The 72,089-nt window shown below is 40.6% G+C and overlaps 4 protein-coding genes across 7 annotated transcripts in view; 2 read left to right on the top strand and 2 right to left on the bottom strand.

Annotated features, from left to right (window-relative positions):
* Window positions 1–5,648, top strand: part of LOC107983579 (beta-defensin 1) — an 11,475-nt gene extending 5,827 nt beyond the window's left edge. Inside the window, exons 2-4 of the mRNA XM_016997685.2 lie at window positions 2,048–2,263; window positions 2,652–2,784; window positions 5,391–5,648. Coding sequence (XP_016853174.1) covers window positions 2,206–2,263; window positions 2,652–2,784; window positions 5,391–5,457 — 258 coding nt within the window. The 5' untranslated portion in view covers window positions 2,048–2,205 and the 3' untranslated portion in view covers window positions 5,458–5,648. The remainder of the gene's footprint in view (window positions 1–2,047; window positions 2,264–2,651; window positions 2,785–5,390) is intronic.
* Window positions 5,649–8,134: 2,486 nt separating this feature from the next.
* Window positions 8,135–26,943, bottom strand: esco2 (establishment of sister chromatid cohesion N-acetyltransferase 2). 3 transcript variants are annotated; one of them, XM_003227938.4, is made up of 12 exons: window positions 26,676–26,943; window positions 24,783–24,824; window positions 22,197–22,256; window positions 19,244–20,267; window positions 17,384–17,474; window positions 17,082–17,142; window positions 15,859–15,988; window positions 14,177–14,308; window positions 13,319–13,408; window positions 12,435–12,578; window positions 10,612–10,796; window positions 8,135–8,822 (listed from the first exon to the last, which is right to left on the bottom strand). In XM_003227938.4, the coding sequence occupies exons 3-12, from the start codon at window positions 22,238–22,240 to the stop codon at window positions 8,690–8,692; spliced, it is 2,034 nt and encodes a 677-aa protein (XP_003227986.2). In that variant the 5' UTR covers window positions 22,241–22,256; window positions 24,783–24,824; window positions 26,676–26,943; the 3' UTR covers window positions 8,135–8,689. The 3 variants fall into 3 exon arrangements, with proteins under 3 accessions (XP_003227986.2, XP_008119562.2, XP_008119559.2); XM_008121355.3 differs by lacking the exon at window positions 24,783–24,824; XM_008121352.3 differs by lacking the exon at window positions 26,676–26,943 and having other exon boundaries at window positions 24,783–26,667.
* Window positions 26,944–32,399: 5,456 nt separating this feature from the next.
* Window positions 32,400–60,217, bottom strand: mtmr9 (myotubularin related protein 9). Of its 2 annotated transcripts, none has more exons than XM_003227935.4 (11): window positions 59,958–60,217; window positions 58,556–58,881; window positions 53,174–53,282; window positions 51,245–51,370; window positions 49,743–49,916; window positions 48,882–49,099; window positions 44,824–44,985; window positions 43,568–43,709; window positions 40,084–40,304; window positions 37,564–37,715; window positions 32,400–35,730 (listed from the first exon to the last, which is right to left on the bottom strand). In XM_003227935.4, the coding sequence occupies exons 2-11, from the start codon at window positions 58,738–58,740 to the stop codon at window positions 35,552–35,554; spliced, it is 1,668 nt and encodes a 555-aa protein (XP_003227983.1). In that variant the 5' UTR covers window positions 58,741–58,881; window positions 59,958–60,217; the 3' UTR covers window positions 32,400–35,551. The 2 variants fall into 2 exon arrangements, with proteins under 2 accessions (XP_003227983.1, XP_008119558.1); XM_008121351.3 differs by having other exon boundaries at window positions 58,556–58,885; window positions 59,958–60,194.
* A 7,044-nt stretch (window positions 60,218–67,261) lies between these two features.
* LOC100559095 (L-threonine 3-dehydrogenase, mitochondrial) overlaps window positions 67,262–72,089 on the top strand; it is a 19,559-nt gene continuing 14,731 nt past the window's right edge. Inside the window, exon 1 of the mRNA XM_003227937.4 lies at window positions 67,262–67,382. The gene's annotated coding sequence lies outside the window, so the exon portion shown is untranslated. The remainder of the gene's footprint in view (window positions 67,383–72,089) is intronic.

The following is a 72,089-nucleotide window of genomic DNA, read 5'->3' as shown; positions in this document are numbered from 1 at the left end:
ATAATCTGGATTCAGAAACTGGATTAAATGGCAGGGCAGATCCAGCTTCAAACTTCCCTCTTAGATAAAAGTTGCAACCTTTTTTTCATCCAGACGGTGGTACCAGAGAGACATTTGTGTTTGCTTACAAAAACACCTTATAGCCCTAAAATATAAGCAAGTATCCCAAAGGCACCAAATGTCATCTCATCTTGGAAGCTAAGCAGGATCCATCCTGATTAGTCCTTTAGTGGGAGGCCACTAATGAATGTCAAGCACTGTAGGCTTGATTTCAGATGGGAGCGGGCAAAACTACCTCTGAATATTCTTTGCTAAAGAAAACCTTACAATATTCATGAGGTCACCATAGGACCACAGGTAACTCGAAGGTACATACATAGAGCACCACTTGGCCACCCATGATTTGGTTCTTCAGTCTGATTTATTTCACGCCAGGGATCTGCTGTATAATATGGAGACTGTGAGCCTATCTGCACTGTTGAAATAATGCAGTTTGGCACCACTTTTAATGCCTTGGCTCAATGCAATGGAACCCTGTGAGTTGTCTTTTTACAGGGTCTTTAGTCTTCCCTGCTAAACATATTGGTGCTTGACCAAACAACACCGGCAATTATGTCACCCCTAAGGTGGAACTATCATAGTTTTCTTGGCAAGATGTGTTTACAGATGTTTGGCCTTTGCCTTCCTCTGAGGCTGGGAGAGTGTGACTTGCCCAATTCTGGCCAGTAAGTTTCTTTGAATTATAGAATCATAGACTTGGAAGAGACCTCACGGGCCATCCAGTCCAACTCCCTGTAAGAAGCAGGAAAATCGCATTCAAAACATCCCAACAGATGGCCATCCAGTCTCTGCTTAAAAGCCTCCAAAGAAAGAGCCTCCACCACACCAAGACGACATTCAAATATGATATCCAGTCATATTCCAACACTCCACTGGCTTTCATGAAACTGATAGCAGCATTATTGTTTTAGCAATCCCATTCCTATCATGCTTTTTCTACGATAAACTCAAAGCTCTTCTTCTCCCTACTTCATCCTCACAACAACTACGGTTTCTGGTTGTACCGAGATTTTTGCAAGCTCTGACTCGTACTCTGTAGCTGTCTGGAGGGAAAACACTGCACCATAAGCACCTGATAGTTGCTTATTATCATTATAAATTATTATTTTTAAACAAAGATTGTTAATATATGGCTCATCACTTTTTTGCATGAACATCTATATTAAAACAAGTTTAATATTCCTTCTGTAAATTGCTTGGCCTCTGGTGGCACAGTGTGTTAACGCGCTGAGCTGCTGAACTTGCGGACCAAAAGGTCCCAGGTTCAAATCCCGGGAGCGGAATGAGTGCCTGCTGTTAGCCCCAACTCCTGCCAACCTAGCAGTTCGAAAACATGCAAATGTGAGTAGATAAATAGGTACTGCTCCGGTACTGCTCCATGCAGTCATGCCAGCCACATGACCTTGGAGGTGTCTATGGACAACGCCGGCTCTTTGGCTTAGAAATGGAGATGAGCACCAACCCCCAGAGTCGGCCATGACTGGATTTAACGTCAGGGGAAAACCTTTACCTTTACCTAAATTGCTTGGAATCAGAAGTATTTTGCACTTTTTCCCCAGGAATATTTACTTGTACATAATGAAATATATTGTCAAGGGGACCCAAATCTAGATATAAAATTAATATGTTTCACATAAACCTTATACACACAGACTGAAGATAATTGTATACATAGTATTTTAAAAATAATTTGTACATGAAACATTTGTGTGCACTGAATCTTCAGAAAGCAATGGTTTCACGCTCTCAGCCACTCATGGACGTTTTTGGATTTTAGAACATTTCCAGTTTTTTAAAATTCCATATAAGGGATGCTCAACCTGTATTTCTAAATTGGTGGCTGGAGAGAAAAGGGTGTTTCAAGAATTCAGCAGTTGGAGAGAGGGAGATGTTGAAACCATTCCAAACGTATTTTCCCCATTGAATGAAAGCTGTTAGAAGTTGGCAAATGTCATCAAGTTACGGCCGACGGTTTCCTTTTTTGCAGAATTTTCTTCAACGGCCCCGTGTTGCAACTTCCCAAGGAGAATCCTACAAATATGGGAAGCAAACCTTCCTGTGCCAACATCTGAGGGACTTTCTAATTGGCAGCGGTGAGGCTCTGGGCTTTGTTCTCCGAACATCAATCCTTTTGCAAAGCGAACCATGAAGGTTACTCACCTGTTCTTGCTGGCTGTGGCTTTGCTGTGCCTGGTTTCTTCAGGTAAGGATAAAGGGAACATCTTTGCCAAGGAAGGCAACAAGATACCCTTGAACCATGAATTATTATTGGGTTTCCTAGATCAGGATCTGAAGTTTCTTCTCTTGGTTCAGGAAAAAGAGGAGGAACCTCAGGTTGCGAGGGCTGACTTGAAATGTGAATGTATATTATTATTTTCCTTTGCTAAATGTGTTTTTATTTGAATTGCATACACTGTGCAAAGGCAGCTAATGCTTAATATAACATCTGTCATGATATGCCCAGGATCTGACTCCAGGGGTGCATTTACACAGCAGAATTAATAGTTTGGCACCACTTTAGTTGCCATGGTTCAATCTTATGGAATCACTGTAGTTCTAATGGCCTTGTGTGTATATATGCCTTTGCCCAGGTGCAGGATTTGCCAACAGACCTCGTACTCGACGGGAGTGTTATCAAGCCAATGGAGGTTGCCGGTATCGCAGGTGTAGCTTTCCCATGATGGAAAAAGGACGATGTAACAGTCGCAAGAGATGCTGTGTCAGGTAAAGCGAACGAACCCAAAGGGTGCTCACCAATGCGTCGTCCTCATCTTGGAAAGAAGTCACGAGTGGAGTGCCGCAGGGCTCCGTCCTGGGCCCAGTTCTGTTCAACATCTTTATTAATGACTTAGATGAAGGGTTAGAAGGCACGATCATCAAGTTTGCAGACGACACCAAACTGGGAGGGATAGCTAACACTCCAGAAGACAGGAGCAGAATTCAAAACTATCTTGACAGACTAGAGAGATGGGCCGAAACTAACAAAATGAAGTTCAACAGGGACAAATGCAAGATACTTCACTTCGGCAGAAAAAATGGAATGCAAAGATACAGAATGGGGGACACCTGGCTAGACAGCAGTACATGTGAAAAAGATCTTGGAGTCCTCGTGGACGACAAGTTAAACATGAGCCAGCAATGTGATGCGGCTGCTAAGAAAGCCAACGGGATTCTGGCCTGCATCAATAGGGGAATAGCGTCTAGATCCAGGGAAGTCATGCTCCCCCTCTATTCTGCCTTGGTCAGACCACACCTGGAATACTGTGTCCAATTCTGGGCACCACAGTTGAAGGGAGATGTTGACAAGCTGGAAAGCGTCCAGAGGAGGGCGACTAAAATGATCAAAGGTCTGGAGAACAAGCCCTATGAGGAGAGGCTTAAAGAACTGGGCATGTTTAGCCGGCAGAAGAGAAGGCTGAGAGGAGACATGATAGCCATATACAAATATGTGAGGGGAAGTCATAGGGAGGAGGGAGCAAGCTTGTTTTCTGCTGCCCTGCAGACTAGGACGCAAGGGAACAATGGCTTCAAACTACAGGAAAGGAGATTCCACCTGAACATTAGGAAGAACTTCCTCACAGTGAGGGCTGTTCGGCAGTGGAACTCTCTCCCCCGGACTGTGGTGGAGGCTCCTTCTTTGGAGGCTTTTAAACAGAGGCTGGATGGCCATCTGTCAGGGGTGCTATGAATGCGATTTCCTGCTTCTTGGCAGGGGGTTGGACTGGATGGCCCATGAGGTCTCTTCCAACTCTACTCTTCTATGACTCTAATCTCAGCTCCCCAAATCAAAAAGCAGAGGTCTATAGGCATCCTCACAGACACCTTTAGGATCCTGTCCTAATAGGCTTGGGAAATGAAAAATGTGACTTTCGTCAGGTTTGCTGCGTCAAGTAATCTCAGATTTCTAAAGACTATAGAATTTCTATAGACCTCCTTCTGGGCACCTTTAGGATCCTGCCCATGTGACTCTGATTGGATAGGCTTGGATTTTGCTGTTGTTTACATATACGTATGTGACATATCCTGAGACCTAGTATTGGGAAGATGGCATAAAGGAAGAGATGGATGGAGGCCTGGATGGATTTGTGGGTTGTCGTTCCCCTTTAGAAGCCATTAGACATTTTTTGTCCACTGCAGAATGACCAAATTCATTTCAAGATTGCAAGAAATGGAATTGTTCACACCCTGCAATTGTGAAATGGTGAATAAATGACACCTGTGCATTTAACAGCAAAATGTGAACGGGTGAGCATTGAGCATGATTTCGTCCATTTTCCAGCTGTATAATGTGCAGCGTGTTAAAGCGCTGAGCTGCTGAACTTGCGGACCAAAAGGTCACAGGTTCGAATCAGGGGAGCGGAGTGAGCACTCGCTGTTGGCCCCAGCTTCTGCCAACCTAGCAATTCGAAAACATGCAAATGTGAGTAGATCAATAGGTACCACTCCGGCAAGAAGATAACGGCACTCCATGCAGTCATGCCAGTGGCCACATGACATGGCTGACGTCGGTTCTTCCGCTTAGAAATGGAGATGAGCACCAACCCCCAGAGTCGGACACAACTAGACTTAATGTCAGAGAAGACCTTTACCTTTAACCTAATGAATGCAGAAATGGATAGGGACTCTCTGACCCCAGCATGAGATCACACACTTTCCCCAATATATAATGCTTGAAAAATATAATACTTGAAAAAATGCTTTTTGTTACCCGAGAGAACACACCCCTAAAATTATTTATGTCCTCCAGAAACCTCAGATGAAACTTGACCACAGAACTGCATTGGAAAACCTTGAAGATTCCCAGAGAGCATATTTTAATAAAATTGGTGATAATGAACCAAGAATCAAAACCCCAGTGTGGAAGGGTGACTGTACAGAACGCTTCTGTTATCAAACATTTTGGATAAGAGATGCTAAACCTATATGAACTCTAATAGCAGATGGAGTGGAAAGCGCTGGATCTTGCCCTTCCCAGGCTCCTTCTACACTGCCATATAATTCAGATTATCAATGTAAATAATCCACATGATCTGCTTTGAACTGGGTTATATGAGTCTACAATATGATCCAGTTCATAGCAGATAATCTGGATTTTATATGGCAATGAAGAAGGGGTCCCAGTTAGGCTCAAGCAAAAGGAAACTGCTGCAGATCCTCCTGCCTGACATAACTTAATAACATAAATTAATAACTTTGGCCAACTTGACCAGTTTGATGGTGTGTGGCTGCACACACTCCAGTCTTCCTCTGGGAAATATGTTTGGAGCTCTTCTTTAATACTGCGACTTGTAATGCAAATGCAGTGACCTTTGGTAACTTTTTATTCACAGGCAAGACAATGACAGAAATAGGGGGGAAAGCGAAACCTGGAATCTCTGGGATCCTTTGAAACATTAGAGCTTCTCTGCGTACCCACAGCGGCTGGATCCTGAGGCCCTTTCTGCTTTTTATCTGCACCCAACAACGTCATCCACTCCACCTCTCCATTTGGCTTGTTAGCAAAGAACGCAAAGCCATGCTTGCATCCTTCATGGTGATTTCTGTCCTTGCTTTTTCCTTGCAATTAAAGCACATTTTGAAAATTAAAATTGTTATTTTTCTTGCTCATATTCTGGTGGAAAATGCTTTCCCTGCTCACCCACAGAAAAGGCATCAGATGGTTCAAGTCACCCCATAGTTTTTACAAGGAAAAAACAATATTGATGGGAAAAGGGCTTTCATCTCAGTTTTTTTTATTGTATCAGAAGTGACTTAAGAACATACTGCAAGTCGCTTCTGATGTGAGAGAATTGGTCATCTACAGAGACGTTGTCCAGGGGATGTCTGGGCGTGTTAACATCCTGCGCTGGGAGGTTTCTCCCATGTCCGCGCAAGCTAGAGCTGACAGATGGGAGCTCACCCAGTCTTGTGGATTCGAACGGGCAACCTTCAGGTCAGCAACCAAATCTTTAGTTCAGCAGTCTAGCCAGCACAAGGGTTTAGCCCATTGCGTCACTGAGGCTCATAGATTAGGAAAACAACTCAATACAGACCAAAGCTTTTCCTATACTAAAAGTGCATCTACACTATTGAACAAATGCAGTTTGACACCGAATGTTATAGAACTGTGTGATTTGCAGTGGCGTCAAACTGAATTCATTCTAGTGTAGATCCAACCCTACAATACACTTTAGCCCCCATCTGAACATCTCAAAAAAATGGGTGTGTCTTATAATTGCATGCACACACACACACACACACACACACACACACACACACACATATATATATATATTAGTGTGTATCTTACAATTGATGGTGTCTTAAAATGGAAGAAATACAGCTTCCGCAGCACTGAGCCTTTGCAATCAAAGTGGTATCAAACTGCATTACTTCTACTGTGAAGATGCACCTGCAGTCATTATAAAAAAATCACCTGTAAAAACTTTGGAAATTGAGGCAAACTGCATCACATCTCAAAAAGGGAAGATTAATATAGACACAAGTTTGGCACACAGCTCTTGGCTGAAGGTTTGTAAGCAGCATTAGTCTCTAATAACAACAGCCTGCCTTTCCTTGAGACTCGAGGAAGGATACAACAGGGTCAAAACAGAATGATAAAACTTGAGGCTTGATAATTTGTTTGCATCCCTGAAGCCTCTGATTCTGTTGGTTGAGATGCTGTTATGTGACACAGCATAGCAAAACCACACAACCACATATGGTAGCAAAACAACTTTGTATGAGAAGTACATTTTTTCCCTAAGCTCAAAAATTATTTAAGGACTTCTGTGTGGTATGGCATGTCTTTGGTTCCACCCTCCTACAAAAACAGCTGAAATGAGAGATTATTCAAGCTACATGCCCAAATGAAGTGCATTGACCATGGTCATTATATCATCTAGTTCCAGAGTCTTTACAGACTTCTTGATATGTAATGCAATGATACGCTATGAAAGGTGTGTGTCAGTTACTTTTTTGCATTTTCCCATTCATTAGTCCAACCAATCTAGTGTTCTTCTTCACACATATCTAGATCTATCACTTGTAGTTAGCTTCACCAACTTTTCCCAGGGTAATTTATTTTTACTTATGGACTTCTCCATATCAGAAATGCAGAATTAATGCAAATTGAAACCACTTCAGCTGTCATGGGCCAATGCTATGGAATCCTGGGAGTTGTAGTTTGTTGAGGCACCAGCACTTTTTGGCTGAGAAAGCTAAAGGCCTTGTAAAACCAGAACTCCTGTGATTCCATAGCATTGAGCCACACCTATTAAAGAGGAACCAAGCTGCATTAATCCAACAGTATAGATGTGTCCTTAGAAGCACAAGACAATCATTGTTCAAGAATGGACATTCATGCTAAGTCACTAACAATGTGTTTGCTGTCTCTGGCTCTATAACACACGTTTTCATATTTGATCTGCAATTAAGTATACATGAAAACAGTGTTTTTGTTTTCAAGCAACATCTAAGATAATTTGAATTACGGGAATAAATCTGTACAAAGGGACACTTAAGTCATTATATCTTCTTAGGTTACAAAACACATGTATAGCCATAGCTATCCCTCTTTTTCTCTAAGAAGCTTTGAGAAGCATAGCTGAGTTCTCATTTAATTGACAAGAGTTCAAGGTGGAAGCTATTTTAGAAGATATAGAATGGCTCTGAAAACCAGGGCTGGGCAAACTTTGGGTAGGCTATTAGAATTTGAGGCAGTTGAAGTCCATAACACCTTGAGGAGGGCTGAAGATTGCCCATGCCCGCTGTAAACTATACAGCCAGATTAGGTTTTCTGGTGCCATAAAACACCTAAATAACCTAGCAGAGGAACAAGAAAGAACATCTATACCTCCACATATATACAAATGCAAATATATAATTAGTGGGATACCAAACAGGGTCCCCATTATAAATTGGTGACAGCACTTACCCAGTGAAGGCAGTAGGTTCAAATTATTTCCCCATATAGGAGGATGATCCGTTGTGGAAAAACTCTTCCTCGCCGTTATACAGATCAAGGGTAACCATTTTTGCAGACTGGACCATATCATATTTTTGCTTCCAAATATCAATAAGCACACTACCAGACTAAAACACACAAATATTTATTTGTCCAGACTTAGTCTAACAAGATTTAGTGCAAAAATCGCACTGGTTTGCAGACACAATCTTACATCCAACACGTCAGAGCTACAGAACCAGCCCCAGTGCGAACAGGTGCAAAAAATTAAAGGTTAACTAGTACATAGCAGCATTAACACCCTCCATATCCTGCCTTGTCTTTCCACAAAGCAGTTTTTTCAGTATAACAGAGTTATTTTCTTAAGCCTAGATCCAACAAGCAATCTGAATGCAAAAGAGCAGATTGCTGGTGGCAGCAGATATTAAGAATGGCTGAAACAAAGATGAGGCGCAGCTAGAGAACCTTTCATATGATCAAACCCTTAAGATAAACTTCAGAAGTTCTAACTTCCAGTATTAAAACAATTAAAGAACACAACCTTGGATTAGTACCACTTACAATTTATGTTCTGATATTAAAATGCAGAACAGAGCACAAGCAAAATGGCAACAGGCATCTTTTTCAAAAGTAGAGAAGCCCTCGCTGTGAGGAGGGTCAAGCTCTTGTAGTGTGTAAAAGGCCTTAACTGAGGAAATTATACACAAGAAAGTTGGGCGTCTGGCAATACTTGATGGCAAATACCTTGCCATCTGGTGTAGGATCTGAAAAGGCAATTTCATCGGTGCTTAGGTAAGAGCCAAAGCAGAACGTTCGCCTGGAAGAGAAAACAATTTTTTATTAGTGCAGCACAACTATCCAGTCTCCCTTGAGCTACTTACAGCTTGCAATGAATGTGCAATGGGTTGTTTAAAGTTGGCAAAAACTAGAAATGAGGATGCGAAGGGGCCATGTAGCATCTCAGAACTAACTACAAGCTCCCTTTGCTTATTGATATTTTAAGCCAGGCATGGGCAAACTTTGGCCTTCCAGGTGTTTTGGACTTCAATTTCCACAATTGGTAGGCTGTTAGGAATTGTGGGAGTTGAACTTCAAAACACTTGGAGGGCCAAAGTTTGCCCATGCCTGTTTTACTAACATGGTCAGGCCTTTGAATTCTACCCCTAAAGAAATAATAAGGAAAACAGAGACATGTATCTGCAATTCATTTGTAATTTTGCTATTAGTGGGAGTTTGTTTTACACATAAGCATGTAAATTAAGACTTAAAAGACTTCTGTCAGGCTTGAACTATAATTGTATATGATCTAGATCAGGCATCCCTCCAGGTGTTTTGGACTTCAGCTCCCACAATTTCTAACAGCCTACCAGCTGTTAGGAATGGTGGGAGCTGAAGTCCAAAACATCTGGAGGGCCAAAGTGTATTGGAAATAGCAACCGCCCAAGCCTTTCACTATTTATTTGCTAATCTGTATTCTATGTGTATATTGATTTGTCCGTTTGACTTAACTCTTTGGTGTGAGAGGGGTTATAGACATGTGTTTGTACTGAGCATGTTCAGACTCAGGACTCCATTTTGTATTCAGTATGTGTTTGGACTTCATCAGAGAAGTTGCTGTTTGGACTTTAGTAGAGAAGTATGATTTATGGACTTCAGTGAGTACAGCTATACTTAAAGACTATGGATTATTGATTAAGAATGATATCCTATGAACACAACACAGAGAGAAACGACATCCTATCTAAAACTGAACTTTAATAAGAAATGTGCCTGCACGGTGTATTAATACAAGTTGTTTATGAGTAAACATGATATGCTATTTTCAAAGAAGACTTTGTTTTTATCTCGAGTGCATATTTTAAACTAAGAGGCTTCAAGGGAGTGTATATCGGGGTTGTTGTGTGTTTTCTGGGCAATATGGCCATGTTCCAGAAGTATTCTCTCCACATTACCTCTGAGGATGCCTGCCATAGATGTGGGCGAAACATCAGAAGAGAATAGTTCTGGAACATGGCCAAACTGCTTGGAAAACACACAACAACCCTGTGATCCCAGCCATGAAAGTCTTCGACAACATAGAGTGTATATCTTTTATATTTCAATTTCAAAGAAACAACTATCCTCTGCTAACCAAATATATTTTTATAATGGCATGTCTTTGTCCTTGGCAATTCAAAGACATGGTTCTTCAGTTTAACAGGTGAGTTACCTGTGTGCCATTACATGAATGCTTATGAATATCACTTGTTCAAAAGGTTGACTTCTAACAAGGTCATGCTTTTCTTGACTAGTGGTTTTCAAAACATAGTCTCCACATGTTCATGGAGATTCACTTTTGCCAAATGGATTGTGATATCATTTTTACCTTTTCAATAAGGTTATGATTGCCATTTATTTCCAAAAGGATATGTGCCCAGAGACTGGGTGCAGTTATTTTCCAATAGGTTATGGTATTTCCAATAAAGTGTGCCTATGCCTTATCTAGATGGTGTACAACAGACTGCTTGGTTTAACTCTACATTTGTGCAACTGTATGCATGACAGACCTGGTTCATAAAGAAAATGTATGCTGTGTTTAATGGTGGTAGTGAGATGTGATGCTTCACCTGAGCACATCCACCATGCGGCTGGCGACACGCTTCCTCCTCATCAGGCTGAAGACCCAGATTCGGCTGATTCCGCAGAAAACGTTCTCCGGCTCCGTTGAACAGCACCAAACACGTTGAGGCTCCAGGCCGCTCTTATTGGGAGAGTCCAGCTCTGTTGTGGGCTCTGAAAGCACCCGGAAAGCCTAGGAACAAATAAGACAGGCTTGTACAAGGTAAATGAAAAGGCAAGAAACCTCAATTATAGTTTGGGATTTTATGGGATACTCAGTGTTGCCTAAAAATGAATGGAAACTATGTTGCTTGGAGTGCCTTTAGCAAGTGTCCCAAATCATTTTTGGGGATTTTTTTCCCCACCCAATTACACAACGTTACAAAAGTACTGTTCCTGGTTTGAGTGTTATTGCTTGTTTAATTGTGCAATTGTTGCTATACTCCAGAAACTTTGTTTTTGTGGCTGCCACAAACTATGTCAAATTGGTTGGGACTCTATGAGATCGTCATTGAAAAACTATAGCAAAGTGTGCTGCAGGATGTCCCTCCCTCCAAAACAAAACTTTTGCAGTTTAATAGACCTTTTTTTTCCTGTTTTTATGATACAGTCAATTAGGAAATGACATTTACAGCCTAGGAACAAAAAATGTGTTACATAGTGTAATGAATTATTGAAGTTCCAGTCGCTCTCATCTGTGTACATAATAAAAGTGAAAATATATATTTTATGTATGTAGCTGTCTATCTATGTATGTATGCATTTTTCAAGATAGCTTCCACATCCAGAAAGCCCTGCGACTCCCACCAAAAATGAGTTTGGACCAAATTTGGCACACAGATTCACCACAACGGGCTGTGGCACAGCTGGTTAGTAGCCAGCTGCAATAAATCACTACTGACCAAGAGGTAATAAGTTCGAAGCCAGCCTGGGTCAGATTGAGCACCCAACCATTAAAATAGCCCAGCTCGTTGTTGACCTAAGCAACCCGAAAGACAGTTGCATCTGTCGAGTAGGAAATCTAGGTACCGCTTCATAGGGGGGAGACTAATTTAACTAATTTAGGACACCATAAAAACGTCCAGCAGCGTGCGGAAGAACGAGGAAGTACTCCATCAAGGACTCAGTGTCACAGTGGAAGATGAAGCAGCAGCTCCCCCTGTGGCCGGAATCGAGCATACTCTCATTAAGCTGGAAAATGTTAAATTGCCTGTGTCTTTGTCTCTGTGTCTAATGGCATTTGCCATTTATCTGTACATTGTGATCTGCCCTGAGTCCCCTTCCGGGTGAGAAGGGCGGAATATAAATGCTGCAAATAAATAAGTACTGGTGGAATTGGGTGGTGGTAGGGTGACAATGGGATTTATAGTTCATCAATATGCAAAGTCCACTGTGAACCCCACTGGCAATGGATCTGGACCAAACTTGGCACACATACCCACCTTGACCAACTTTAAATACTGGCTGAGTTTGGGAGGGGGGGGGGGAGAATTGACCCAGGTGACAGGAGTTGTAGTTTACCTACATCCAAAGACTAATTTGTATCCAACATCCAAAAAGCCTTATGTATTTCTAATAGGACCATTCCAAAAATCCAAAACCAAAGTAACAAAATACCTAACCCAGGCATCACTGAGTACCTAAGCTAGTCATTTGATAAAGTAGCAATGTGTAGACAAAATATAATGAAAATTTTGGTCTGTCACAGAATCCCAGGTAATGCCTCAGAGGAATGACTCAACCTTTCATAATTCTATTTGGAAGGTTCTTTCAGCATTGGAGGTGCCACTGCGAGGTACATTTCCAATTTACACAGCAGCAAACTACTCACCCGTCTGACAGGCTCAGCGATTAAGCAGCCAATTATCTTCTTTTCATTAGATACAAATAGGTATGTTTGAATCTGAGTTGGACATGTCAGTACCACTTGTTTAAATCCAAGTTCGCTATCTACCAGTTGACGAACATCTTCGGCCTGTGAGAATAAAAAAAAATGGCATACAGAATTCATAACAATCAACATTTCTAGATATTATCTGTGTACTATGCCTTGAAGGAGTTAGCAGTGGAAGTAATAAAGCTGATACTTTGGTTTAATTCATAAATGGAAATGAAAAACCAGAGCAAAAACATTACCACAAGCTAATCTCTTGATAATACAGTAGTCTCACTTATCCAACCTTCGCTCTTCCAACGTTCTGTATTATCCAATGCAGTCTGCCTTTTAGTAGTCAGTGTTTTCAATAGATTGTGATGTTTTGGTGCTAAACTCGTAAATACAGTAATTACTACATAACATTAGCATGTGTTGAACTGCTTTATCTGTTGATTTGTTGTAAAACTTGTTTTAGTACTTAATTTGTAAAACCATAGCATAATTTGACGTTTAATAGGCTTTTCCTGAATCCCTGTTTATTATCCAACATTTTCACTTATCCAGTCTTCTGCTGGCCCATTTATGTTGGATAAGTGAGACTGTAGTCTATTGCAAAATAAATAGGTGGGGAATTTAGTTTAAAATGTAACAAATTGTATTTTAAATGCTATAAAATGTAAACCAGAGATGCAATGGACTTTAACAACACTCGAGCAAAAAGGAATATAAGGTACAAGAATCTCGAAGCATTCCTGAAACAGACAGGTATGAGTTTTGAGGCAAACAAGTATCATTTCACCTCCAGACAAGCAAGACTAGAAGAAAATTCTGCACTGTACCTTCTTGGTGGCATATTTTGGATCACTCTGCCTGATCAAAACTATTTTCCCATCCCAGAATTCAGCAGCAACATGTTCATTCTTCCAGTTCTGTCAACAGGATGGAAAAGGACAGGAGAAAACAAATTTATATTATTAACAGCTTGGAGTACACAGCTGGATTTCAAAACACTTACCAAAGCTATAACGAAATGGGAAACTGGTTGTTTTTAATATTAAGCTCTGTCACCAATTTTCTGCATCTCAGGTTTAGTCTCCTTTATCTGGAAATATAAAATACTAAGAAACAAAAACCAAACCCTATGAGGAGCGGGACAGGGAGCTGTGTATGTTAATAATTATGATATTGATTATTAACATACACAACTTATTATTATTATGTTTAGTTTGGAAAAGAAAAGAATGGGATCCATGCTTAAATATCTGAAAAGATGTCAGGGCTCCTTGAGTTAAAATTCAGTGGATGCAGCACTCTTCCCACATCCATCATTCACTATGTATATGCAAACACAGGAATCCCAAAATCTGAAGAAAATAATAATTTTTATTTATTTACTACTCGCCTCTCCTTTCAGCTCAAGGAGCACAACATAATTAAATACACCTATAAATCACATATTAAAAACTTATAGTCCCAAGCATTTTGGATAAGAGAGACTCCACCTGTAACACATAAAACAATCTCAAGAAAGCTTGGAATAAGCAATCACCAGAATGCTCCATTTCAAGACTGAATCTCTATGGTCACATTCCTAGCAGTTGCCAAACTGCATTGCATTTGCTAAGATATGTTCTAGGAGCTGTATTTTCTGGAATCATGCCGAAATTCAAGAAGTCAGTTCGTAAAGGTCAACTTACCACGTATTTTATTCCTTCAAGTAACCTCTGGTGATACTGGATGTGATGGGCTTCATCCTCCGGATTGGCAGCGGAGTACACCATACCACATGATTTGCAGACGGTGGCACCAAAGTGTTTTTGACCAGCATCCTGCCAAGGTAAGGACCACATGACTATAATCTAATCTATGGCACTTGTGTCAAAATTGAGTCCCGTGGGCCAAATCCAGCCCACCATATCATTTTATGTGGTTCTCCAGATGCTAGACCCCAATTCCTGTATTCCTCATAATTAGACATCATGACTAGAGTTTGATGGGAGTTGTGATATAGTAACATCTGGAAGGCTGCAGTTTGTCCCGTCTAGTCAGGAGAGTGGGGTCTGAACTGAGATACAAGGCTTATGGATAGGATTCCTGACATTAAAACGTTCTTTAACTTTTCCTCACTTTCAGAGCCACAAGTGCTAATAGGTTGCATTTCCCATTACCCCCAGTCCGCCTTTGCAGGAGCATACGAGAAGCTCGGCCTCTCATTGAACATCAAGAAAACCGAAGTGCTCTTCCAGCAGTCACCAGGCAATTCCTCTGCAATGCCAGAAATACAGCTTAATGGTGTAACATTTGAAAATGTTGACCATTTGCACTCCCTTGGCAGCCACCTCTCCACAAAAGTCAACATTGACACTGAAATACAACACCATCTGAGCTCTGCAAGCGCAACATTTTTCTGAATGAAGCAGAGTGTTTGAGGATTGAGACATCCGTAAGGACACCAAGGTGCTTGTTTATAAAGCTATTGTTCTCCCAACCCTGCTCTACGCCTGCGAAACGTGGACCATCTACAGACATCACACTCAACTCCTACCACAATTCCACCAGCTTTGCCTCCGAAAAATCCTGCAAATCTCTTGGGAAGACAAGCGGACAAATGTCAACGTGCTTGAAGAAGCAAAGACCACCAGCACTGAAGCGATGCTCCTTCGCCATCAACTCCGCTGGACTGGCCACGTTGTCCGAATGCCCGATCACTGTCTCCCAGAGCAGCTACTCTACCCCCAACTCAAGAACGGGAAACGTAATGTTGGTGGGCAGGAAAAGAGATTTAAAGATGGGCTTAAAGCCAACTTTAAAAACTGTGACATAGACACTGAGAACTGGGAAGCCCTGGCCCTAGAGCGCTCTAATTGGAGATCAGCTGTGACCAGCAGTGCTGCGAAGTTTGAAGAGGCACGAATGGAGGGCTTAAGGGAGAAACCAACAGGAAGGCGCATCAAGCCAACTCTGACTGGGACCGCCTTCCAATGTCCTCACTGTGGAAGAACATGTGGGTCAAGACTAGGGCTCCACAGTCACGTACGCATTCACCGCCAGGACACCACACCTGGAAGACAATCATACTCGGACAACGAGGGATCGTCCCAGTAAGTAAGTATCTGGCGGATTCTCAAAATGGATGGGAGTTGTCATTCAATAACACCAGGGATAGCCAAATTGGGTAAAAAGCGCATCAACCCTCAATGAAAATGAGTTTGACAACTCTGATCTACAGCATTAGAAAAGAGCTGTACAATACTCAGAAGAACACATAAACAGAAATAAGGAATGTAAAACAAGGGAAATAGAAAGCTCCTTTGAATTACCAAATGCCTCAATTGCTCTTGCAACAGTAACAGCAGTATGATTGCATAAATGTACTCACAATGACCATCTGATCCTTTAGACCTTTACTCAGTTCCTTGGACTTCTTGCTTGTTCTTGGTATAGCAGGGATGTTTTGTACTCCTGGACCAACATCCAGTATTGGCTGCTCATCAGGATGAGTCCGTGACCTGAAATATATTTAAGATATTTCTTCGTAACCAATATGGCTGCACAGAGACTATGGCAGAAGTTAGTTAAATGTGGATCTTCAGAGTAGCTGGCTGTCCTAGCTACTCAGAAGTTCTAGCCATCCTAGTGAAGGGTGAAGAATGCTGAGACTTGTAATTTAGCAGTATCTGGAGGGCCACTATAGTGCACATCTGGTCTACAAGGATAGCTAGCCATTCTCTATGCAAGTTCAGAGTTGATACTGATTCCATTGATGGGGGAAACAGTAAAAAAGCAAACAAAATAAATCACTATGCTTGAAAAGATTTAGTTCACCTTCATACAGGGATGAACATCAAGGTCTGCAGTGAGTCCTTATAGGAATCGGAGCAGAACTCGAAGCTTTAAATCTTCGAGAAACAGAGAAGCCATTGAAATCCACAAGCATGTGGACAATTTCAACAGAAAGGAAGAAACAATGAAAATGAACTAAATCTGGCTACCAGTATTAAAAGCCTTTAAAATCAGAACAGTAAATAAAGAACACTCCGAAAACAGAGGAATACCAGACAGGAAACAATCAGGGCCAGCTAACACCTCCCAACAAAGGATCCCCCAGGCAGGAAACAGTAAGGCTTTGAAGCTGAAAGGCTGTTCAATGCTAATCAAGCTGGCCAATTGCAACATTCAAACAGACAAGAGTTTTTTTTCCCACCCTGGACATTAGCCAGACTTATAAACCAAAACTGCCTAGTTTCCTTCCAACAGACCTCACAACCCCTGAGGATGCCTGCCATAGATGTGGGTGAAATGTCAGGAGAGAATGATTCTGGAACATGGCCAGATAGCCCGAAAATCTCACAGCAACTCAAGAATAAGACTGCTTTTGGTTTTAGGATCAGTTCAAGGAGATTGGAAAAGCAGTGATGTATCATAGCAATTTATTTATACCAAGTCTTCACAGTTCTGTACAGTGTATATATTTAAAATCAGATGGGAAAAAAGTAGTGGATGAAAATGTAATTACGCTATTTATTAGTCAAGGCAAAGTATGCAGTTAGAAAAAACCTTTATCCTTCTCTTTCATTGCATAACTTATGAATATTGACATACCTTTTTTTGTTGCTGAAGGGTGTGCTACACAAAGGATGAGCACTGTACGCCAACGCTGACACTAAAGAGAAAGGGACATCCAGTTGACCATGAAGCTATTATTCATATTATTATGTTTATTTATACCCCGCTTTTTCTCTCAAAGCAGCTTACGTTAAAACATTTCAGTACAATTTAAAATCTACAAATCTACAAAACTTAAAACATAATTAAATATCAATGTTATTAAAAGCGCAGCTAAAACTGATTAAAACATATGTATTTGAAATTCTGACATGATCTTAACTTTATACATATTTTACCTTGGCGACTCTCAATAGAAGGTTTAGTGGAAGAGGTATTCTCATCCTTGTTCACAGCTATAGGTGATTGTTTTGGCATTTCTTCCAAGTCCTGTGAATATGACATATTTCTTAAATAAACCAAATCGTATAAACATTCCACAGGTTGCTGTGAAGAGAGATGCAATAACATTTGCTGAAAAGAAGCATATCTGTGCCTGGTTAGCATGTGGTTGAAAAGCCAGAAAACTACTAAAGGAACTTAAGCAGGCTGCTTGGCATTTAATGGGAGAGTAGGAAAGCAGAAATCAAGCAATTCACATTATTTCCAATCTTGAGATTTGTTGTTTTCATGCAAGCCGAAATGAGTACATCGACTTATGCCCAGATTGGGGTGGGAGGGCAGGAAAGAGAAAATTGCATAGAATCAGCCTCTTTTCCTTCCATCCAACAAAAGCCTAGATCAGAACTTTCTGTGAAAGAGCACTATTGGATATTTATTATCTACACACTTACTGATCATCTGTCCATCCTACTTGGAGAAAGAAGTCGGTCACCTTGTTTTGATGATATAAATACTGTATATTGATTTGTACAACCTCATAATAAGAGGATAGCAATGAAATCACTCATCATAAAAGAGTTCCTAATAAAACATCTCTTTGCTTTAGCTTCAGGTCTGAGGTGAGAACAAAGCAAAGGCTTACAGCTTCAGCTCTGGTCCAGGGAAGTAAAGAAAATAAAAGAGAAACCTTCAGGTCCCGCCAGAGATAGTCTAGTAGTGACCGACTCCAGGGGTTGGTGCCCATCTCCATTTCTACGCCGAAGAGCCAGTGTTGTCCATGGACACCTCCTAGGTCATGTGGCCAGCATGACTGCATTGAGCACCGTTACCTTCCCGCAGAAGCGGTACTCACATTTGCATGTTTTCGAACTGCTAGGATGGCTGAAGCTGGTGCTTATAGCAGGAGCTCACTCTGATCCCAGGTTTCGAATTGCCCACCTTTCAGTCAGGAAATTCAGCAGCTCAGCAGTTTAATCCGCTGCACCACCAGGAACTCCAAATAAAACTTAGGGTGAGTAATAAACAAATTCCTCTCCTTTTAAACACACAGATGGAGCATACTTAGGAAGAGCTAAAATTTAGATTTTATTTCAAATTTTGTGACCTAGTCTGACACTTTTTTTTCAAACTAAAGGACAATTTGGGATCCTGCAGTGTTGTACGGCTATTCGTTGCATGCTTAGGCTGCTAGTGTTCGTTTTAATAGAGCACAGAATCCTGGTAGGAAAAGGTGTCAACAGTGGTTTCTAACATTTAATTTCCTCTGTATGGCAGAATTATGTGATCTCAAAAAACCAAACAAAGCAGTCATGGTTGCAAAACACCTTGAAGTGACTATATTTTGACTAAATTTTATTCCAACCCTTTGCAACATTGAGTATGCAAGATGCAATTACTGCATACCTGGCAGAGGCCATTCAGTATCTACAGTAGAATCTCGCTTATTCAACATAAACGGGCCGGCAGAACATTGGATAAGCGAAAATGTTGGATAAGAAGGAGGGATTAAAGAAAAGCCTATTAAACGTCAAATTACATTATGATCTTACAAATTAAGCACCAAAACATGTTTTACAACAAATTGACAGAAAAAGCAGTTCAATACACAGTAATATTATGAAATAATAACTGTATTTGCGAGTTTAGCACCAAAACATTGTAATGTATTGAAAGCATTGGCTACAAAAACATTGACTACTACAAGGCAGACTGTGTTGGATAATACAGAACGTTGAATAAGCGAGACTCTACTGTACTTAAATTTTCCCACTGGTGAAAGCCCCAGCGTAAGTTTTTCTCAGCTTCATTTTACCTACCTGATTTGTAGCCTCGATTTCCTTTAGATCCAGCACCTTCAAGCCAACAGACTGAGGAGTCTGGGGCTCAGTATCCAGCAGGCTTGATTCAGACACATTCTCCAAATCTTGACTAGTACTTTGGGCCTGCACCTCATCCTTCCCCACATGATTAGGTTTCTCCTCTTTTTCAATTTCTGTGGCACAGTTTCCTTTTCTGCCAGCTTCAGTTGGTTTGTTTTTAGTGGGCAAGGTGAGCTTGCTTTGTTTCAGGAGACTCTCCGGCTTCTCTTTGACTTCCGCCTTGCTGACAGATGGGGAGGATAATGGGGACGAGGGCCCTTTTTTAGAAGCAGAGCTCCCTTTCTTTCCAGTGGTAAAGAATGCTGCTCCTGTTTGGAGTTTCAGTGTAGGCTTGAATTTCATGCTTAAGACCTTGAAAGAGCCCTCAATTTTCTTTTCTGTAGGACAGTTAGCATTCTCTTTTCCCTCAAAAGGCTTGGGATGAGAAATCTCTAATTTGGCTTTTTTAGTGTTTTTGGGCAACGCCTTGGGTTGCTTTGAAGCAGCTGGACGCTTGTATGTTTTTGAACTGGGCATCCTAGCTGTCGGCATTTTCACCTGGGCTGTCTCTGTTTTGCTGGTGACAGGGAGGTCCCCACTATCATTTCCTAGACCAAGGGGTTGGCTTTCATTTGCCAGCTTCCGCTCTAGAATGTTGAGAAATTGCTTGCCTTTGTTGTAAAAGGAACCAGCAGGAACAACAGAACTACATTTAGTACCAGACTCTGGGGATGTTTTCTGTGGGAAAACTGTCTGCCTTCTCTGTGGCACATTGGCAGTCTGCAGGGGGGAAATGTCGAGTTTCTGTAATATAGCTGACCTTTGCGGCGAGAAGTGGTTTTCTTTATCATTATCTAGGAAAGCAGATGTTTGCTTTATTGGAGATGCACAATCCTGATCCCAAAACACCTTCACTGCAGGCAGCCCTTGGGTGAACTCCATCATCAGCTTTTTCACTGGATTCCCATGTGTTAACTGCAGGCTACAAAACATATTAATATTGCACTCTTTACACATTTCTGAATGAATTTGGCTACCTACTGTAATTTTCATTTAGGAGACACTCTACCAAGCATTCAAAGCTACCTCAGAACTGACTTGTTACATAAAAAGGAATATAACTATGTCATAATTTGAAAAGGGAAGCCTCAAAACATGCAATAAAGACTTTGTCACTCATACAGTACGACACCTGTATCTGTGTCAGAGATATTAAAAATTAACTAGGTATTTTTCATTACAAAAATGTCAGTCAAACACTGAAAAGGTTAAATAAACTAGTGTAGCCCTGGGGAGAGTGAGTAGGTCAAAGCTTATTAGAGTTAGTGGGCCAAAGCTGGTGTCGTCCTGAGGAGTATGAGAAATGCCTTAGTGTTAGCCTCTGAATGAGAGAGGTCTCATTGAGAGGTAGGCCTCAGTATGAGGTAGGCCTGTGTGCGAGAAGGCCTGGTGTGAGAAGCTCCAGTGAGAGAAGCCACAGGTTGAAGGCCTTGTGTGTGAAGGCTGCTGTATGTAGCTCCTGTGTAAATTCAGTGTGAGAGGAGGCTCTGTGAGAGTGAAGCTGTTTATCTGCATGAGAAAGAAGCCCTGCATGGAAGCAAAAACTGAATTATAGAGAACTTTATTTGTGTTGTGGAAACCTTGTTTTTGTAAATAGTGCATCCATATTATTCTGCTATAAAGAAAAGCCTCCTAAGGAAGAAATAACACTGGTCTGTGTATTTTTGTTCTTTTTATCGCTTTTGACTACTGGTGCTGGATCACGCTGCTGCTAATTAGTCACTCTGCTATACGTTTATGGGGAGTCTTTTGTTAATAAGCCCACTCGCCCAACAACTATGTGTGTGCGTAAAATTGTGCATAAGGGTCCATAGAAGGACCCTACTGAAATAAAGAAAAGTGTCTGCGTTCTGTGGCACATTGGCAGTCTGCAGGGAAGAAATGTCAAGTTTCTGGAATGTAGCTGACCTTTGTGGCAAGAAGTGGTTTTATCGTTATCTAGGAAAGCAAATGTTATCTAGGAAAGCCCAGGAATAGCATAGTTGCGTTTCAGACCATAGAAAATGGTCATATGGATAAATGACACTGTGGATAGCAGGCTCATGAATGTGAGGATGGTATTGAATAACCAATACAGTAGAGTCTCACTTATCCAACATAAATGGGCCGGTGGAACGTTGGATAAGCGAAAATGTTGGATAATAAGGAGGGATTGAGGAAAAGTCTATTAAACGTCAAATTACATTATGATTTTACAAATTAAGCACCAAAACATGTTTTACAACAAATTGACAGAAAAAGCAATTCAATACACAATAATGTTACATAGTAATTACTGTATTTACAAATCTAGTACCAAAACACTGAAATGTATTGAAAACATTGACTACAAAAACATTGACTAGTAAAAAATTGACTACAAATAAAGATAGAATTGCTGCCTAGAGAAACAGCTGTGGATCCGGGCGGGAGGCAGACTGTGTTTGATAATAAAGAACATTGGATAAGTGAAGGTTGGATAAGTGAGACTCTGCTGTAATATCTTTTGTGTCAAAATCTATTTCGGTACAAATAAAATGTATCCCCAGATATACATTTAATAAGAAGGAATTTTTTATCGTGTCACAAGTGAAATTGAGAACATACTGCAAGTCACTTCTGGTGTGAGGATTGGCTGTCTACAAAGACGTTGCCAGGGGACACCCGGATGTGTTACCATCCTGTGGGAGGATTCTCTCATGTTGCTGCATGGGAAGTTAGAGCTGACAGACAGAAGCTCACCCTCTTGCACATTTGAACCGCTGCCCTTAAGGTCAGCAGTTCAGCTGGCACAAGGATTTAACCCATTGCGCAGCCATGCAATAAAATGAACATTTAATTATTTTTAGTTATTTTACAATGGACACCTTACCCATCAGAACTCCGTTTGCGTTTTCTTGGGGTAACCGCTGCCATATCTTCTGTAAAGTGTCTGTAAATTAGGAATATTTACGTTAATAAATACAGTAAGGTTTTGAGTTATGGGTCTGCAACCCATGCCCATCCTGACCTGTCATTAATACTTCAGTTTCTCACATGAATTTACATTGAGAAATCCTGATCCCATCTCTCAGAACATCACTTAGCTTGGATTCATCATTTCCTTCAGAGGTATTTCACACACACACCATACACACTTTGATGGGGACATGGACGGGACTCCAAAAGAAGACAGTAATGAAAGTTCAGCGACAGCACATGCTTTGCATGAAGAACTTCCCTGGTTCAGTGAGAGCTGGAAAAGATGCTGGATAGCTACAAAGGAAGGATCTACACTGCCTAACAACATAATGCAGCTTGAACTGTACTATACAGATCTTTACTGACTTTGGATGTTGGGAGCTACAGTTCACTCACATCTACTCACATCAGAACTGCTAGGTTGGCAGAAGCTGAAGCTAACAGCGGCCGCTCACGCTGCTCACGAGGTTTGAACCTGGGACCTTTCGGTCTGCAAGTTCAGCAGCTCAGTGCCTTAACACACTTCGTCACCGGGGTTCCTTAAAATTTTACCTACCTACTTACTATTCAGTTATGCTTCTATGGAAGAATTTCACATAATTGGTCCAACATTTAAATATAGTCCAAAATTATGGCGGTTTGATACTACTCTGACAGCCTTGGCTGCACCATACACAATCCTGGGATAACTGGATTCCATGTGTTAATTTCCCTTCTGACTGATTTCTCTCACTTCCTGTTCTCTCAAACTTCTTTTTAATTATGAGTCATTTGTAAGTCGGATGTTGGTAACTCAGGGACTGTCTGTATATATTTGTGTGTGTGTGTGTGTGTGTGTAGACCAAGCATGGGCAAACTTGGGTGTTCCAAGTGTTTTGGAATTCAACTCCCACAATTCTTAACAGTCTACTGGCTGTTAGGAATTGTGGGAGTTGAAGTCCAAAACACCTGGAGGGCCCAAGTTTGCCCATGCCTGATTGAGTCCCAGATAATGCAATTCAAACTAAATTATATGGCCATGCAAACCCAGCTTGAGGCAGTTAGTAGTGACAATACAGAGCTAGAAGGATCCGTTGTAATGCTTTTCATTCAACCCTCGTAATATGGGGTTGCTGTGAGTTTTCTGGGCCGTCTGGCCATGTTACAGAAGCATTCTCTCCCGACGTTTCACCCACATCTATGGCAGGCATCCTCAGAGGTTGTGAGGTCTGTTGGAAACTAGGCAGGTGGAGTTTATATATCTGTGGAATGTACAGGGTGGGAGAAAGAAATCTTGTCTGTTGTAGGCAAGTGTGAGCATTTCAATAGGCCACCTTGATTATACTTTCAGCTTCAATGCCTAGCTGTTTCTTGCCTGAGGGAATCCTTTGTTGGGAGATGTTAACTGGCCCTGATTGTTTCATGCCTGGAATTCCTGTTTTCTGAGTGTTATTCTTTATTTGCTGTCCTGATTTTAGTTTTTAATATTAGTAGCCAGATTTTTTCATTTCCATGGCTTCCTCCTTTCTGTTGAAATTGTCCGCCTGTTTGTGGATTTGAATGGTTTCTCTGTGTAGTCTGACATGGTGGTTGTTAGACTGGCCCAACATTTCTGTGTTCTAAAATAATATGTTGTGTCCAGGTTGGCTCATCAAGTGCTCTGCTATGGCTGACTTCTCTGGTTGAGTGAGTCTGCAGTGCCTTTCATGCTTCTTGATTCCTTTGAAGCTGTAAGGCCATTCAATGCTAATCAGGGTGGCCAATTGCAACATTCACACTTGCCGCAGGCAGACAAGAGTTCATTCTTCCACCCTGGACATTCCAGAGATATATAAACCCCATTTGCCTAGTTTTCAACAGACCTCACAACCTCTGAGGATGCTGTTGGAATTCAACCCACACTGCTCAAGTACCCAATGAGGAACAGCTTAGTTAGCTTAATATAGGTTAAGGGTTTCCCTTTCCCCATGTCTCCTGTATGACAGCTGGGAATGTATCTTTTTCTTCTCTCCGGTTTCTGCTCTCATTCTCATTGGTTGTGTAAAATGGATACTTTTCTACTGCAAGATTTTTTTAAAATATGATTTATGCTTCTTCTTTGTATGGAGAGTTGTATTGTTTGGGTGTTTTCCCCCTCTCTTTGAAACCTTAGAAGCGATGGGTGTTAGAGTAGCTCAGAAGAAATGCAGTTATTCTATATTATTGTAAATAAACCTTTTGTTTGGACTCTGCATCTTTGCCTTCCTAAGCTCTTAATTCTTTATAGCCACAACCAATGGCATCTCACACTCTGCTGGCTAATGCTCATTTTTTTTGTATTTTTGGATGCTCTGCTATATTTTAGGGTAGTTTTCCTTAACAGATGCCCGCCATAGATGTGGGTGAAAAGTCAGGAGAGAGTGCTTCTGGAACATGGCCATGCCACCCAGAAAACTCACAGCAACCAATGATTCCGGCCATGAAAGCCTTAACAACGCAATTGTCTGATGATGATGATAGTAATACATTTATTACTCACCTCTCCTTGTGGCTTGAGGCAACGTGGAAATAAAACACAACACTATTAAAATAAACAAAATGCATATAACAACACTAATAACATGCAGGTTAAAATTCACAATACTAACAAAAATAACATGAGCTGCCTTGATTTAATATTATTTTATTATTATGTTATTATTTTACTATTTTTATTTATTACTATTTTCATTTATATTATTGTTACCTTTATTAGTTGAAGAGGATGGGATATCTATACACATAATAAATGTGAAAATATGTATGTATGTGAGTGTGTTGCTGGGGTGTCCACTTCCACAGACAAGCTCCCACTTCCACAAATAACCATAGCTCCTACTACTCAGGAGACACTAACGGCCCTCCCTCCAATGACACTGCAGGTTATAGCGAGTGCCATGAACATGTCCAAGAGCCTGCTAATTCCTCTACAAACACCATAATGCCCACCACCCAATTTAAGGCTTTCATATGGGGACAATTTCATCCTAGATTTTCTGTTTTTCCTCTACCACAGACATCTCAGTGTTTCTGACTCTCTCAATTGCTGTGGAATTTGCATGATCCCGCCCACTGCCTCTCCCATAACCCTTTCCTATTCTTTCCTATGGCACACAGCAAACAGAGGAATTGATCAGCGAATGAACATACTAGAGAGGTTTGGGGAGAATTCACCATGGTTTATAGTTGTAGGTACTGGGATGTATAGTTCACCTGTAATCTAAGAGCACTCTGAACCCCACCAACGATGGACCTGGAACTAACTTGGCACACAGAACCTCCATGACCAAGAAAAAATACTGGAGATCTTTAGAGGGATGTATAGGAGTTGTAGTTCACCTACATCCACAGCACACTATGAATGCAAACAATGATAGATATGGACCAAACTTGACATGCATGTGGCGCAGGCAGGAGAGCAAGCCAGCTGCAATTAACTGCAATGAATCACTCTGACCAGGAGGTCATGAGTTCGAGCCCCGCTCGGAGCCTATGTTTGTTTGTCTTTGTTCTATGTTAAAAGGCATTGAATGTTTGCCTATATGTGTAATGTGATCCGCCCTGAGTCCCCTTTGGGGTGAGAAGGGCGGAATTATAAATGCTGTAAATAAATAAATAAATATGCCCAAATTTGAATACTGATGGGTTTTGAGGGAAATTGGCCTGGACATTTTGGGAGTTGTAGGTATTGGGATGTATAGTTCACCTGCAATCAATGAGCACTCTGAACTCCACCGAAGATGAAATTGGACCAAACTTGGCACACAGAGCCCCCATGACAAGAAAAAAATACTGGCAGTCTTTGGGGAAAATTCACCTTGATTGGGGGGAGTTGTGGTTCACCTACATCCAGATAACACTGTGAACCCAAACACCGATGGATCTGGACCAAACGTGGCACACATACCTGATATGACGAGATTTGATTGCTGGAGGGGTTTGGAGGGAACTGACCTTCCTTTCTGGGAGTTGTAGTTCACCCACAACCAGGGACCTACAACAATTATGGATCTGGACCAATCTTGGCACACAGAACCCTCATGATGGTGGCGGGGTATAAATAAAGTTTTATTATTATTATTATTATGACTAGCTCAACTTACTGGAGGGGTTTGAGGGGGCTGACTCACCATGGTAGGAGTTGTAGTTCACCCTACTGCCAGAGAGCACACTGAACCCCACCCATGATGCATCCAGAGCAAACTTGCCCAACATAATAAACTTGAAGTACTGAGGTAATTTCTCGGGGTTCACCTGGTATGATGTGAGTTGTAGTTCGCCCACAACCTTATGCAATTAAAACATTTACTTTTTCAAATAACCCGGGCAACGCCGGGTACCCAAGCTAGTAAAACTATATAAAAACCCACCGCGAAGAAACTGCGATATTTACCTTAGAACAAGGAGTAAAAAGGAGCCTCTGCTTTCGCCTCAGCTTTTTCTCTGAAACTCGGTTCGAAACTTTCCCTCAGAGCGCGCCTTTTCTCCTCTCGGTGTCTGATTGGCCAGCGCTCTGGTCCTCGGCAGTGATTGGTTGAGCCAACAGCCAATGACAAAGCTAGAGCCTGCTTTTTTGTTGTTTCCTTCCTTTTTTCCTCCCTCGCGCTCAGTTCGGCGCGCACTTTCTTTCCCCTCGCTTTCTGATTGGTCGGCGTTCACCATTTCCCCACCGTTCATTGGTTGCTTCGCTTGTCAATATAACTAAGCTCGGGTCTGTTTCCCCTCCCGCTTTCTTCGGCGGGAGTCTTATTCACCGGCTCTCACCCAATGGGAAGCTTCAGCTCGCTTGTCAACTCCTAGAAAGACACACCCCTTGACCAAAGAGAACCGGGATGGCACAGAAGGGGCGAAGAGGCGGACACTTCCGGATAATAAGCGACGCACAGAGAACTAGAGACAGAGATACTGCTGGATCATTTTAAAACCAAGGCAGTTTGGCACCGCTTTATTGGTCATGGAACTGTGAGAGTTGTAGTTTTGCAAGGTCTGCAGTCTTCTTTGCCAGGATCCCATAACATTAAGCTATGCCAGTTAAAGTGGTATCAAACTGCATTAAATTTGCAGTGTAGATGTATTGTATATGGTTAGGCCATTCTATTCCTAGAGCTTTCTTTACTGTCCAGTTTTCACAACCATATACTGTATAGTTCCTGACTTTGGGATTCAATTACATTAAATCAGGACAGTAAATGAAAGAACACCATTCAGAAAACGGGAATTCCAGACATGAAGCAATCAGGGCCAGCTAACACCTCCCAACAAAGGATTTCCCCAGGCAGGAAGCAGCCAGGATTTGAAGCTGCAAGGCCATTCAATGCTAATCAACGTGGCCAATTGCAACATTCACACTTGTCTCAACCAGACAATATGATCGCTTACCTTATAATAATAATAATAATAATAATAATAATAATAATAATAATAATAATAATAATAAAATTTTATTCTTATACCCCGCCCCATCTCCCCGAAGGGACTCGGGCGGCTTACATGGGGCCTTGCCCGAACAGAACAATAAAAACAAGACAAGAAAACCAATAAAAGCAATAATCAATCCATAAAAACAAGTCATAAAAACCACATACAAGATAAAATGTTAAAATCATGGATTAGGTTCAAAGAATCCAGGCCAAAGTGCTAAGAGTGCAAATAAATCATATCATCAAGGGAAGGAAGTTACTTAGCTATAATGGCTATAATATACCTTATAATGAAATAATGGCTATAATATACCTTATAATATATATACCTTATAATGAAATCAACTACAAACAACTAAAAACAAAATGTATCACCACAACAAGAAAATCAACCAGTTCTTCTCACAAGCAGGATGAGCAACATCCAATTTACAAAATTCACATCTGTCATGCTTTGCATAGGCACTAGGCTGTGTGTGTTAACTGGAAAATGAAGTGCATGAAGCCGATTGGCTGAGCCTGCAAAGACCTGGGGATTGATTTTGATACTGTTTCTGTTCTGCTGCTGCAGAACCAGTTTGGACAAGTTTTTCAGTGCTGTTGGTGAAAGCAGCAGTGTACTCAGAGGGGGCTTGCTATTTTGAGGGCTGTTTTGCTGCTGAGAAAAGAGGGAGAAGAACTAAGACTGTATTCTTCTCTGAAGCAGATTTGTGGACTGAGAAAGGACTATTTATGACTGTGGACTTCTGTAAGTGATCAGAGGGACCATTGTAAATACTGCTATTTTTGATATATTGGAATCAGTAAAGTTCTTGTATTTTTGTTCTGCAAACCTGAGTGGCATGTTATTCTGCGGGTGACTCTGGATCACAGGCACACGTAAGAGTTTCCATTTATCATCATCAATCAGCAACAACATCCACATACGTAATTTGATGTTCAATAGGCCGGGCCGTGGCGCAGCTGGCTAGTAACCAGCTGCAATAAATCACTACTGACCGAGAGGTCATGAGTTCAAAGCCCAGGTTGGGTTAAGCCCCCGACCATTAAATAGCCCGGTTTGCTGTTGACCTATGCAGCCCCGAAAGACAGTTGCATCTGTCAAGTAGGGAAATTTAGGTACGTTTTATGCGGGAGGCTAATTTAACTAATTTACAACACCATAAAACTGCCAGCAAAACACGAGGAAAGGAATGAGGAAGTACAGCTCCCCCTGTGGCCGGAATCGTTAAGCTGGAAAAATGTTAAATGCCTCTGTGTCTGTCTATACTGTATGTTGTTTGCCTGTTGGCATTGAATGTTTGCCATATATGTGTTCATTGTAATCCGCCCTGAGTCCCCTTTGGGGTGAGAAGGGCGGAATATAAAGTAAATAAATAAATTTTCCTTAATCCCTCCTTATTATCCAACATTTTTGCTTATCCAACGTTCTGCTGGCCTGTTTATGTTGGATAAGCGAGACTCTACTGTATATATAAACCCCACTTGCCTAGTTTCCAACAGACCTCACAACCTCGGAGGATGCCTGTCATAGATTTGGGCGAAACGTCATGAGCGAATGCTTCTGGAACATGGCCATACAGCCTGGAAAACTCGCAGCAACTCACCGAAAAGAAGTACCATTTGTTGCATTTCTGTACAAAGCTATAAAGGAGGGCAAGTGTCCTGCTGTGAATAGCTCATTGTCCTTTTATTGTATCTAAGCTTTTTTTATTCTTCTCTTGTGTTGTACACCAAAGCAACTACCATTCTGGATACTGTTAAAAATGAAAAGAGGAATTAACTCTGGCCTTTTTGTGATTGACAGATACTTTGCAAGCGCAGATGTTCTGACACAATGCTATAGAAAGAAATGCTGAGCTTTGCTATCTTATTCCCAAAGAATTCTGAAATACGGCGTTTCTGCAGTTTACCCATGATGGAAACTATTGCTGATGCTCAGAAGCAGGAAAAAATGCAAAAAGATAATGAAAATTAGCTGGACGATCCATCAGTCCAAAACAATTGTTCCAACAGATAAGTAATTGACTTTAGTAAACCATGGTCTAAGTTTCTTTAGCTCTTTTAGGCTATTTCCAGCTCTACCTGTTTTCATTTTGGAATTAGAACCATAGAGTTGGAAGGTGTTGGGGATTGCGGATGATGGATAGCTCTTACCTGTGCCCATGAACCCAAACTCACCTTGCAGAATGATGCACTACTCAGCTTTGCAAAACAAATAACACAGGAACTTTTACTAAGTCCAATATATTAACATAACAATGGTATTTACAATAGACCCTCTGATTGCTTACAGAAATCAGCAGTCATAAGCAGTCCTTCCTCAGTCCATGAATCTGCTTCAGTGAAGATCAGCAGCAAACAAGGCCTCAGAAATAGTCAGGCCTCTCTGAGTACAGAGCCACCTTCTTTCCAGCCAATACTCAGTAGACTCTCTTTCACAGAGAGAGAGAAAAATGTTCAAACTGTTTCTCCAGCAGCAGGACAGCAACAGTTGCAAACTGATTCCCAGGTCCTTGCAAACTCAGCCAATCGGCCTTATGCATTTGATTTTCCAGTTAACATACATATAATATCTTTGCAAACCATGACAGAAGACACCCCAAAAGCCATCCAGTCCAACCTTTCTGCCATGCAGAAAAACCCAATCCAAGCATTCCTGGCATATAGCCATCCAGCTTCTCACAACTTCTGAGGATGCCTGCCATAGATGTGGGCGAAACGTCAGGAGAGAATACTTCTGGAACATGGCCATACAACAACCCTGTGATCCTGGCCATGAAAGCCTTCAACAACACATCCAGCTTCTTCTCAATGGTGTGATGAGTGGTTCTCAGAAGTGAAATAGTTATCTTCCTTTTGAAGTTTCGCACACCAGCAGTTCCAATTTCTATTTGTGGCTGTGAAAAATGGACAGAGAAGAAAGATTCCAACTCATTTGAATGGTGTTGCTGAATTTTTGCAGATACTCTCGACTTCCAAAGACAAATACATGGGTCCTAAATAAATCATGCCTGAACTCTTGCTAAAAGCCGACAGAACTAAACCAATGCTGTTGTTATTTTGGGTATATCTGATGCCCAAAGTACAATGGTTACTCATTAGAAAGAATGATGATAATATATTCTTCTTTTCCTTCCACTTCACCATCACATCCTTTCTTCTCAAGAATTGAGACCCAAAGCAACTCACAGGTTGTTTTTTTAAAGATACAATTATTTTGGTGTTTTCTAGTTGTATTTTTGATTTTTCTTCTATGTTTACAGGAGTACTGATGCACTGAGAAATCCCAGCAGATCTATTACACACATCAAACTAGAGACTTTCATGTACTTTTCTAAATATACGAAGAATAGCACCTGAAGGAGATACCGAAACAAGGACTATGTACCTAGGATTACCTTGTTGTGTTTACTCTTGAACCACAAGATACCACCGTTATTACCCTTGTTGAACTCTTGAATACCACCTGTATCAATATAGTGAATGTATACAGACTTTAAAACATCTATTATTGACAAGACAGGTGTTTATATATGTTCTTGTGTGACTTATAAGTGTGTCTTTGTTATAATTGATGTCATTATAAAAGTGAGTACCCTGTGAGGACATTGTATAAACAGGATACCTATGTTTTCTTTTCACATTAATAGAATCATAAATATGTATAAGGCATAAGGTAGTGTGAATGTAATATGTAAATTATTTTCTTGAAAACCTTTGTTTCCATATTACACCAATTGATTTTTCATGATACATAGACATCTGTACATATCTAGGCTCAGCTTCTGCCAACCTAGCAGTTCGAAAACATGCAAATGTGAGATCAATAGGTACCGCTCCAGTGGGAAGGTAACGGCACTTCATGCAGTCATGCCGGCCACATGATCTTGGAGGTGTCTATGGACAACGCCGGCCCTTCGGCTTAGAAATGGAGGTAAGCACCACCCCCCAGAGTTGGACACAATGTCAGGGGAAAACCTTTACCTTTAATGATCCCAAAAATGAAAATTGCAACCTCAGTGAACAAAAAAGAAACCAGCCACTAACTTATGCAGGTCTACGTAGAACTTACTCCCATGGAATCCACAGGTTGGCACCACCACACGCAACACAGGGTGAGTATTCCTTAACTGAAACGCTTGGGACCAGAAGTGTTGAAGATTTTGGATTCCCTTGCCCCCACAGATTTTGGAATACTATCAATCAGACTACCAGATTTGTGGGTTTAATATTTGCAGAATTGATTACTATATTATTTCTAGCTCCTCCATGCAACTCTTAAGTTAACTGTAAACTTGTGCAAGAAGACCTGGAGATTTCTATGAGAACAATTATCTGGGCATGTCAGTGAATGACATGTTTTAATATGCTGGATATGCTCTTTTAAATCAATGTGATGTATTTTAAACTGTTTTATATGATTTAAGAGATGATATGTGCCTTTAAAAAATTTACAAGCTTCAGTTTTATGTGCTTTTAATTGATGTACGTCTGTTGTTGGTCCCTCTCTTGATCCAAAGGGAGCAGCGGATAAGAAATCATATTTAATCCAGTAATTGGCTGTCTTTTTGGGAGGAGGTTAATCGCCATGAGTTCTGAAATACTGGTTCAACCAGAACAACTAAAACAATTTAAAGCATTAAAAGAAATCACCCACAGAATACATTCAGCTGAAAAGATCCAAGTCAAACAAATGCCAGTCTTTCGAGGTTTTAATTGAGATAGTTTATGCTACACTCGCAAATCTAAAAGCAAAGTTCACATGTATTTTTCACCGTAGCATTTCTAATACAGATGAATACGCTTTGAGCCCCTTCCCATCCGGCTGCAGGGTGCCACACTCATTTATAAAGGATGCTACACAGAAAGATCTGCTTGTATAACAATTGTCCTTTTAAAATTAAAAACAAGCATTGCAGGTTTCTTCTTCTTTTTCTTCTGGGAAGTTTGAATACCACCAAGACATTAATTTGCCCATTCAACATTGGAGATGGAGACGATACTGACAGTAGTGCACTTAGAAAACAGATTGCCACATTCAAGTAAAACTTTCAGCCCCCGATACAATCGAACCGTCCTTCTCCCATTTTCCAAATCTCAGGTTTCGCATTTGCTTATTTGTTTTATTTTCGGCCACCTCTGTAGACGCTTGTGGGGCTGGAAGTGTGTGTTTTATATTCTTCTGAGATGCAGGACCAGACTATTGAAAATAGCATGGAGTGGACAGGATCAGGGGGAAAAACATAAGCCAAATACAATCAAAAAGGTCTGTTGTTCACAAGGAGAAAGCAGAAGGTAATCTGATAAAGCAGAACTGCCTTTGGGGAGCCAAATCGTGGCCTTCCTACATTCTTTTGTAAGACAATCCAGCAATGTACTAAAACTACAAGGGTTTTGTGATCCAAGTGCTACTGTACTAAACTGGGTATGCATCATATGCAAATGTTTGAGTTGTTTTTGAACTACAGCTCCCAGAATCCTACAGGAAGTTTATAGACCCAGTTTGATCACAGCATCACCCCAATTGTTGAGGTTAGTCCTATGATGGAAAATTCCCAGCAAAATCCCATTGACCCCAGTTCTGAGAATCCTCTGTAGTGTAGAAATTAGAGATGGGGAAAACAGTCTTTTGGATCCCCTCTAAAACACACTAGAATGGCCAATAACCAGGTGGTTTCTAGGATTTGTAGTTTAAAAAACACTTTTCCAAGCTCTGGAAATGCACTTGTTTTGTTATTCCACCCCCAAATCTTTGGCCTTTAGGGAAGCTCTCCAAACCTCTCCCAACTGAAATGTGTTGATCAACTTTCTGAACCATTTCTAAACTACGTAAATGATAATACGAAATAAATAAATACAGCATGATATTTACAAACCCCTTTAACCAAAAATAAAAAAAGTTTTTAAAGCACCAAAAGATTAGCGTTTTCTTTTTTAAACAGTGCAATCAAAATTGTGAATCTTAAAAGCTAGCCTTTTCAAGACTGCAAAATTCTATCCTGACGAAACAAAAGGAGACTTTTTTGGCAGGAGGATAAACTTGTATGAAAGAAGTCCCTTTATCCAATATATGGGAAATGATGGATGTCAAGAGGGGGGAAATCTCACTCTGTCTAAAGAAGTTTAGTTTTTTTTTAAGGACTACAATTCCCCAAATGCCTGAGAATTACCACTGGCATGCCCTTTTGTGCTGCGGGTCTTGCAACATGTTGCCTAATGAAATATATATGTTTTTGCACTCTGGTCTAAAGGCTTAAGGTGAATTCTGATACAGCCAAGGTGGAGACGAGATGATAGAAAAAGATCTTAAACCAGGCAAAAATCAATCTGCCACCTACTATCCCCAATTCTGCCCTCTGTTCCTTTTCTTTGAAATTTTACTTTTCTCTCTGGAAACACTAAGAAAGAGGCAATCTCCTCTCCCACCTAATATTAGTAATGCAGACAGGGCTAGTCTACTACCTTATACTACCTTGACTCAGAGCCCGCTCAGCTGTTTCACAAGCAGGCCTTAGTCCCACAGGATCAAGGAAGATCAATCTCTAAGTACAATCAATCTCATTTGTGACCTGATCCATGCAAACCTGAAAGCAGCCTGACTGGTCTGTTTCACAGACACGAGAAGACAGCAAAAAGGAGGTGTTTATCAAGAATCAAAGTGACCCACTTTCAGCCTAGCGGACTAGAGTTCATGGTTACTTGTGCCGAGTCTTTGAAGAAAACTTAAATACAAGTTATTTTATGGTCTTGAAAACCACTGCTGGTTGAACAGGTTTACAAAGATTTCCTAGTGTGGCTATAAGCTATGGTGCTGGGTGCATTCCTTGCCATCCAAAATTAATCACTGTTTCCTCCATGCTCCACGCAAGGCGAAGGGCATTCAGGTTCAGCACAGACAACCACAGAATGCTTGTGTACATGCAAGACAAGTCAGACCTGTCTGGAGGTGAGGAAACACAGCCTTCTTTTACTCTGAACAATTTTTGGCTACCTGTGAGAAGATCACATCTTTGGATGCTTCTTTCACAGCAGAAACAGTGAGCTTCTCTAAGCTTTCTATACACTGAGCTTAAAAGCAACAAGTGCCTCCATTCAGACATACAAGTACAGGTTGCGTTCTTCCAACATGCAGGCCTTGGAGACCCTGTTCTGGAGTGCATTCAAGACATGGGAAGTAAGCCTTGTTACGGGAATCAATGAGACTGTGTAGTGTAGTATGGGGCATGGTATTTTGGAGGGACTTTTGTCACCTTTCCTCTCTGCATGCCAGGGTGCTAAGCAAAGGTGTTTTGATTTGAGACCGAAGGCCCAAATAAGGCCAAAGTATTCTTCCTGACCCAGGAGGGAAGAAAAAGTAGGGGATTTGGAAGGAGAACATACATTTCTTCTGCTCTCAGTAGCTTTGAAAAGTCGCACCAACCTCAAAAGCATTTGCCGAGTCCACAGTCTCCTGAGTCAAATCCAAAGTAGCCTGATCGCAAATAACACGGAGGAGGGACTCTGTTATGGTTCAAAGCCACAACGGTCACAGGTGCACAGTTTATTAGAGATGAGAAATGCTGCCGGAATAAGGCAGTAGCTTGGATTAAATTAAGAGTTTGCTCCTGTAAACAACACAAACAAAAAAGGAAACCATGCATTCCCATCCTAAACGGAGGGTGTGATTACAGTGCCAAGTGAGGAACAGTGAAGCCGAAAAAACAAAAGGGGGAAAAAGTTCAACTCAACTGCACCAAAAAGAGCTTGAGCGCATGCAAGTCTGGTGGGTGTTTAGTGCTCAAATGTGTTTGGAGACCACTTGCCCAACTGAGCTGGAATGAGATGGACCAGGAGCCCAGCAAAGACCTCAGGGACTCTCGGATATCCCATCGTCCTGCGTGCTGTCGTCTGTCTCCAGTTCAGCCAGCTGCCTCCTCAGCATGTTGACTTTCACTTGGAGTTCCTTGTTGTACTTTATGATGTTGATCATTTCTTCATAGGATTCGTCCAGAAACTTGGAGGACCGATTCCAGCGAAGGAACACTCCTGGGGCAGCAAAGAATGTAGGTTAAGCTATACCATCCGATGTTAGGGAGAATCTGTGCCCTATGTTTGGAAACCTAATGTTATCGAACCACACCAATGGACAACACCTCTTCCAAAACATCTACATAGTTCGGGTCCAGATTACCTGAAAAATAGTCTTTCCCCAAGTTCAGGCCCTCAGGAGAACTCAAGCCCTATGAGAAGTAGGTATTAGCTTAGAGAAGGTTAAAAGAGAACCTGATAACCATGTCCGAATATCTAAAAAGATATTGATGGAATCATAGAGTTGGAAGAGACTTTGTGGGCCATCCAGTCCAACCCCTTTATGCCAAAGAGCAGGAAAATTGCATTCAAAGCACTCTCGACAGATGGCCATCCAGCCTCTGTTTAAAACCTTCAAAGAAGGAGCGCCCACCACATTCTGGGGCAGAGAGTTCCACTGCTGAACAGCTCTCACAGTGAGGAAGTTCTTCCTAATGTTCAAGTGGAATCTCCTTTCCTGTAGTTTGAAGCCATTGTTCTGCATCCTAGTCTTCAGGGCAGCAGAAAACAAGCTTGCCCCTTCCTTCCTTCCTTCCTTCCTTCCTTCCTTCCTTCCTTCCTTCCTTCCTTCCTTCCTTCCTTCCTTCCTGTGATTTTCCCTCACATCTTGATACATGGTCCTCATCATGTCTCCTCTCAACCTTCTCTTCTGCAGGGTAAACATGCCCAGCTCTTTCAGCCGCTCCTCATAGGGCTTGTTCTCTAGACCCTTGATGGTTTTGTCGCCCTCCTCTGGACACATTCCAGAGAAGACTTGTTTACTGCTACTGCAGAGACTATAATGTAGAGCAGGGGTCCCCAAACTAAGGCCCGGGGGCCACATGCGGCCCTCCAAGGTCATTTACCTGGCCCCCACCCTCAGTTTTATAATAAAATATATTGTATAATAATATAATATAATACAATATAACACTAATAATAATACCATATAATAGTATTAATTATATATACTAATAATATTACTAATAATATTACAGTATAGTGGTACAGTTCAATATAGTAATATATAATGCTAATAGTGTGCTATGCTAATAATATAATATATTGTATGTACATATAATTTGTAAGCCACTCTGAGTCCCCTTTGGGGTGAGAAGGGTGTGATACAAATGTAGTAAATAAATATAGTAAATAAATAAATAATAAATAAATAAATTTTAGAATTAGGCTTGCCCATAGTCTGAAATGACTTGAAGACACACGACAACAACAACAACAACAACAATCCTAATTAACTTGACTATCTCATTGGCCAGAAGCAGGCCCACACTTCCCATTGAAATCCTGATAAATGTATGTTGGTTAAAATTGTTTTTATTTTTAAATATTGTATTGCTCTTTCATTGTTCTTGTTGTTGTTTCTGCACTACAAATAAGACATGTGCAGTGTGCATCGGAATTTGTTTGCATTTTTTTTTTCCAAATGATAATTTGGCCCTTTAACAGTCTGAAGGATTGTGGACTGGCCCTCTGCTTAAAAAGTTTGGGGACCCCTGATGTAGAGCAATGGATTCAAACGGCAGAAAAAGAGATTCCACCTAAACATTATTAAGAACTTTCTGTCACTGGCTTGCTGTGAGTTTTCTGGGCTGTATGGTCATGTTCCGGAAGCATTTAACCTTTAAGGCATGTCTGAGTGTAACCAAGTCTGTTTTTTTCTGGAAAGAACACATCTAGCATACCTTCCCAAGGCTTTCAGAAATCACTGCTCACTACCACCACCTTCTGGAGAGGAACAGTAGATCCAAATGAGTAATTTGAAGCTGCAGAGGTGTCCCAGGACTAACTCACCTTCCCAGAGCTGCAGACTCTGGGGAGCCACGGACGGCCAAATGACAAGGCTGTTGGCTTCAAAGAGGGGGTTCTTGAACCTGCTAAGCTCTTCCGGCCGATTCACCCAGGACCACAGGGACATCGTCTTCTGCGGCAGCTTGAGCTTACACCTGGCAGAAAGATCAGTAGTGGCATGAGTGCCTACGATACACGGTATAATACCAGAAGTGCTTAGATTCTAGATTTAATTTTTTTGGGATTTTGGAATGTCTGTTTGTATGTGCATACACAGTAAGATATGCAAAATCTATTATCTCCAAGATATGTTTTTATGGATGTAAACACAAAATTCCAATCCCCCTCCCCCCCAAAAAAACCCCACACTGACATCCAAACTACTTCTGATCCCAAGCTTTTTGGATAAGGGAGACTGACTCTCACTTTGGGACCAGAAGCATTTTGGAATTTTTTGGATTTTGGAATATCATTACATATTAGCATATAAGCAGATAATAAGCTATCCTGGAGAGGGAACCCGAGTCTAAGCACAACATTCACTGATCTTGCATATTCACATTCTAAATTTGATAATAATAATAATAATCATCATCATCATCATCATCATGTATATGAAATAAACTTGATATACATTGATGCACCAGAAAACAAAGGTGTCCCTTTCTCTCAGCCACTCGTGGATAATTTTAGATCTTAAAGTACAGTCAGCCCTCCACATTTGCTGGGATTAGGGGCACAGGACCCCATGAAAGTGAAAAACCTCAAATAAAGACATTGTTGTTTTTTAGTCTGGGAGAACACTTCTCTACGAATTTCTAGGTCTTCCAGAATGATTATATGGTCAACTTCCATTGGAAGCCAGCCGTAGAATTTTATTGGAGGACCCAGAAAAATGCCAGAGAGGAAATCTCTAGGTGATCCAGAATTACTGGAGAAAGTTGACCAAAGAATCATAATGCAGGATCTAGAGCAGGGGTCCCCAAACTAAGGCCCGGGGGCCGGATGCGGCCCTCCAAGGTCATTTACCTGGCCCCAGCCCTCAGTTTTATAATATAATATATTGTATATACCAGGGGTCCCCAAACTAAGGCCCGGGGGCCGGATGCGGCCCATCGAAGCCATTTATCCGGCCCCCATGGCACAAGGGCAGAAGGCAGTTGGGCTAAATGACCCAAGGGGTCTCTTCTTCTCTTACAACCATTATTATTATTATTATTATTATTATTATTATTATTATTATTATTATTATTATTAACATTGAGGCTGGGTGGCCATCTGTCAGGGATGCTTTGCTTGTGCTTATGGTGCACAGAGGCAGAAGGGGGTTGGACTAAATGGCCCAAGAGGTCTCTTCCAACCCTCTTTATTATTATTATTATTATTATTATTATTATTATTATTATTATTATTAGCATTGATTCTGGGTGGCCATCTGTCAGGGGTGCTTTACTTGTGCTTTCGGTGCACAAAGGCAAAGGGGAATGGACTCAATGGCCCAAAGGGTCTCTTCCAACCCTCTTATTTATTGTTGTTGTTGTTGTTGTTATTATTATTATTATTATTTATTGCTTGGTGGCCAACTATAGTCCGACCCTCCAATGGTCCAAAGGATCGTGAACTGGCCCCCTGATTAAAAAGTTTGGGGACCCCTGATCTAGAGATTACTAGAGAGATCATTTTAAATCAAATCCATGAATAATCAACCTGCAAAAGTTAAAAGCACAAATGTGAATGGATGATTGTGCTAAAGTTTCAGAATTTCTGTTAAAGGATGCTCAACCTGTAGTACTAATATTTCTCTTATTAATACATTTTGGAAATATACCACAATAGCTTCATTCTGAGTTCAAGCCATTGTACAAACACATTTGGTATTAGAATGTCTATTGATATTTACTAATGTATATGTTCTTTTAAATTATTTATCTGCTTCTTGGAACTTGGTCCATGGAAGTTGACCTTTTTGAACCGTCTTGACTGCTAAAAGATTCAGCATTAGAAGGATGATTCTCTCATCTCCATGATTCAATGGTCAGAAGACTTAACAATGCTTACAAAATTTGAAAGAGCAGTATACCAACATAATGTTTACACTGACTTATATTTAGACATTCGGTCTGGTTTCATTGAAATCACTGAAATCTATGAATAACATTTTAAAATCTTTCTCTCTTTTAGTATTGAGTAGTATATTCACTATTGATATACATTAAATTAACCTAAACTAAAAATATTTTTTGAAAAATGAGAGCTCATCCCAACCTCAGTAAACAATGTACCTGGTGAAGGCAGAAGAAACTGTTATGTTCACCAACTCCCTCCCCAAAAAACGACCTCCCAAAGTAATAGTAAAGAGAGCACTGACAGGGAATAAGTGGTCAGAGAGGTGACAGCAATTATTAGAAACTGACAAAAATGAAGGAGCTCTACTACAAAAGTACATGCTTCTTTACACAAGTTTGGAAGAACTCAATGTGATTTTAAGATCTGTGACTCAAGTCTCCAAAAACTCTCGCTCACCTTTCGTTTTCGTTGTTGCCCAGGAAAGTGCCAAACTGGGAGGCGTAGGAATGTTCAAAGAGCATGAGGAGGAAGTGGTAGTTAAACTCAAAGGAGCAAGGGAACTGGCGGAGGATCTGCCAGACGCAGTCCAAGAAGAGCAGGAAGACAGGTGCCTCCCATTTCTGCTTGCTGTTTGAATAAGCCGATTGAGCACAGCGCTGCTGGAACGGGTGGCCAGCCTGCAGGGACAAGGCAGAGAACAAGTTAGAGCAGGCATGGGTAAACTTCGTCCCTCCAGGTATTTTGGACTTCAACTCCCACAATTCCTAACAGCTGGTAGGCTGTTAGGAATTGTGAGAGTTGAAGTCCAAAACACTTTAGGGCCCAAGTTCGCTCATGCCTGAATTAAAGGGTGATGTTAATGAGACATTAAAATCAAATGGATGGGTTACAGGGTGGTAACAAGCAACCAAAATATTATTCTGTAAGAAAACTAGAAATTTGCAACATTTATAGGCTTTTTTTAAAGGCTTAAAGCACCTGGTATTCATTAGCGGTTCCCCTTCCAAGTATTAATCAGGCCTGAAATTACTTAGCTTCTAAGATCACATAGCATTTGGTGCCTTTAGGGATTTAGGCAATGTAGTCTACAGTATATACAATTGGAATATCAGCCTTAGGTGTTGTATATAAATGCATATAAAATGGTGCATGTATATGTCTAACATGTATACAATGAGACTGGAGTAATGATTGATTTCAGTATCCATGGAAGGCCCTGCATAAACCCTAGGGAATTCAGAGGACTGTATACTGGCAGTCCCCGAGCTACAAACATCCGGCTTACAAACTACTCCTAGTTAAGAGTAAGTTGAGACAACAGGATGTGAGAGAAATCTACCCCTCAGAAGACTAATCCACTCCTGGAAGAGTTATAATGAGGAAAAAGCTGCATCCACTGAAGTTTCATCACTAACCTTTGTTTCTAAAACAAACCAAATTTTTCAAAATCCAATTGTCACAGGCAAAAAAGGTAAGGTGAAATCTTCTGAACAGACACAGGCAGCAAAGAAAACACCCTCCCTATGCTATCCAAAGGTTATACACACACATGCATACACACATATGAAGGGTTTAGAAGTGGATATAGCACCATAGATCAATGCTTCACACTAAATCATATACTAAAGAAATATACTAAGGAAAAGAACAAACAGGTGTTCTTATAAGCTCATACACACACGGCTGGAGTTACCCTTAAAAATGTACCTGTTCTGACTTTCAAAAAAATTCTACCTAAGAACAAACTTACACAACTATCTTGTTTGTAACTTGAGGACTGCCTGTATACAATAGTGCCCCTTACATATCAATGCAAACAACTCAAATGAGTGTCAGACACAATCTTAGGACCTGAGAAATTATGGGAGGCCACAACAGGTTATGCTTGTGCTTCAGCATAGTGCTCAGCTCATGGCAAATCAAGGATTGCTTTTTAGAAAAGTGCTATGGAAGAATCTGAGTCCACAGCTGCCATGGCAAGGATGGATATAGCTGGAGGAGAATCAGGTAAAGACAACATTTCTCTAGGCTAGAGGTTCCTAACCTTTTTTTGACCAGGGGCCACTTTGACCAAAGACCACTTTCCAACATTAGTACCAAAAGGGTTACGAATCAGTTTTTTCATCAACCTAATGGTTATTTGGGGTGCTGATTCAGAAAATTTCATTGAATAGACCACATCAGCTCTAGTTTCTGATACAGAACATATGCCATCCAGTAGTCATCATATGCTTGCCCACAGAAAACCATATTTAATAATCTAGAGCTGATATGGTCCATCCAATGCAATTTTCTGAATCAGCACTTCAAATAACCCAACTGACACCAGGAACAAGCCTAGGCGCCACATGGAATGGCTCCACTCAGGGGGAAGGAGGAGGAGGAGAAGCAGCAGTCAGGAGGTTTGTTGTCACACCTTTAGTGGGTTGTCAGCCTCTCCTCTGCCAACATCCCCGTTGCCTTGGCACTATAAGAGGGTTTCGCGAGACTAGTCGCTCTCATTGCAACGGCATAGTAACGCTGAGGCTTGGGGACCATATTTTAGTTCTTGGGGACCACTGGTCATCCATGGACCACAGGTTGGGAACCACTGCTCTATGCATTTGTAGGTCCTCCAGTGTTACATCGGGGGATTTAAGAGATTCATAGAGGTGATTAAAAAAACAAACATTTTTATTCGCAGTTTTCCTGAGCCCCCAACCCCAGCAAATGTGGAGGCGTGGCTGTAAATAATATCAGTGGTACACAAGGATCCCAAAGTGTGGGAACTTTGCCTGGTTTTTGGGAGGAGGGGAGTAGGATATCTGGAGAATTAACCCTCCTTGGCTTCTCTCTTCCCATTTCATTAAGCTAAACAGTTTTCTGAGTTTCTAAAACAGTTACCATGCTTATTTCTTAGATGTCTATCAATTCTTTCAGCCTTGACATATTAAAAAGGAGTGCTACATGCCCACCAATGGATTTTGCAGAGGCTTCTCAATGTTTGTTACATCACAATATATAATGAAGCTTTTTGCTGACTGTTGTGGGCTGGCAGTTACCTCTGAAAGGAGGGCCAACGCATGAATTCACTCTGCAGTAACTGTTTTGCAAAGCAATGTCACATTACATCACCATCCGAGCGAATGCAGGGAAGGGAAACAGCCAAATTCTAAATTTGATTAGGCTGGAGGGAAGTAACTGTAGCATTAAGGACACAGAATGGCTACAAGCATCTCTTAATTTGCATTGTGTGGAGGGGGTGGATTTAAGAGTTTAGGATTTTAAGTTTTAGAAACTCCCCCTTCTCTGTAAAAGTGGGGGGAAATGTGAATAAAAACTTTTTTAAAAAACAAAAACAAAACACAAAACCTTAGAGAATACCTTTCTGGAAATCTCTAGATTCTCCAGGGTGAGGCCAGAGTTCACCAGAAAGTAACCACACAATGGTGCAGGATGATCTAAGATTGCTAAGGAAATGTTCTGACACTAAATCAGTGGCATGGAGATTTTTTACTTTCCACTTACTAGAAATACAATTGTTTTGTCAGCCATGAGTGATGGCTGTTATCATTTTATCTGTGTTATCATTTTATGTTTCAAACTGGGTTTTTATTGTTAGTATATTGTATTTTAAATGTGCTTTACCTGGTTGAAGAATCTGTTTTTATATGCATTTTATTATGTTTTTGGTCTTGGTCTTGTGTAAGCCACCCCTAGTCCCTCCGGGGAGATGGAGGCGAGATAGAAAAATGAAGTTGTTGTTTTTATTATTATTATACCCAATGATATATCAATGTATTCTAGATAAAAACAGCAATCTATCCAAAAGCTGTTTAATTTTCTGTAGAAAGAATGCTGTTTGCCTCTTTTAGCATCAATAGTTGGGAATAAGCTCAAACCATGACACAGGTTCTCACACCAACCCGACTGGCCTGGCAAAAAGACCTCCAGTTCTTACCTGTAGCCACTCCCTCTCAATGAGAGCTTCAAAACCACGGATGGTTCGGCATCTGGGGTCCAAGATAATCTGAGCCAAAGAGGTCACTTGCAGTGTCGAATCGGTTCCTTCTGTCCCATGGACCAAGACTGATGCTCCCTCCCTTGGAAAAGAGACATAGAAAGCATGACATGATGGGAATCAAGAAACAATGTCCACTGGACAAAACTGCACAGGGAAAAACCTGTCTCCAGTCTCCACTCCACTGTGGAACTCAGTGAAAGTAATGAATTGGGTATCTTTTCCCATATAATATGCTTATTTCGTACTGTGTTTCCTGGTAATATTTATAGACTGGTTTTTGGGCAGGTTACTAATCACCAGGTAATAACAGATTCAAAATGGAACAAGCTTGTCTTCCAAACTCCAGCTTTAGCACAGTGCCTTCAAAACAGCTCATTGGTGGAAACGAGGTCGCTAAGCTTGAGAGACCATTGGTCTGTTCAGGAGGATGCACAGCTTTTGGAACAATTGGCCATAACATAATTATTACTTACCTGTTTAACTTCATTTATAACCTGTGTTTCGTACAATGAATTCAGGGGCTGCCTTCCTCCTCCTCCCCACTTTTATCTCACAACTTTTTAAAAATGTATTTTGCTTTAATTAATTTTTTTAACACAATACAATTGCATTGTTACATTGTATATTCACAGATCAACACTCCCACAACTCCACCCCCATCACTGACATAGCTTTATACAAATGGCTAATACGTGGCTTCCATGGATCTCAAATAGCTCTTCTTTTATTTCTCTTTTTGTTAATTCAATTAATAGGTTAATGTCACAACTGTTGAGTAATGTCAAACTGAAACCATCTACAAGTCACTCAGTGAGTTTCACAGTTCATCAGGACCTAGCAATCTCAGTCCAACACTAGATACAAAACACCACTAAGGCCCTTATGTGCTTTAGTGCCTATTCGAGAGTCAAATGTGTCAGGTGGCTTTTAAAGGGAGACAAAATGAATTTACCGAAGTCTCAGTCTATCAATGGAGACTAATAATGTGATCCCCATACCATAAGGAATGTATTCCTAGACTTACTATCAAAAATGAAATTGCAGATAGCCTGATCTGGCAGGTCTCTTCTTTGAACATTCATGGCTTTCTAAATGTGAGAAGTCAAGCAGTTTGGGGTACTTGCTTCAGGCAGATGGCCCACAAAAGACCCTGTACTCGACATCACTGTAAAACCCACACCAGCAGCCATTACCTGTCAATGCACTGAGCAGCCAAGCAAGCTGTGGTCAGAATCTCTTTGATGTGGGTCAGCCAGTTGGACGACTCTAGTTTGCTCAGCCAGCGGTCCATGTTGTGCGACTGGTCATTGCAGGCCTCCACAAGCTTAATGAGGCTTTCCTGAAGAATATTGTACCTGCAGAGAGAACAAGTGATTGATCCTGGGGTGTCTGTTCATAGCAGGATAACTATACTGGATATCCCTTCTGCCCTTCATAAGTCTGAGTGATCAACGAGAAGGGAACGGATAAATGACTATTAGGCATTAAGGAGCCTTCACTTCAGAATACTGGCATGCAGATTGAAACACAGGTATATCGAAGCTAGTAAAGCAGATTGTGTTCCAGTTGTTGTTCAACCTTTTTTGCAGGGGTTAGGGAGCAGGGTTTTGCAAAAATCATTAAGATCTCCACTTCGCTTATCCTGTGGATCGTGGGTCCATTTTTTCCTCCTCTTGGGTTAAACATGTCCCCAAAGATACAGTACTGTCTAAGCCACCACTCAGGGCCTAGTTATAAAATGCTTGAGACAAATTCTCCAGACAGTCCATATAAGCCATATGTCTGCTGTTCCTCCAACTTGCTGCAGACTTAGGAACTTAACTACAGCTTTCTTGTTCTTCCCCTTTTCTTTCCTTATAGTTACTTAGAGGTGAAAGAGAACAAAGGTGTAGAAGAAAGTGGAAGCCAGAGGACAATTTGGGGGGCTAGAAGCCTTAAAACACCCAACTAAATCCCTGCTCTGTAATACTGCAGTCACTCAGTTATCAATTCATTTCAGAGCAAGGTTAAAAAGTGTTGGTGGATCTTTGAGACTTATTTTTTATTTTTAAATTTACACCCTTATAACATAAACAATATAAATCTACACACATGTATGTATGTATGTATGTATGTATGTATATATACAGTAGAGTCTCACTTATCCAAGCTAAACGGGCCGGCAGAAGCTTGGATAAGTGAATATCTTGGATAATAAGGAGGGATTAAAGAAAAGCCTATTAAACATCAAATTAGGTATAACATCATGTTATACAACAAATTTGACAGAAAAAGTAGTTCAATACGCAGTAATGTTATGTTGTAATTACTGTATTTACGAATTTAGCACCAAAATATCACGATATATTGAAAACATTGACTACAAAAATGGCTTGGATAAACCAGAAGCTTGGATAAGCGAGGCTTGGATAAGTGAGACTCTACTGTATATATATGCCAGGCTTAGCACAGCAGGTTAAACTGCTAAGCTGCAGAAAATCCTGCCGATCAAAAGGTTGGCAGTTCAAGCCTAGTTCGGGGTAAGCACCCACCGTCAGCCCCAGCTCCCTGCCCATCTAGCAGATTGAAAACAGAAATGTGAGTAGATAAACAGGTACCACTTTAAGCAGGGAGGTAATAAAAGGTGCCCATAAGGACATGCCGACCATTCGATCAGAAGGACATCTGATGACAAAGCTCCTCGACATGGAAGATGAAGCAAAAGCATTCCCACCCCCACCCCCGTTGGAGTCAAACACAGCCTCCAGATGCCAGAAAAGGAAAGGACGGAAAAAGCCTTTGCCTCTATTTATATATTGTCTGTCCTTGTCAATTGTATAATGACATCAAATGTTTGTCGTATATGTGTTCTGTAATCTGCCCTGAGTCCCCTCAGGGAGATAGAGCGGAATATAAATGTAATACATATATATATACACACACACACATTTTTGTGTGTGTCAGGAGCAACTTGAGTCGCTTCTGGAGTGGAATTGGCTGTCTGCAAGGACGTTGCCCAGGGGACGCCTGGATGTTTTGATGTTTTTACCATCCTTGTGGGAGGCTTCTCTCATGTCCCCGCATGGAGCTGGAGCTGATAGAGGGAGCTCATCCGCGCTCTCCCCGGGTGGGATTCGAACCTGCCAGCTTTCAGGTAAGCAACCCAACCTTCAAGTCACGAGGCTTTAGTCCACTATGCCATCGGGGTACAATCATTGTACTTAACTATGCCATTCCCTCCTCCTACCCCTCCCACTGTAGTGATTTCCTGTTGGTTATCTTTAAAGCCCAACATCGTTGCTTAGAGGATCACCTTCTCCCATATAATTTGTCTTACATACTTGGGTCTTTGGGAGACATTTCCTTCAGTCAACCAGAATTAGGCTGGTAATTCTTAACCAGAGGACCCTTTTCTCTCAAATTGTGGAATGACTTACTGGAAGAGATTTGACAGCTGGAAACACTGCCAGCATTTCAAACAGTATTATAGATCAATCCTTCAGGCAAGCCCATCCAGGTGATTTTTCAATTGCAAGTTTTAAAATTATGAATTGATTGTAACATGTAAACTCTTCTGATATGGTGCTCCTTGGTGATGTATTTTTGATTGCTGTTTGTGTTGTTAACCTTGTCCATCTGGTGCTGTATTTTATTGTGTTGATCCTTGTCTTGATCCATAGGATGAATCAGGCAAGATATAACAACAACATTCACCACCTTCTCCCTCTGAACTATAAAACTGTAACGTGGTTTTCAGAGAATTCGCTATGAAGATGTTTGTCCTTGTGGAGAAGGTTATGTTGTTTCACTAACACGTCATGCTTTCTCCCTGTATCTTTTAAAAGAATGAGAGCTGAAAAATCATTACACTTTTGCCACTTAAACTTCCAGTTAGATCTCTGAATTGATACTTGGCGTACTTCCTGGGAGATTCTGATAAATGCGTAAGGAAAGTAGTCACAATTTTTTTCTTCTTTCCTGCCAAAACCCATAAGACTATTATACACAAGTATAATATGGATTTGTCTTATGGCTACAATATCATTAGCTTTTTAGATTGTTCTCATCGTTTTAACCAACACCTTCATATTATTTTTCAGCTGACAGAATAATTGCTCATGATTATAATACAGCAAGATATTACAAATTATCTTTAAAAAAAAAAAAAGAATGGCCAAACAAATATTTAATTCTATTTTTCATACTGTGTGATTTTGTAATAAATAGTATATCTAGCAAATGAGATTTTTTATTTCAAACTGTATGATTAAAATTCTTTTTAATGTGATTTTTATTGTGTTATTATTAAATATGTATTTTAGGTCATCTAGTGTCACTTGACTCTAATGAAGGCTACTGTTGTTGAAATGGAGTCAAAGGAGACTTTACATTTCCAAGTACAAGGTGATCCGCACAGCCTGCCTTTTGCTTTTATCTGTACAATACTATCTTATCTGAATCCTGAATGTGAACAGAAAAGAAAAAGGGCATGTTTGTATTACTTTCTACTCAGGCTGGCAAGACAAGAGCCAGAGACAAGCACAAGTTGGCACAAGCTAAAACAATTATTGCCCATATGTATGGTAGAAATGTCACAGTCATTAATGTGAGGTTCCCAAATGGAGCTAGCTTTTAATGTAGGTATGGGCAAATTTAGGCCCTCCAGGTGTTTTGGACTTCAATTCCCACAATTCCTAACAGTCTTCGTAGAGGGTCTAAGTTTGCTCATGCCTATTTTAACATCACCACTAGCATTACACAAAAACAGGCCTAATTTCTGATAAAGGTAAAGGTAAAGGTTTTCCTCTGACACGAAGTCTAATCATGTCCGACTCTGGGGGTTGGCGCTCATCTCCATTTCTAAGCTGAAGAACCGGCATTGTCCATAGACACCTCCAAGTTCATGTGGCCAGCATGACTGCATGGAGCGGCGTTACCTTCCCGTCAGAGCAGTACCTATCGATCTACTCATATTTGCATGCTTTCGAACTGCTAGGTTGGCAGAAGCTGTGGCTAACAGCGGGAGCTCACCCTGCTCCTCGAATTCGAACCACTGACCTTTCAGTCAGCAAGTTTAGCAGCTCAGGGGTTTAATCCACTGCACCACCGGGGGCTCCACATTGTCCTACAAAAACATGACGTTCCATTTTCCTGTGTTTCTATTCTTTATTCCATAAACATGCAGTCCTGCAATCCCCTTGACCTCATAGGAACAGCCTGAGAATGGTGAGGAGATGCTTGAGGACAGACCACACATTATTTCATGACTCACCTCTCTATGGACTTGTGAATCCTTCGCCATTGAGGATAATGCACTTCCTGCTCAAAGCCTCCGCCTTTGGCTCTGGCTTGCTGGGCTACGTTCAGGGCCCGTGTGTCAATGATGTAGCCACGCTTGCCTGCCCTCAACGTGGCATTGATCAGCTTCTCATCTTCTTTGCAACGCTTCCCATTGGTCCCGGTAAGTGGCTGGCTACTGCGCATCATCACCTAGAAGGGCCAACAGAAGTGAGAGCCACACTCCGGTAGCATATTTGGTGGTTGAGAAACACCCGAGACATAAAACTGTTTCCAGTTCTGGGCATCTCAACTCAAAAAAAGATATTGATAAGTAGGCGTTATAGTGCCCAGAACTGGACACTGGATTATTCCAGGTGAGATCTAACCAAAGCAGAACACAGTGGTACTATTACTTTCCGCAATCTTGACGTTATACACCTATCGAGGTAGTCTCATCATTTTCAGTTAAGTTTTTCTAAATTGTTTTAACTGATTGTATACATATGCTACTCTGAGATCCTGAGAAATTGGGTGAAATACTGTGTATATATTGGGGGGGGGGGATATAAAATTTCCTTCTATCACAATAGGTATTATTGCTACCAGCAGCATTTCATGAATATTATTTCTTGAATTTTCAGGTTTCCAATTGGGTTTTCAAGATGCAACACACATACACCTCTGACTCAACATGCTCTTTTGCTATCATGTCCTGAGCAACCCTCCAATACAGGAAGCAGGACCTTTTTGGTTATAGCATCCAAGAGCTACAATGCAAGATAAATTTCCTTTTAATGTCTATGCTGTTTCTAGGAATTTGCTGCCCCTCTCCTAATCCAAGCACCCAACTTACCATCCCATTTTTCTTGTGGTAATAACTGAGGACCGGGAAGCGTCCTCCATGGCGAAACATGGCAACTTTCAAGAGAGACTCGTCGTCGATTGACTTAGGGACAGTGACAATGGGTGGATAGGATGGGCAGACAGAGAAATCCTTATTGATGTAACTCAACCGCCATTCATTTGTCTAAGGGGAGAAAATACATTAATGTGACTGTTTTCTGGGGAAAGAGAAAGTTTGAAACAGTAAACTACTGTAATCCATCTGACTTCGCGAGCAGTGGTAGCTATGGACTTTAGACACTTATGGTATTAACAGATGCCTTGTTTCAGAATGGTTTTCTAGTCTTTTATGGTGATGCACATATACAGTAGAGTCTCACTTATCCAACACTCGCTTATCCAACGTTCTGGATTATCCAACACATTTTTGTAGTCAATGCTTTCAATATATCGTGATATTTTGGTGCTAAATTCATAAATCCAGTAATTTCTACATAGAATTACTGTGTATTGAACTACTTTTTCTTCCAAATTTGTTGTCTAACGTGATGTTTTGGTCCTTAATTTGTGAAATCATAACTTAATTTGATGTTTAATAGGCTTATCCTTAATCCCTCCTTATTATCCAACATATTCGCTTATCCAACATTCTGCCGGCCCGTTTATGTTGGATAAGTGAGACTCTACTGTACCTTTACTTGAGATGTAAAATCATCTCAAGAGTTGGAAGGAACCACAAGAGATTTCTAGACAAATTGTCAGCAAAGCCAGAACCACAACTAAAGCGCTTCTAAGAAACATCCAAACCCTGTTTAGATAGCTTCAAAAAAGATGAGTCAACCACTTGCTAAGGTAGTCCATTTCAATGCTGAACAGTTTTTAATATGTACGACAGGACATGAACCAATGAATTAAAGTTACAAAGAAAAAGATTCCACTCCATACTCTGCACAATATCCCTGAGATATAAGCTAAGAATATCCTGCCCAAGAAAGCAATCGTGCTATTATAGTTGGACTACTAATCTGAAGGGCTCAAATCCCTGCTACAGAAATCCATTAATAATAATAACAAATACTTTGTTTATAGACCGCCCTCTCACCCCGAGGGGACTCAGAACAGGTTATATACAAGAAGATAAACATTCAATACATAGTCAACAAAACCACAACAAATCAAAACAATACAAAATGGTTCCCCATCCATTCATGGAAAATCTGGGCAAGTCACACCGTCTCAGCCTCAGAGGAAGGCAAAGGCAATCTCCATCTGAAAAAATCTTGCCATTACAGCTTTGCCTTAGAGTTGCCCAAAGTCAGAAATGATTTGGAAGCACACAACAACAAAAATAACGTCACACACAAAACCCATATTTACTCTGCAAAACTTCAAAGTAAAAATATAGCAAACTAAAAGAAACTTAGATCATTGTACACATTTAATTACTGCTTGCTTTCAAAAATGATTCAAAGATGGAGCTCAGAAAAGGAAGGATATTTGTGTAGGACTTACGACTGAACTGAGAAACTCAAATTCCCGCTCTGGCAAGAAGGAATGCCACCCATCTTCCACAACTTCAAACATGGGTCGATAAAAGAAAGGATACATCAGAGTGATGGAATCCAAGGTAGACAGTGCCTAAAGGAGGGGAAAAGGTGTGCAAAGAGAGTGTCATCAATTGGTTGTAGGTACCTTCTCTTAAAAATAAAATCCAATGACCCTTTGGCTTTACTCCTGCCTTCGACTCAATTTTCCCATTTCACAGGCCTCACTACTAGAAGTACAAGCAGACTGCCATTCCATAACCTGAGCTGCTAAAGGCAAAAGTAGAATGTCAAGAATTCCACCTCGAGATGTCTACTGTCTTATAACAATGCAGTTGCACACCATGTCAGAATCATACCAGGATAGAGGATGGCAGCTACAGCTCAGAGCATCCCAATTTTAAATTAAGGGCTGCTGATAAAAGGAAATGCAAAAAGAGTGTCAGGACAGTGTAGTATTGCCCACCCTCCAGTCCTGAAGGCCTTAAGCTTTGGGTAGGTCTGAAATATCAGCCCGATAGTATTCTCCCAAGATGGGCCTTGAAATTGAGTAGAAAGGCAAAGAGACAACAAACCATAACTTTGGCCGAGGGATCTATCGAGCCCCAGCATTGCTTTCAGTCCAACTTAATCACAGCACTGGCTGAGAAATATAAAGTTTATTCCAAGCACCAGTATTTTATAGAACTTCAGAGTTATGCATGAACAATATGCAAAGCATACATGTAATCCTTATTTAAAGGCTATGTTACTGGCATAGAATTTGTCCAGAGTTCATTTGTGGTTTATGAGGATATTTTCAGGGTATGGCACTGTTTGTAGCCATAACTTCTGCTTGTTGGTCCTGGGCACAGAATGTTGAATTTACAGCATTTCTAGCAAAACATGAATGTCAGAACTCAGCAAACAATACAGGCCATGGAGGGATGTCAGCTATTTCCAAAATGGAGTTGATCAGGCTCACTAAAACAGATCAGTATACAGCTGAATCTTTAATTCCTATGCTACACCAACCAAGTATCTCATCCCCAAGGGTACTCTTACTCTTCCCATAGCCACAATTGCCCTGTAGTCATTTCACAGATGTGGCTTCTTTCTTGCTGTGGCTAACAAGGAAGAAGAGAATGCGGTCTGATGTCTCCCAGTTGCCCGCTTTTGGTCTAAATCTATTTAGATGCTTGTGATTCCTTTATTTCATCACTTTTAAACTTATTTATTATGCAATGCTTTTGACACAAAATAAATGAAAAATGTTTCCCAGTAGGAGAAAGGGATCAGTGATTGTGTGCATGCAGTGTTGGAGGGTGTGTCCCATGGTGAGCCAGATTACCTGTGGCCACAGGGCTGGGAACACTGCTCACACCTCATTCAAGTGTCAATAAAATGAGCAGGTAACACTCCCTGCCTCATATAATTTGTTTCACATAGAAACATGGTTTATTTCTTGAATTGCAGTGTTTAAACACTGCCTGAATATAAATCAAACTCTTGTGAGGTACACAACAGCCCAGTCCCTGCCTCTTTTAGGTATCACCAAGACATACATTCAAGAATTTATTCAGGTTCTGCAGATCCCCTTGTTCATTTCCAAGACCCATTTGAGAGGAAGCCACACAAAAGTGCAGTCACCCCTTCACCTCTGCTGAGCTTAAGGGTGCAGGACCCCCATAGAAGTGTTTTTAAAAAGATAATTAAGAAAAAAAAATTTAATCTGAATGTCTAGGTCCTCCAGTGCAGTTCGAGAAGTTGATCAAAGAGTGGCCCTGGAGGATCTAAGAGATCACTTGACAGAACGTAGCAATAAAACCTAAGAATAATCAAATCTGTAAAAGTGAAACTCACTGGCCAGGTTGGCTGGGGGACTTTGGGAAAGTATTGTTTCCAAGCTCTGCCTTACCTCAATGGAGCTTGCTATGTTCAAAGACTCCTCCATGCCAGGGATGTCCAGCTGAATGATCCGCAGGTCTTTGCATTTGACAATGATGGTGCCCAAAGAGCCAATGAAACTGCACGGACACAAAGAAGAGGGGTTTAAAAAAACAAAAACAAAAAAACAAAGAGAACGACATGAAAAAAATCTGAAGCCTTACACTGCCCTTGTACTGTAACCATGTAAGAAATAAATACATTATAATTATCTTTCTACAACTGAAGGGATGGTATGTTGTGTATAGAGCAAGCTAGTTTTCTCCTGCTACAATACAATGATAATCTATGAATTCAAATGACAAGAAAAGAGATTCCACTTAAACATTTCAAAGTCTTTAGTATAAGAGCTGTTTAACAGTGGGATGGATTGCTGCTTAATTGTTTTTAAACAAAAATTCAATGGACATCTCTTAGGAAGTGTTGTTGAAGGCTTTCATAGCCGGGATCACAGGGTTGTTGTATGTTTTCCGGGCTGTATGGCCATGTTCCAGAAGAACATGGCCATACAGCCCGGAAAACATACAACCCTATCTCTTAGGAAGGCTTTGTGTGTCCACGCATGGCAGTCACAAGTTGGAGTGTGCATTCCCTTCCATCTCCACATTTCTATGATCAAGGAACCAGCAAGGACCAAGAAGAGTAACAGTCCATCTACACTGCAGAGTTATAGTAGTTCAGCACCACTTTAATTGCCATGGCGCAATCCTATGGAGAAATAGAATTTGTAGTTTGTTTTTGGCACCAGAGCCCTCCAATAGAGAAGGGTAAATTTCTCTCACACACAAACCCCAGAACCCCTTGGCAGTTAGTGACGAATTACTTTAATTCTGTAGTGTATAGAGATCCATAGACACGCAAGGCCAGACAGAAAAGATCCAGGTTCCACAAGGAGATGCTAAGTCAGATTCATCAAATTAACAAGAGCAGATGAGGTCAGCCAGGGATTTGGGGAAATGCATTAAGCACCATCAGGCCAAAGCAATCCCTGGCTCCAAGGAAAGGATTCCTTAATGCTTTGCCATTATATTGCATACAGACATATGCTTCCTCCCAGAGAAATCCATTTTGCGTTCTACCATCTCCAAAACCTAATAAAACACATTAGAAGGAACAGTTAGTGTGCATTTGCTCCCCAAATCTTACTGGGCAACTTGTATGTCAGTTGCCAGCCTTTTAAATGTCAAATGTTAGCCAATCCCTCAAACAATTTCAGCCAGTTTCAAGACCTCTCTGTTTTGCTGTTAGAGCAACAGGGTTTTTAGATAGAACAGGATTTCTTGCAATTCAAGTGCTACCGTTTACTTCTCTCCTCTAAACCCACACATTTGCTCTTATTATCTTTTGAAATGCATGGTCATAAATACCTTGCAAGTAGACCATGTGTCCACAGTCTCTTCCTTAAGGCCTTTAGTTATTTAAAAACTCTCCCTTCCCAATCTTGCTTTTCTTCTGATTTCCCTATTCTGCTCCTCTCCTAATTTTCAGCCTCCATATAATAGTAGTGGATTAAGAATGAAGATGTTAAGAACCTTTTCTAGTTAGGAACTAGGGTCCCCATGAATACCGTATAGAGATGCAAACCCATTAGTAAACCTTTACGTTTTTAACCTACATCTGCCTGCCTTGTTTGTTCTGGGGTAAGCGAGGGATCTCAGGAAAGCAACATTGAAAAATTGAAGCACACTTTATCCTGTTATTTGGCTAAATAAAGGCAAATTCCTAAGAGTTTTAGTCTTCATACCTTTCCCCAAAAAGGAAAAACACTATTTCCCTGAACAGCTTCTGGGGGATCGCATGTGACTTGTGGGCCACAGTTTCCTTACTATATCCTACAGAAATACGTTTTATCATTTAGGGGCAGAACCATTACTGCTAGTAGATGTAGAGGTGGGCTTGGTGACTGAGAATTCCTGTTAGAATTTCAAGCTACTATACCAGTTACAACCCTGTCTAGACAAGAGAAAGCCTGTCTGCCTTTATTAAACAACTAAAAACATGGCTTTTCAAATGTGCTTTCGAATTATCAATAACATGTTTGGCCCCACTCAGAGACATACTGTTTTCTCGCACTTTATTTTCCCTCCTTCCCACCCAAACCCAAGATATCTCAAGAAATGATGACACTTCTCCTGGCACTTTATTAACAGTCTTGAAATCATGCACTTTTGACCTGATTGCCCCCATTTTATATATTGATGGTGATGTTCTGTTTTTATTGCCCTCCCTATTTGTCATCATGGTTGTTTTCTATTTTGTGTTTTTAATTTTGTTTATTATATCTGAATGTTATGTTGATATTGTTTTTACTTATTTGTTGGTTTTTAACTGTTATATTTGTCTTGCTTTGGGCTTGGCCCAATGTTAGCTGCCCCGAGTCCCTTCAGGGAGATGGTGGCAGGATATAAAAATAAAGTATTATTATTATGATGACCCCAGGAACATTTTTAGGTTTAAAAAGTCAACAATATATTGGGGTTATTATCGGGGGCTGCCTCCTGTCCCAAATGGCTTCAGGAAGTCCATTGTGCCAAATTCAGCCCATCCTTTCTCAAAAAGATAGATAGGACTCCCCTGTCTGAGGAATTCTGGTATGTGCAGCATGTCTGGAGGGCACCAGGTAAAGGAATGCTCCCTGCTCATAGTACAGCTCCTAGAAAGCTCTTTTATGACTCTCCTATTTACACTTTGGTAGTAAAATATGCTCTTAGATTGCTGTACCTGCCTGATAGCACTGATAGTAATTCTTCCTTTGCTACATCTATAAACAAAGCTGTACAGGCAAGATATTGAACATTCAACGTTCATCTGCTGTCTTTACAAAACAAAACTCTGCTGTGCCAGTTCCCTATTTATTCACAAGGAAATTGCAAAATAGGATGACATTGTCCCATTTAGACACTGTTCCAAACCATTTGCTCTTCCTTTAGCACAGAAAAAAAGAATTGCGTGTGAAGGAGTAGGTGGTAAAGACAAACAGAAGGCTTCACAGAGTATTTCTAGCTCTTTCTACCAGGTTGTTGGAAATAGAATACTTCTGAGCCCTTGCAAGTAAGTTAACTGCCCCCTTTACTGCTTGCTTGGAATCTGAAATGATAGGAAGTACTAGAATAAAGGCAGAGGAGACCTGAAATGTACTAAGTTCAACTAAATGACAACCAGTCATTCTCAAATTCTAAAATGAGAAAAACCCATAGTACACTATATAGAATCACAGAGTAGGCAGAGACCACAAGGGCCATCTAGTCAATACTCTGCTATGCAGGAAGGCACAACTAGACCACTCCTGAAAGATAACCACCCAACCTCTGTTTAAAGAACTCCAAAGACAGAGAGTCACCATCCTCAAAGGCAATCTGTTCTACTGCTGAGCAGCTCTTATAGTAAATAATTTCCTAATGTTTATTTGAAATCTCTTTTCTGTGAATTTAACTCTAATTTAACTCCTGTCCCTGAAGCAGCAGAAAGCAAGCTTGCCGCATTTTACTATGTCAGTGGTTCCCAACCTTTAAGCCTCCATGTGTTTTGGACCATCTCCCATAGCTCCTAATAGCTGGTAAACTGGCTGAGATTTTTGGGAGTTGGAGTCCAAAACACTTGGAGGCCCAACGGTTGGGAAGGACTGTTCTATGTGACATCCTTTCAAATATTTAAAGATTGTTATCATGAATCTGTCAGTCTTATTTTGTCCAAGTGAATCACACCAAACTCTCATAAGACCTTTAATCATTTTGCTCACTCTTCTTTTTACATTCTTACCTGATACAGAATATGCATTCCTTAACTAGAAATCTAATATACTCCAAAATTTAAAATTGTCTGCATGAGTGTCTGCCATTTAGGGTTCATATACATCTTATAAACATAGTATATCCTCTGCTCTTTCTCCTACTAAGCTATTTGATTAGGTACAGGTTGAGCACCTCTTAACTGAAATGCTTGGGACCACAAGTGTCCTGTACTTCAGATTCTGGAATGCTTGCATATAAACAATGAAACTATCATGGAGATGGGACCCAAGTCTAAACATGAAATGGATTTATGCTTCCTATACATATAACAAGATGTTTAATACTATTGTGTATGAAACGTTTGTATGAAGCATTGGAAAGCCATTCATGTGGACAACTCTAGATTTTGGAGGATTTCACAATTCTGGATAAAGAATACTTAACTTATATATTACAAACCGAAGATCTTAACATACAAAGAAAATTTTAGCAGGAAATGAAAAGACAGCAGTGTCAGGATGAATCTCACTTCTACAGTAGGTTCTTTCAAAATCTGGTGCTACCACAAAACCTGGTGCTACCACAGAAAAAACCCATTTCCTTTTTTTACACAAGGTTCCTCCACAACTGATGGTAACAGAAGACAGGCTTCTTCTCAAAACGATGCTGAGTGTTAGGAAGTAAAGTCTATCTCATAAATTATGAGAAATGTAATTGACATACAATATATTGACATAAGGCAGAACCTACATCCACAATCATTGCAACAGACTGCTAGTATACTGGATTGTCACTGCTGTAAAAAATTACATGTTTTCCCATGGCAGATTTTAGTTCATGATTCCAGCCAAGCTACTTCATCCCCTTAGTAATATGGAAAACAGCTAAACTGATTTACTTTGCAGCCTGCTGAAAAGGAAAACTGAGAAATACTCAATGGGATATTCTAAGTAATTTTATAAATTTATTTATTGCCTTCCAGCTCTCACCTTCACAAGCTATTCTCTTATCAAAACGCTCTAGCCTTGGAGGTAAAAGACATACCCTATTTACTCAAATCTAATGCTCACCCTTTTTGGCTAAATTACCTCATCAAAATCAGGGTGTGCTTTAGATTCACGTAATACAGTAATCTTAGTGCTGAGCCAAAGCAAGAGGCAAAGCTGCTTCAGGAGCACCTGGAGCTCATATTTGAGGGACATCATCTCTAATTTAATAGTCATGGCTTAATGCTATGGAATTCTGCGATTTATAGTTCGGTGAGGCATCAGCATTCTTTGGCAGAGAGAGCTCAAGACTTTGTACAACTACAGCTTCCATGACTCCAATACACTGAAATAAGGTAACTAATGTGGATTCATTCTACAACATAGATGCATCCCAAGGTTTTCTTTTCAATTGCTGGACGTTTTGATATTCTAACACTTCTATTTTCTAAGCATGCAGCAACTGTAATGCGCACCTGCATGTTACATTTAGCAGCAAATCCTTTTTTTGGTTTCAGAGTTTTGAAAACTGTGGTGCGCATTAGATTCGATGGTGCATTGGACTCAAGTAAATATGGTATTTTGAGAGTTTTGCCCAGACCCCTTTCATCAATAAACGATTTATAACATTCTCACCGTTTTTCAATGGAATCAATGTTGGAGTGCAAAAGCCAGAGTTCCTCAACATTGTCCTGCCGCCGGGAAGAGAAGATGAGGTGATGGCCTGTCAAGCACAGGGTCCCCTCCACCACTGGGTAGAAGGGGCGATGGAGGACCACATTGTCAGCCCTGGGTGTCTTGATTAGCTCAGCAAACTCCATGGTTATCTCCAAAACCTGCCCGCAAGTCAGAAAGATGTGATTCAAAGTTCTTGGCCACTTCCACAGGAGATCCCGCTCTCCAAGATTATATCAGTTGAAATGTAACCAACAGGGAGAGATCATTCTGGCTGGATCCAAGTTCTTGCTGGACAGAAGAAGACAAAACAGATTAGGTGTACATCGTGTTGTTGAAGGCTTTCATGGCCAGAATCACTGGTTTGCGGTGAGCTTTCCGGGCTGGATGGACATGTTCCAGAAGCATTCTCTCCTGACATTTCACCCACATATATGGCAGGCATCCTCAGAAATGGTGAGGTATATTGAAAAAACTAAGCAAGGAAGGTTTATATATCTGTGGAATGATCAGGGTGGGAGAAAGAACTCTTGTCTGCCTGAGGCAAATATGAATGTTGCAATTGGCCAGTTTGATTAACATTGAATAGCCTTGCAGCCTCAAAGTTTGACTGCTTCCTGCCTGGGGGAATCCTTTGTTGGGAGGTGTTAGTTGGCCCTGATTGTTTCCTGTCTGGAATTCTCATTTTCGAGTGTTGTTCTTTATTTAATGTCCTGATTTTAGAGTTTTTAAAAATACTGTTAGCCAGATTTTGCTCATTTTCATGGTTTCCTCCTTTCTGTTGAAACTGTCCACATGCTTGTGGATTTCAATGGCTTCTCTGTGTAGTCTGACATGGTGGTTGTGAGAGTGGTCCAGCATTTCTATCTGTGCTGTGTCCAGGTTGCTTCATCAAGTGCTCTGTTATGGCTGACTTCTCTTGTTGAGTTAGTTTGCAGTGCCTTTAATGTTCCTTGATTCGTGTCTGGGCAATGCTGCGTTTGGTGGTCCCTATGTAGACTTGTCCACAGCTGCATGGTTTACGGTAGAATTCCCCCAGGCAGGAAGCAGCCAAGCTTTGGACCTGCGAGGCTATTCAATGCTAATCAAGGTGATCAGTTGCAACATCCAACAGATGAGAGTTCTTTCTCCCACCCTGCACATTCCACAGATATATAAACCCCACTTGCCTAGTTTCCAACCGACCTCACAACCTCTGAGGATGCCTGCCATAGATGTGGGCGAAACGTCAGGAGAGAATGCTTCTAGAACATGACTAAATCTCACAGCAATCCAATAAAAACATTACAACTGGAGGGGGGAAGAGGCCAAATTAATGTTAATGTATGGGGCAGGGGTTTGGGACCAAAGAATCCCTACTTACCCTTTTTTAGGAGAAGGTAAATAAACCTCAGGTGTCAGAGGGGGCTTTCAGACTCCATGGGGAGGGATGGAGCATCAGTGAGACTTCCAGCCAAGAGGAAGGAGGGGGCCAAGAGCAGCCCCTCAATCTATTTCACCCCACTTCCCCTTCCTCTTCCTCCCTATCCCTCTGTTGCCAAGACGAGGCAGGAAGAGCTCCCAATTTGTATCCCGGATGTTGAGAAAGGCGGGGGAAGGGGAGGAAGAAAACTACAGCACCCAAAGCTACACTTCACTATGGCAGGGGGCGTGGCTAGAAACTAACCACTCCAGGGCCGCCTTGGGCCCCACGTGACACGCCTCAGCGACCAATCCGCCGTCAGAGCATCCTCCGGGAGATGAGGGCAGAACTGTGAGAGAGGGAAGTAAAAGGCGGCGGACCTCACAGGCGGCTTTTTGCCCTTACCGGAAATGCCTAATAGGGAAATCCTCCGGCTAAGAACGCGTCCTTGATTTAAATTGTTCCTGTTCAAATTGTTCCCTCGCAGTAGTTTTTCTATCTGTTTTTTCTCCTTGCTGCTATTCTGGTGTTGTAGGAGATTCTTTTGGGGACACTTGTGGATCCTGGACAGAATAATAGAGTTGGAAGAGACCACCTGGGCCATCTAGTCCATCCCCTTTCTAACATGCACGCAAAGCACAATCAAAGTACCCCTGACAGATGGCCATCCAGCCTCTGTTTGAGTTTCCAAGGACCTTTATTTTAAACCAGAAAAGAACCCCTCTTTGTAAAGTATCTCTTTGGATTGCTGTGAATCTTTCAAGCTGTATGGCCAAGTTCCAGAAGCTTTTTCTCCTGATGTTTCGCCCACATCTATGGTAGGCATCCTCAGAGGTTGTGAGGTCTGTTGGAAACTAGGCAAGTGGGGTTTATATATCTGTGGAAGCTTCTGGAACATGGCCATACAGACCAAAAGACTCACAGCAACCCAGTGATTCCGGCCATGAAAGCCTTCAACAACACGGTGAATAATCTCTTTGTTTTAGCTTCAGGCTTCAAGCGAGAACAAAGCCAGAGTTTTGCAGCTCCAGTCCTGGCAGTAAGGAATAACAAAAGAGAAGCCTCCAAACAAACCCAGTTCTTTTCAGAAATAGTTTGACCGGTTATACAGCTTCTGGTGATTTCTAGTTAAGACTGTTAAAAGAGCAGATGCTTTCTATGAAAATGTCTCACTTGCTTAAGTTACCACATAGGTCTGTTGAGTCAAGGACAGGCTTTGGGTTTGAGAGGATGGATTTTGCAAAGAGCCATGTATATGCTGAAGGTAACTTTCTTTCACATGTGGTGGTCCTGTACAAAAGCAAGAGAATTCTGGGGCAAGGTACAAAAAACTCTGCAAGATATTTTTCATTCAAAGCTACAATTGGAGCCCAAATTATTTTTATTGGGAGTGTCAAATATAGTAGAGTCTCGCTTATCCAACGTAAACAGGCCGGCAGAACGTTGGATAAGCGAATATGTTGGATAATAAGGAGAGATTAAGGAAAAGCCTATTAAACATCAAATTAGGTTATGATTTTACAAATTAAGCACCAAAACATCGTGTTATACAACAAAATTGACAGAAAAAGTAGTTCAATATGCAGTAATGCTATGTAGTAATTACTGTATTTACGAATTTAGCACCAAAATATCATGATGTATTGAAAACATTGACTACAAGAATGCGTTGGATAATCCAGAATGTTGGATAAGCGAGTGTTGGATAAGTGAGACTCTACTGTAATGAAATAAAATCATTGAACTGCAAGGTATTGCATTTTTTTTCGTGTCAGGAGCAACTTGAGTCGCTTCTGGAGTGAGAGAATTGGCCGTCTGCAAGAACATTGCCCAGGGGACGCCCGGATGTTTTGATGTTTTTACCATCCTTGTGGGAGGCTTCTCTCATGTCCCTGCATGGAGCTGGAGCTAATAGAGGGAGCTCCTCTGCGCTCTCCCCGGGTGGGATTCGAACCTGGCAGTCTTCAGGTCAGCAACACAACCTTCAAGTCACAAGACTTTAATCCACTACGCCACTATAAGATCATAGCAGCAAGAACAGTATACACACCGTTCTGGAAGAAGGCAGACTTCCCAACAATAAAAGAATGGATAGTCAAAGTCTTTAAAACAGCAAAAATTGACAAATTAGCAATGATGAACAACGGAAAAAACACACAAACAAACTTTATCAAGGACTGGGAACTATTTCTAAACTATGTAAAAAAAAGAAGGAAACGTTTTTATAGAAGGCTTCATAATTTAACCTATTAGAATCTCTGTAGGGACAAATAGAAAAACAATGTGATAGGAAGAAGAACTGAATTATATATGAATGTCTCCCAACCCAAGGGATGGGAAGTCACTAAATTGGGACAAGCAGGAGGAGGGGAGAGCATAACTAAAAATGAATATCGTATAGATGTTAGGAATTATTGTATTGGTTCATGCATATATATACACATATATATAAATAATATAAATATATAAATATACATATATATAAATATGTAAATTGAAAATAAAAAATAATAATACTCAAAATATTGTTAAGTGCAACATGAATTACAGCATTAAAATACTGTATAAACCATTAAAATGCTGTCTAAATCAATGGCAAGATGCCTCCTTAGGATACTATTTAAAATACCATATGGACTGGCTCTTACATAGTTAAAAACCAAGTAAAATTCAGTAATATTAAAACGTGGGCAAGAAACACTTTGGATATAGACAACCACACTACGTATCACCGAAGGCTTTAATGGCTGGAATTACTGGGTTGCTGTGAGTTTTTACATTAAGATTAAGGCCCCTTCTACACAGCCATATACAATCCAGATTATCTGCTTTGAACAGGATTATCTGGTAGTGTAGACTTGGATAATCCAGCTCAAAGCAGATAATGTGGAATATCTGCCTTGATATTCTGGATTATATGGCAGTGTAGAAGGGTCCTAGGTAAAGGCACTGCCAGAACAGTTGACTGCTATATCAGAAATTACCCAGTTTTTCAATCTAAAGGACAGTTTTAACAGAACATGTGCTATTGGGAGGAAAGGGTCCCTCCCAATTTAGTCCCATCTGCAGATCTGATCAGCACGCGTTCTATTCCTTCATCCAAGTCATTGAAAAAAGCACTGTACATGTGAAAGAGATACTGGAGTCTTAGAAGACCATAAGTTGAACATGGCCATCCAGCATTTGCAATAATAATAATAATAATACAAATCAAAGCACCCCCCCCCCAACAGATGGACATCCAGCCTTTGCAAACATAATAATAAAATTATTATTTGGGCCAAATTGTTGATTTCATACATATTTCCTAACACGTAGGCACTACTTTATTTGGGGGCAAACTGTTGCACAACAAACGTCTCATGATCAGAGTAATCATACAGAATTCAAATGCAAAGACCAGCAAGTTATATAAAGTTCAAGTAGAAATTTTTGCACTGCTGATTAAGCTCCTACAAAAGCACCCCAAAAATATAGTCATCCAGCCTTTGCAATAATAATAATACAAATCAAAGCACCCCCAAGAGATGTTCATCCAGCCTTTGCAATAAAAATAAGAATACAAATCAAAGCACCCCAACAGATGACCATCCAGCCTTTGCAATAATAATAATAATAATAATAATAATAATAATAATAATAATAATAATAATAATTTGGGTCATGCCTTTGATTTCATTCATATTTCCTAACACATAGGCACTACTTTATTTGGGGCAAGCTCTTGTACAACAAATGTTTCATGATCATAAGAGCTATACAGAATTCGAATGCAAAGATCAGCAAGTTATACGGAGTTCAAGTGCAAAGATGAGTAAGTTATACACAGTTCAAGTAGAAATTTTTGCAATGCTGATTCAGCTCCTACAAAAGCACCCTAACATATGGTCATCCAGCCTTTGCAATGACGACGACAATAATGATCAAATCCAGGATCACTTGGAGACAAATAACATCTTGCCAGTAGAACAAATAGGTGATAAAAGAAGTAAGGGCATGAAAGATCAGCTTCTGAATGAAAAATGATACTGGAGAATTGCAAAAGCTGCAAAACAAACCTCTATACAACTTAGATTGATTCCAAAAAAAGCATTCTACTCACTGCCACATAGTTGATCATCAAATGTCTGGATGTCATTGGGGTTTGCGAAAATATTAGAAAGTTCACTGAGAATGCAATTAAACAACTGAAAAATGAGTTGTTTGTGGGTGATGAAAGCCATGGAAATGTTAGTATCAAGAGAGTAATTTTCCAGGGCAACTCACTGTCACCACTGTTGTTCATCATTGCAATGATCCCACCGTTAGTAACTGTACAGAAAACAAACCTGGGCTACCAAACAGCAAGAAATTCACCAAAAAAAAATCCCACTTGTTGTACATGCAGGATCTAAATCTTTACGGAAAATCAGAAAAGGAAATCCAGTCACTGACCAATACAGTCAGAATCTTCAGCACTGACATCCCTATGGAGTTTGGCCTAGACAAATGTGCCACAGTGGCATTAAAGAAAGAGAAAATTACTCATAGAGATGCCACATGGACAAACCATAAAATGCAATCAGCTTGAAGCCTATAAATATCTGGGCATACTACAGTTGGACAAATCAAGCATGGGCATGTCAAAAATGTGGTCAGCAAAGAATATATCCAAAGAGTCAGAAAGGTTTTGAAGAGCAAATTAAACGGTGGAAATATGATCAAGGCTATCAACCCCTGGGCCATCCCTGCCAGATACACTGCTGGAATTGTGAACTGGACACAAACAGAGCTGGATTATATGGACAGAAAAACAAGGAAACTGATAACAATACACTGCTCATTAAACCCATGTAGTAATGTCGACAGACTTTGCCTGCCCAGAAAATCAAGAGGCAGAGGGATTCTGTAAGTGAAACAAATAGTAGAAAAAGAGAAATACACACTGGCTGATTACAGGAAAGAGAGTCAAGAACCAACATTGATGGAAGTCAAGACAAAAAAACTGCTTAAAGTGAAAAAGACAAAGAATGAATACCGTAAAAATACAATGCAGAGTAGAAGAGAAAACTGGCAAAAGAAGGCTCTCCATGGACAGTTCCTGGGAAAATTTGAGAGCAAAACTGACAAGGAAAAAACATGGATGTGGCTCACAAATGGGACTTGGAAAAAAGGAGACTTGGGCCTGATACTTGCAGCCCAAGAACAAGCCATTAGAACAAATGCCATCAAAGCCAGAACTGAAAATGCAACGAGAGATCCCAAGTGTAGACTCTGCAAGGAAGCAGATGAAACAATAGATCTCATCCTCAGCTGCTGCAAGAAGATCACGCAGACGGATTACAAGCAGAGACATAACACTGTTGTTCAGATGATTCATTGGAACTTGTGCCACAAATACTATCTGCCTGTGACAAAGAACTGATGGGATCGCAAACCTGGAAAAGTTACAGGAAATGACCATGTCATGAATAAGATATTAGAAATTATGAATACAGAGAAATTAACATACCTGCTGAAGAATAGCCAAGGCCGCCCAAGAAAGGAAACTGACTGGGAATTGGTTAAAAATTACTTAAGAGAGGAAAAAATAAGAATTATCATATGAGATCCAAGTATGCAAAACTAAAAACTGAGCCTTACAATAGGAGAATAGGAGCGGAATGAACTACCAGAATAAATCTGAGGAGTTATGAAGAAAAAAGAACCTTAACGTCACCATGCAATAGATGGAAGTCGATTTTAGTATTATTTCTTTTGGTTTCTCTTTTTCTTTTTTCTTTCCTTTTTCTTTTTTGGTTTCTCTCTCTCTCTCTTTCCTTTCTTTTTCACATTTTCAACCCTGCTCTCAATTTTGCATTTTACTGTATTATATGTCCATGTCTATGTCATTGTTGATTTGAAAAAGCTTGAATATTTTTTTTAAAAAAGGAAATTTATTATTTATTTATTTGCTACATTTATAGTTATATATATGTGTGTGTGTGTGTGTGTGTGTGTGTGTGTATATGTGTGTGTTTATATATGTATATATATATATGTATACAATATAATTTACAATAATATATAATGATTATAACATATTGTATATACATATAATATTCATAATATTATATTGTAATACAATATAATACTAATAATACAATATAATAATATTAATTATATATATTTTACCTGTAATATTACTAATAATATTACAATATATTGATACAGTACAATATAGTAATTTATTACCAGTATTGTACTATGCTAATATAAGATTGTATGTAAATTTAATTTGTAAATCTGAGTCCCCTTCGGGGTGAGAAAGGCGGTATATAAATGTAGCAAATAAATAAAAAAAGGAAATGACCATATCAAACTACTCTGGGACTTCTGAATCCAGACTGACAGTTTTGGAGCACAAGACTCCTGACCTCACGATCATGTTAAAAAACAAAGTGTGGATTGTTGATGTTGCAATCCCAGGTGACAGCAGGATTGACGAGAAGCAACTGGAAAAACTGACACAATAAAGGGACTTGAAGATCGAACTGCAAAGACTCTGGCATAAGCCAGTCAAGGTGGTCCCAGTGGTGATTGGTCCACTGGGTGCAAGGGCTAAAGGCCTTGGCCAGTACTTAAACATAATTGGCACTGACAAAATTACCATCTGTCAGCTGCAAAAGGCCACTCAACTTGGATCTGCATGCATTATTTGCCGATACATCACATAGTCCTAGACAATTGGGAAGTGTCCAATGTGGGATCCAATACAACAGCCAGCAGAGTGATATTGCTTGCTACGTATGTCCTACTCACCTTGTTGTGAATCAAATAATAATAATACAAAACAAAGTACCCCAACAGATGGCCATCCAGCCTTTGCAATAACAATAACAATAATAATAACAACCCAAGGAGCCACACAATCCAGCCTCCTTCTGCCTTGCAGCAAAAGCACAAATACCTTTCTAAAGACATGACGTCATGAGAAAGGAACGTTAACTTCAGGTGACAGTTTCCCCTGGCGGGTGACGTCACTAACTCCCCCTCCCCTCCCCGTCCCTCGCGCCAGCCGCTCGGTTTCCACGGCAACCGCGCGAGGCCACTGCTGGCCGACGCAGCCGTTAGCGATGGCTTGATTGACAGCCGCGTTCGTTGGCTTCCCTTCAATGGGGGGCGCGCTGGGGGTGTGTTGAGGGAGAGACAGGGCGCCGGCTCGCTCTCGGCCTATCAAGAGGCGAGTGGGCGGAGCTCAGTCACGGTGCCGGCTCGCCTCGGCCTATCAGGAGGCGGCAAGCCAAGCGCGAGTGGGCGGGACCCGATGACGGGAGCCGGTGTAGGAGTATAAAAAGGCAGGCGCAAGGCATTTTCTTTCCTGACGCGGTGGAGAAAGGAACTCTGGAAAGGGAATTTGACTGACAAGTGAGTTTATTTTCTTACCTAGATAATATATATAGTCCTGATTTAATTGGTTAGCCCTTACTGTACCACATTTTGATTCTCTGAGTGATACATTGTTTTTAAATATTTTTTAAATGTAAATTTAGGAAAATAATTCTTAAGCTGCATTACCTGAAAGGATTTATTTGGTAATACTTGATTAAATACAACTTGTAATTGCTCTATTGATCTGACTTTTAGGCCACTTCCTCTCAGCAGGGTATAAACACAATAACATTGATAATATCATTGACAATGATATCAGTAATTGAGATATCAATGATTGAGATGTGAGGGACAAATGCAAGAGACCACTTAGGCAGAAAAAATGAAATGCAAAGATACAGAATTGGGGACAATGCCTGGCTCGACAGCAGGACGTGTGAAAAAGATCTTGGAGTCCTTGTGAGGAGGGAACATGAGCCAACAATGTGATGCAGCAGCTAAAAAAGCCAATGGGATTTTGGCCTGCATAAATAGGAGTATAGTGTCTAGATTCTGGGAAGTCATGCTTCCCCTCAATTTTGTCTTGGTCAGACTACACTTGGAATCACACGGTGTCCAATTCTGGGTACCGCAATTGAAGGGAGATGTTGACTGTAAACTGGAATGTGTTGAGAGGAGGGCAACTCAAATGATCAAGGGTCTGGAGAACAAACTCTACGAGGAGCAGCTTAAAGAGCTTGTCATGTTTAGCCTGCAGAAGAGAAGGCTGAGAGTAGACATGATGAGGACCATGGATCAAGATATGAGGCAAAGTCATAGGGAGGAGGGAACAAGCTTGTTTTCTGCTGCTCTGGAGAATAGGACATGGAACAATGGCTTCAAACTTCAGGAAAGAAAGCAGATTCCACCTGAACATGAGGAAGAACTTCCTGACTGTGAGAGAGAGCAGTGGAACTCTCTGCCTCAGGGTGTGGTGGAGGCTCCTTCTTTGGAGGCTTTTAAGCAGAGGCGGGATGGCCATCTCTCAGGGATGCTTTGAATGCGATTTTCCTGCTTCTTGGCAGGGAGTTGGACTCGATGGCCCATGAGGTTTCTTTCAACTCTATGATTCGATGAAATATCAGTAATTGAAATATCAATCAATCGGTTGTGTCATCTTAGATGTTATGGAACATCGGGAAGGGCACTTTGTAAGTATCTCTGGGTTTGATGGGGCATTTACACTAATAAATCTGGCAATAAATTTCACATGCTTTTTCTGCCTTCAACTTGTTTTTTGACTATCCTAAGATGAGCCTATCATGGATTCTTCTTGATAAAATTTGTTCAGTGGAGATTTGCTGTGACCTTTCTTAGGCTGTTCTATGCTACCATATTATGTCATTTGGAACTGCATTACATGGGCCTACACTGACTATATAATGTCAGTGTAGACCCAGCCTTGGAGGCTGAGAGAGCCTGACTTGCCTAAGGCCATCCAGTGGATGAACAAAGGTTTGAACCTATGTCTCCCAATCTAGTACTGAAACTACTGTACCACTTTGGCTCTCTTTCATTTAAAATACTTGTTTTAAGCACCATTTGTGACTGAATTACAGTGATAGAAATCAGTTAGTGCAGTTATTCAGAAGCATGATTGACCTGTTGATTGGGTCCATATTTAGTTTTAACTGCTTCATACTCCAGAAGTACAATATTTAGTTCTTTATAATAAGGTATTGCCCATAAAGAGTATTCTAATAGTTGATTTTGGATTCTTTAGAAAATAGCTGAAAAGTGTTATTTTAAAAACCCAAGTAGAACTGTAATCAAAATTGCAGTGAGACTATTTTGTCTTCCTTTCCACACAGAAAGCATTTTATAGATAAATATGACAGTATGACACCATGTCTTTGTCTTCCACTTTCTGCAGAAAACTTTGATTTTTGAGCCCTTAAAACCTTGTATATGTTACTGCAGTATCTGAAAATGCAGGGGGAGGCCAACAGCTTGTACACCAGTTTTAATGTGTATTATGTTTGCTAACTGCTGCACAAGTAATACTGCGTGTGAGTCAGAGGTTAATATAGTGTATGGCTGTCATGATTCAAAAGTTATAGGCTGTAATTTAAGAGCATCTTGAAATTTAAAAAAGGGAATTGCAGGGTTACAGTGATCCTGGGAAAGCAGCTTCCTGTAACAGATGCTAAGAAACTACTGTGTACACCTGTGCAAAAACATGAGTGACCGTAGCATGTGATTTATTGCTGCCAAAAAGCTCCAAATAAAACCCAGGTACATCTATTACATACTGGGTGAAATAACATACGATATATATAATCCAGCCTAAATTAATTGTTTCTCTATATTTCCATAGATTGTAGTTGGTGAACAGCTAAAAACCTATTCAATGTTTATTAAATAAGAATGAAATTCAAAATTTCTTACATTTCCTTTCCTAGAAACACATAACTGGAATTTACTTCAGAAATAAAATGTACTGAACTATGTTTTATGCTGTTATATCTGTGGCTGCATTATTCTCCCTGGCATACAATCCACAAACAAGAAAATGAAATCAGAAAACATTTTTAAAACTTGCAAACATTTTTTTTCATGTCAGGAGCAACTTGAGAAACTGCAAGTCGCTTCTGGTGTTTAGGAACTGGCAGTCTGCAAGGACGTTGCCCATGGGGATTCTTGGATTTTTTTGATGTCTTACCATCCTTGTGGGAGGCTTTTGTCATGTCCCCGCATGGGGAGCTGGAGCTGACAGAGGGAGCTCATCTGCACTCTCCCCAGATTTGAACCGGCAACTTTCAGATCAGCAACCCAACCTGCAAGTCAGCAGTTTAACCCACAGTGCCATTCGGGACTGTACTGTACAATGATGCAGTACAAGATATATAGAAGTTATTAAAAATAATTGGTTGGTTGTTACTAAATTGTTATATCTATATCACTTGAACTTTACTGGACTTGTTTATGCTACTGACTTACAGTATAGCGCCACATAGTGTAGTGGTTTGAGTGTTGCCCTAAGATGCTGAATACCATGGATTCCCTGCTTGGCCATGGAAGCCCATTGTGTGACCTTCGGTAAGTCACACACACTCAGGCCCAGAAAGCCCTATGATATGTTTGCCAGTGTTGTCCTAATGTGGAATGACTTGAAGGCATAACACAATGGCAAATGGAGTGAAATAATTGTTTTCAGAAATATTTAGTGTCTGCTAATATCACTTGGAACAAGGACAACTTTGAATTTATCCTATGCAATTACTTTCCCCTCTTTTTAGTTTTAATATGTGCAGCATTTGTACCCTATTTGTTAGATGAAGATTTTTTTTGTCATAGAGGGGTGTATGTCTGTTTGAAACCAGTTTTAGCTGAAATGAAATACATTTTGGAAAGAGGGCAATCAGTGTCATGAACAGAAGAACCTGAAGGCAGAAACTTTTATCAAAGAGATTTATTGGGTCCATCTACAGACTCAGCAGGCTTCTTTTAATTCTGTCCTCGGTAACTTCAATAAAGTTTTGTAATAGAATTCACAAATGGCAAACTCAAAACCAGTTGGGGCAGCTAACTGGCACAGAGAGGGCAGCGAAAATGCCACCACAAGAAGGGTGTGTGATTATGTGCTATTGTCAAGACAGGGCTTTAGTGGAGGAGGGAGTGGTGTAAGAGCTGAATTGCCAATTTCCATTTGTACCACCCTATTTAGGGCATAGTTGAGCAACTAGTGTATCCTACTTGATGTTGCTTCACTGCATCTCCCATCTTCCCACACTATCCGCATAACAGGCTGTGGTAAACATTGGAGACAGTGATACCTTTTTGTTGGAGAAGGTCTGTTTAAAAATGGCATGGACAGAGGATGAGTTGACCAAGGTTGCATTAGGACCTTCCTAGCCAAGTAGGGACCAAACAAACATATACCTGTAGCAAAGTGAGGAAACCAATCTTGGTAAGAGCTGGACTGTATTTCAAGAAATGAAGGATTTGTCTTGAGCTATTTCCCTGCAACTCTAAGCAATGATCATCCACTGCAACAAATGCTCGAGCAAAATCTGAAAGTCTTAAGATCCTTAAAACATCCTTAGAAGCTTGCACACCTTAAAACCTAGCCTGGCTGTTTGAAAAATTGTTTCAAAAATATTTTAAGAGCGATTTTTGCTTGGTTTTTAAATTTTATTTGTTACATTTTTGAATTGATTGCACATTGCCTAGTAATCCCCTCAAGGCAATAAATAAGATGTTTTAAGTAATAAATTCATCTTTCTACTAATGCGCCCCTCAATGTTTTGGTATACAGGTTGAGCAATCCCCTACCTGGAATTATGAAATTCAAAATACTCTGGAATCATATGGCAGGGTTAGAGAGTGACAGCTTTGCTTTCTGGTGATAGTGTATGAAAACTTTGTTTTATGCATAATATTAAAACTATGTGCATAAGCTATATAAGAAACATTCATTAATGTGTTTAGATCTGGATTTCATCTCTAAGATACCTTGTTGCATACATACCATATATTCAAGAACAAGTTGTTCAAAATTTGAAAAAAATCTGAAATCTAAAACACTTCTGGTCCCAAGCATTTTGAATCAGGGTTGCTCAACCTGTATTTAGTTCACTGTTGGATCTGATATGATCCTAGACAGTTTGAAGCCTTGCATGCTACATTGTGGTTGGCCTAATAAATACATTGAATCAGTATGGATTTTGGAATTTTTAAAAGAGCTGCTGTAAAAGTACATCA

This window comes from Anolis carolinensis, chromosome 1, assembly GCF_035594765.1.
Source record: "Anolis carolinensis isolate JA03-04 chromosome 1, rAnoCar3.1.pri, whole genome shotgun sequence".
NCBI lineage: Eukaryota > Metazoa > Chordata > Lepidosauria > Squamata > Dactyloidae > Anolis > Anolis carolinensis.
This window is presented reverse-complemented; position numbering and strand designations above follow the sequence as displayed.

Bases quoted from the DNA above. Each gene is read 5' to 3' on its own strand.
- esco2 (XM_008121352.3), bottom strand. From the start codon at position 24,847: ATGCATTTTGTTTATTTTAATAGTGTTGTGTTTTATTTCCACGTTGCC. The intron at 20,268-22,196 runs GTAAGGTGTCCA...TATGTTTTGTAG, and splicing joins CGCAAACGGAGTTCTGATGG to CCTGCAGTTAACACATGGGA. The intron at 17,475-19,243 runs GTAGGTAAAATG...TCATATTCACAG, and splicing joins AAATCGAGGCTACAAATCAG to GACTTGGAAGAAATGCCAAA.
- mtmr9 (XM_003227935.4), bottom strand. From the start codon at position 58,740: ATGGAGTTTGCTGAGCTAATCAAGACACCCAGGGCTGACAATGTGGTC. The intron at 53,283-58,555 runs GTGAGAATGTTA...GTGTCCGTGCAG, and splicing joins ATTGATTCCATTGAAAAACG to TTTCATTGGCTCTTTGGGCA. The intron at 49,100-49,742 runs GTAAGTTGGGTG...TGGCCCTTCTAG, and splicing joins ACCACAAGAAAAATGGGATG to GTGATGATGCGCAGTAGCCA.